Source organism: Etheostoma spectabile, unplaced genomic scaffold, assembly GCF_008692095.1.
Source record: "Etheostoma spectabile isolate EspeVRDwgs_2016 unplaced genomic scaffold, UIUC_Espe_1.0 scaffold00006358, whole genome shotgun sequence".
Taxonomy (NCBI): domain Eukaryota; kingdom Metazoa; phylum Chordata; class Actinopteri; order Perciformes; family Percidae; genus Etheostoma; species Etheostoma spectabile.
In genome coordinates, this window is record NW_022603363.1 from 1 (window position 1) to 51,906 (window position 51,906).

The following is a 51,906-nucleotide window of genomic DNA, read 5'->3' on the forward strand; positions in this document are numbered from 1 at the left end:
TGTCAACAGGATTGGAAAAACTTGTCCATGCCTTATCTTCATAGACTTACTACTGTAACGGTGTCTTACAGGTCTCCCTAAAAATCAATCAGACAGCTGCAGCTGATTCAGAACGCTGCTGCTCGGTTCCTCACTAAGACCAAGAGACTGGATCACATCACTCCAGTTCTGAAGTCTTTTACACTGGCTTCCTGTGTCTCAAGAATGATTTCAAAGTACTCTTGCTAGTTTATAAACTCACTTAAACGGTTCTTTAGGTCCAAAATACATTTCTGATCTGCTACTACACTATGAACCACCCAGGACCTCTCAGGTCATCTGGGACAGGTCTACTTTCTGTCCCCAAGTCAAACTAAACAGGGTGAAGCAGCTTTCAGTTTCTATGCTCCTCATATCTGGGAATAAACTCCCAGAACCTGTAGATCCGCTGCTACTCTCGGTTCTTTTAAATCAAGGCTGAAGACCTTTCTTTTTGATGCTGCCTTTCTTTAAGTGACTGCTCATTTCTTTAAATTCCTTATGCTGCACTGTAACTTTTATTCTTGTGTTATGTGTCCATCTTTTCATGTGTTTTACAGTTTTTAATGCTTCTGATCGTTAACTGGTTTTCCTTGTGTTTTATCTGTTTAACTGATTTGTGTAAAGCCTTTGAATTGCCCTGTGCTCGAATGTGCCATACAAATAAAGCTCCTTGCCTTTCCTTGCCTTGCTTTCAAATTAATGATATTTTGTATTTCAAAAATATCAAAAAGTCTGGGTAAAAACTGATACCTTAGCAACAGTATAGAAAACTTTAGAGGATTTGAAACCGTGACTTTTCCAAACCACAATTAACCTTGAAACCGGTAACCGACCAATGCCTATATGGTAACAATTCACACACTCAGTACAGAACATGGGACGGATCACAGAGTAATCTATACACCTGTTTAAGTACACACTGGCAAAGAGAGACTGAAAAAGTGATCATCTTCTTTAACAAATAACCAATAACTTAAATCCAATGATACAGAAAGGTTCCCTAACCATGCAGTCATTCCAAAACTGATTCATCTCTAAACACGCCTGACAAAACAAGACTGCAGCGGCCACTGTTCAGAGTCTATCCTCTGGGGCGTCTCATATGCTGCATTAATGATACACCTGAATCATGATAGAATCTGTTCCTGCAGGTCTTGCAAACGTACGGCTTCTCATCTGTCTGGGCTCTTCTCACGTGGACCAACAAGCCCTACTATGTATAAATGTCGGTTCTCATGTAGATTTTCAAGTTATCTTTACAACCAAAGTCATTTCTACATTGTTGCACAAGATCAGGCTTCTCACCTGTGTGGATCTCACATGCTTTAATAATGCTGAACCATCTGAATGTTTCCTGCAAGTCAAGTAAATGTACGGCTTTCTCACCTGTGTGGGTTCTCATGTGGATGTTAAAAACACCCTTATGTCTGAAATCTTTTCCATATGTTTTGCAATAATAAGGCTTTTCACCTATGTGGATTTTCATGTGTCTCCGAAATTCTGAATACACTTTCCACATGTAGCATATGAAAGACTTTTTACCTTTACCTGTCTCTGATATGTTAGTGTTAGTTACATTGTTACTGTGACTCTACTCTTGCGTCGTCTCTTCTCTTGGTTCTGGCTCTGCTTTTCTAGTTGATCCTGAGTCTCCATGCTGGCCTCCTTTCTGATCTTGGCTCTCAGTGTACCCAGAGTGTGAACGGAGAGAAGAAGTAAAGGTACCAACCTGCTCTGTGCAGCCGGAGCTGAGGGCTGAAAACAGCGTCCAGTCGTTTCCGTTGTTTCACTGTTTGCTTCTGATTCCACAGAGGTTATAACTGGCATGTTGGCTAAAGTCTCTATCTCTGCTGCATTTAGAGTGTAATCAACAGGGTTTAAGTTCAGAATCTGACCTTCACTGTGGTCCCTTTCCTCATAAGTAAGAGTCAACATAAAGGTAATCAGTCTCCTGCTTCAGGACCAGCTGCTCTCCCTCCTGACTGGTGCACAGTTTCCTCTTTAATCTGTGGAGGCTCTGGGCCTTTTGGTCCAGACTGGAGTTCCTCCACCTGAATACAGAGCTGCTGGTCAGAGAGAACCTCCTCCTCCTTACAGATATGTTGCTGTGGAAGCTCTGGAGGGACAGACAACAAAAGAAATAGGTGTACTGTTCTCGCTGAGGTTAACCAACTCCAGCTAAACAGTGAGCTAAACTCTCTCTATTCATGAACACGAAGAAGCATTAATTCCTTATCAGCAGATTTATTTCCTTCATTTGTGCTGAATCCATACACACGGTAGTGATGAGAGATGAAGAGAGTAAAACTAGGGAACAAACAGCAAAAATATTGTATTATCTAAGCAACCTAGTTTTCATTAACATTCCTTTTACAACATTAAATGATTATGCTTAAAAGTTAACTCAGAACAAAGATATATACATACAAGCGATGCTTCTGCTGGAAGTTAACTGGCTGATGCATTTCCCTGGCGCATTGATGATCTGCCTTTCTCACGAGTTTCTAACGTGGTGAATTCTAACGTTATTTCCTACTTCCGGTTTTAGCTCAGTAAACAAACGTCAAAATAAGAGTCTGCATAAACTACTTCCTCTTTGGCTCGCTAAACAAATGTCAAAATAAGAGCCTGCATTAAACTGAAAGTATGCTGCCAAATTAAATGCATAAAAATTCAACTTAAATGCCTGAAGGCAGAACAATAGGGTACCACTGTCATTGGAGAAAAGACCAGAACACTAGCTCTCTTTCTCCTGAGATCATAGACTGTAAAAAATAATGGACGGAGCTTCCGGGTCAATGGAGTGGAGCCAATGCTGAAGCTCATTAAAGGTCCCATGGCATGAAGATTTCACTTTATGAGGTTTTTTTAACATTATTATGAGTTCCCCCCAGCCTGCATATGGCCCCCCAGTGTTAGAAATGGTGATAGGTGTAAACCGAGCCCTGGGTATCCTGCTCTGCCTTTGAGAAAATAAAGCTAAAATGGGCAGATCTGAAGTCATGCTCCTTATGAGGTCTAAGGAGCAGTCATGATACATATGAAAGACTTTTTGCCTTTACCTTTGATTGATTCCACACAACGCTCTTTGGCAAATACAAATCTCTACTTTCATTAATTTTGGGGCGTCTTATTCAATACTAATAGGCTATAATGTCTATAATTAGCAAAGGGCTAATCAGTGTCATATGTAGCTTGGTAGGTCATGTCAGATTTAGTAGAAGCAGATCTTAACATTGTGAAACACAGGGCTGTCACACCGGGGGGGAATGGAGTAGCAACAGACCCCTCACCCTCCTCTTCGGATTTGAGACCAGTTGAACTTTAACAAAAATTAGAGCAAACCATGTTTAGCGATTTTGATACACATCTTAGAGTGTTTTATATTAGGTTACAATTAGGATAATAGCTTAATATAAAATGTATCCTTCATAGAGAAAGAGAAGATCTGAGGATGATGGGAGTGAAGAGAGCATGAGTGTTGCAGAGAGCAGTGTGGAAATGAGAGAAGGAACTGGAAAGTATGCTGAGCAATGCAGACCAGTTTTTGCCAGAGGACCCAGGACTATGGCCAGATAAATTAACGATGATCAGAGAGACCATAGCACACAGGTTGGCAAGTAAAGTTACAGAGAAAACAAATATAGTAGGCCTAGTAACCACAGTAAAGAACTCTAATGTTGAGAAAGGAGGTTTAAATGTGTGTAGACAAATCAGCCTACTCCTCCTACCTAGCATTAGTTAATAGTTATTACCCTAGAAACATCTAGGCCTATAGATTTGTGTACCGAGGCCCGGTTATTTATATTGGGGGGGGGAATTAAGGAACATGGGAGCCCATCAAGACTAGGGCCCAGGATCTTGTGCTACGCCCCTGGATGTGACTGCTTCTTCTATAAAATAAAATGCATAGGTTGCCTTGTCTGGCCAAAAGCAAATGGTAAATTGGCACAGTTGCTGATCAATAATAAAACTATTTCCCTCATCAAAACAAATAGTGCTTGTGTCAATTTAAGCTGTGCATCCTTAAATTCTTTGCTTACAAAAATAATGCTAGTGTCTGTAGTGCTCCTAGTAAAACAGTTAGTCTGGAGCCCTGAACTGGCTTTGGCTGACCTGTCTGCACATTAGCATTATGGAGGCTAATTAACTTTGTTTATAACATGGTTTGATGAACCAGAACGACAGGGGTCCTGGAAGTTGGCCCATCCCGGTCTGATGTCAGTGTACCCAGAGTGTGAACGGAGAGAAGAAGTAAAGGTACCAACCTGCTCTGTGCAGCCGGAGCTGAGGGCTGAAAACAGTGTCCAGTCGTTTCCGTTGGCGCTCGTTCTCCTCTTTTGAACGACAAAGTTCCTCCTCGTACTCCAATGTTTTCACTCACGTTAGACGCCATATTGCTCAAAGAGTAACAACCGGTTCTGCTGCCGCTTGGTGGCTAACCTTCAAAATGAAAGTTTGTATAAAAAGGAGGTAGAAGAAGGTTATTTCAATGGTAAACATTCTTCAATAGAGATGGGCATGGTGTTATTTCAGTTAGACTAATAGTTGGTTTCATTTTCATTGAGAGATGATTTTATGGAAAGTTCCCCATGCCGATCTCTAGGTATGGTGAAGGGTATGTGGTGATGTGAGGGTGGGGTATTTTAATTCCAAAGGCCAAGTACTTTATCAGTAGCAGAAATAACTGGCCTTTAATAATGAAAATCTGACTGCCTGCCCCCTGTATTTTAACATAGGGGGGTGTATACTTATGCCCCTGTATTTTAACATAGGGGGGTGTATACTTATGCCCCTGTATTTTAACATAGGGGGGTGTATACTTATGCCCCTGTATTTTAACATAGGGGGGTGTATACTTATGCCCCTGCATTTAAGGAAGAACATTTATTTATTTATGATACATTATTCATTCATAAAGAAAATCTGTGTCCTTAAAGGTTGGATTTTTCCTATTTTTTTTAATTAAGGCATTAAGATCAATTTCCAAAAGATGATTTTTTATTCCTCTTTTTAGTCAACTTTAGCATGGGGGGGTGTCAAAATGCGAGCCACTGTATATCCCCAGGCATGCGTTAAATTAAATTAATTACATTACTTGGTGTCTTATAAAAACCGTTTCCATTCTTATTATATTTATCTGAAAATAGTAAGACCATTATTCTACAGAAGCAGATGTAAAAATCTTCCATTTTAATTTTATTTAAGTAAATGTATACAAAACAAGTTTTACAATTCCTACAGTTACTAAAACTGTGGCAAATATTGAAGTACAACCTCAAACTGCAGTTGGCTGTTTGTTGTCCTTTATTTAACAGAAATTGAACGGATGTTTGAGCAGTTGTTGCACAGCATTTCTTTTAGTAAATAAAGATTTAACAGAGACAATCTTTGTAAACAAACAGAAAAGCATTCACATCCTAAAACAAAGGAACTGGAAGTGATATCTTTGCTGAAATGAGTGAACGTGCCAGATTCTCACATCTACGTCTTCCAGCTCAGTTGGAGGCTGCTCAGTAACGCTCAGCATCACCGGGAAAGAGCTTCTAACACTCTGGGCCCTTAGGCCATTTTTACAGTTTAATTTCCGTCTGGATTTATTTTATAAAAAAGCTTGTAAAACATGTAAATGTGCTGTATTTATATAGCGCTTTTCCAGTCTTAACAACTGCTCAAAGCGCTTTTACATCTACAGGAAACATTCACCATTCACACACATTCCTACACTGTGGCCGGGGCTGCCGTACAAGGTGCCACCTGCTCATCAGATAAACATTCATACACATTCACACTCTCAACTCGGGGTTCAGTGTCTTGCCCAAGGACACTTTGACAATGACTGCAGGGGTGGGGATCAAACCACCAACCTTCCGATTGGCAGGCAACCGCTCTACCACTGAGCCACAGCCGCTCCATCCAAGCATCAACCCTGTTGTCTACAGTCAAGATATGAAGATCCTTTTTTTTAGGACAAACTGGGTTATTGGAATATTTGGGTTGCAGTGAGGTCACTTGCATGTTAAAAATGGTTGTAGGGCCTTAAAGATAAATAAATAAATAAATGAATCTTCCAGATATGTATTGATATCACAGACATAAGTAAAACCTAAGCCATTTTCCATTCTAAAACACTTTTCATATGTCTCGGGAGTCACACTGTGAAGAAATAATCATTATAACTTATACAGTTGACAAAATACATGCATTTTTTCCAAAAAAGTCAAGACGTTTTGCTCTCATGACATTTACTTATGCCAATAATAACATAATAATGTCATATTTATTGATATTACACCCACAGCAATGTTATACAAGCAAATATGTGTCTAAATATTGCATAATTTGGCCTTCCATAGAGTAAATAGGCATTTTTGTCCCCTCTGGCCTTCCATACAAGAGGGGTGCCTTTATCTCCCATATATGGGCATGTACTTCCTGAAAAATAGACAGGACAGACAGAGAGAGAGAGGGAGGAGCGAGCCAGCGGCAGAAATGAGCCAAAACGCGATGAATTATGGATATAAAGTGGATCAATCTTGGATATAACAGTATGGATTTAAAGCCCAAAGAGGCTGAAGTTCCAGGCTGGATAGAAAATACCCTGTAGAGGCTAGAAAGACGGGGAAAAGACCGCCGTAAAGCCGAAAACGTCAGGATTTAAACGAAACCGAAAGTGAGTAAATCGCTTTTATGGTTCAAAAGTTATTAAACTTTGAATCAGAGGTACTTTTTTACTCGTGGGCGAGTGTCTCGGGCTCAGAGGGCTAACAGACTTCACTGGTCTAGGTCCAGAACAACGGGACCTGTTGGTCCACTTCTTTAACTGTCTATGGCCGTGCAGCTGAACGCCATTGCTGACTCCGTCCACAGAATCTGACAAAGTTATGTGATGGTTCAGGAAGAAAGGATGTCTCCTCTGTCTCTCCCATGCTTCCACGGTGGGACGGACTAAGGCGGGAGGAAGGGACGAAAGGGGATGAAAATGCAATTTAAGGGATCTCAGATTCAGCACTCGTGTGGACAATCAAGTGTTGTTTCAGAGTTTTCTTTCGTGTAAAACTTTTACTACAAACTGAACAACTAAAAGATTTCTCCCCTGTGTGGACAACCATGTGTCGTCTCAGATTGCAAGGGTCTGCAAATGTTTTACTACAAACTGAACAACTAAATGGTTTCTCCCCCGTGTGGAAAGCCAAGTGTTGCTTCAGATGTTGCTTTTGTGTGAATCTTTTACCACAAATTGAACAGCTAAATGGTTTTTCACCTGTGTGGATTCTCATGTGTACAACCAAATTGCCAGGCCTACAAAAACTTGCTTTGCAAACTGAGCAGGTGGAACATTTTTCTTTTGAATGAAGTTTTTATGTGAGTCGATAAGGTCGTCTTCCAAAGGTATCTTTGACCACAAACCGAGCAACTAAATGGTTTCTCTCCTGTTTGGACTCCAGAGGGTTTCTGCAGATGTTTCTTGCGGCCAAAGCTTCCTGCACGTTCAGACGAGCTAACTGATGTGTTTCCAGTGTTACATCCAACATCACTTACAGGTTCTTCATTGTTTGGCGGACGGCTTGAACCTGTCTGAGATTCCCTAGTCTCTCCCCAGTCTGGACTGTCATCAGATTCAGATTCAGGGGAGTCTAAAGTCTTGTCATGAGTAGCTGGCTGTAAAGGACTATCTGGATCGGAGTTCCTGGCTGGTTCTTGTCCTCCACAGTCCTCTCCATCAGGTCCTTTTCTCTCTGCCGCTCTGTTCTCCTCAGTTTGGCTTTCATGAAGCTGTGAGGACTGAGCTTTCTCCTTATCATCTTCTTTACTCTTCTCAGGGACAGTAGTGAACGGGAACTTGATATCAGCCTCCTCCAGCCCTTGAAGCTGCTCTCCTTCCTGACTGGTCCAGAGTTGCTCCTGTTCCTCTTTAGTGTGTGGGGTGTCTGGGTCCTCCTGGTCCATACTGGAGCTCCACCCCTGCTGCTCAGGAGGAACCTCTGCTTTAACCACCGACAGCTGCTGGACGTCTGAAGAGATTAAGGAAATACAAGCACATGTAGAAAACTGTTAGAAAACTGTAATTTCATGTTGACATGATTTCTTTACAGGGCTCCAAACTAGGACCAAATTGTTGCATTCTGTTATTATTTTTTCAAAAATACAAGCAGTTTTTACAAATATTCACACCTGTTAATCTGACAACATCATGCTTAAATGAATGTGAGGCAGTTCGTCTCTTTATTACAGAAACATACGGAGCCCCCTTGGGGTCAGCTGACTAAAAAAATAATAATAAATAAATAACAAACTGTGCACACTGAGTCATAAACCGTGCTCACGGTTTTATAAACGTGAGCAAAATAGGAAAGATATTCACAGATTCAAACTTCTGGTATCAATTACTCTATATCGAAATTATATTAAATCACAAGTGATGCATCTTTCATAACGTAGTAAGGTCAACAATGAGCTACAAACTCAATTTTATCAAAACGAGCCGTCCTCCAACCGGGAGAAATAAGATTGCGGCGGTGCTTAGACGTATATAAACTACAACACCGACGAAAAATATCTGTTAATTTAACGATTAAATAAAGTAGTGTCTCCAAACTTATGTTTTAACAGTAAGTGCTGTAGTACAACTATGAGGAGACAAGTTATAAATAAGGTACGTTTGGAGACACAACCTTATTTAATGATTAGATTAACAGATATTTTGGAGTGGGTGTTGTAGTTTATATATGTCTAAGCACCGTCGGCTGTTACTAGAGACCAATCTTATTTCTCCCGGTTGGAGGACGGCTCGTTTTGATAAGAATGAGTTTGTAGCTCATTGTTAACCTTACTATGTTAGGAAAGATGCGTAATTTGTGATTTAGTATCATTTCAATATAGAATAATTGATCCCAGAAGCTTGAATCTGTGAATATCTTTCTTATTTTGCTCACACTTATAAAACAGTGAGCACGGATTATGTTTCACGGCTGACCCCAGGGGGGCTCTGTAGAAACACATATGAAGCATGTGCATAAATAATTAAAGATTTCTTGTTATTGTAGTTTTTATAAGCGGTTCCCTGAATGCCCGTTACAGAGCAGTCAGACAGCGACACTTAGTGGCAGCTTGGTGGAACTGCAGCCGCCAGGAATAGGGTTTCTCTTCCTGCTTCTAAACATATTAATACTCAAATTAATGGCATTAAATACAGATTTCAGCCTACAGACGTTTATTATTCAGAAGCAGCAAACACACCAAGAATATTGGTTAAAATGTGAGAGATTTTCTTTCTGTTTTTTCTTGAAGGCATTTTATTTTACAGAGTCAACATCAGCATTTAGGATGTACATCTACCTTGCTTCATTCCACAAGGACATTACTCTTTTATAAATTACTACTTTAACTGACGGATATCTTTTTGTTAATTTGTATGCAATGATTTTAATGAAAAAAGCAGAGGTGGAAGAAATGTTATTCACGGTAATAAAATTGAGAACCACTGGCATGAATCTGTATATCAGCTGTACTCAAATACAAGTATACAGTTTTTAGAGCTGATTTCTGAAAGTGTAAATGAGGTAGCGTTTGTTACACTTAAAATACTTGTCATGTTATTCTCTAAAATAATTGGCATTAACCCATATCCCCTTAGGCAACATATTCTATTTGAACTGCTGAGCTGTGTATATGTGTATGAGATCCTGACAGTATGATAATCTTAAGCAAAAATATTACAGTTTCACACTATTGCAATCACAGCTTTCAAATGTATCATTTCAAAATGTCTGGGTAAAAAGCTGATACCTTAGGAACTGTATAGAAAACTTTAGAGGATTTGAAACTGTGACTTTTTAAACCACAATATACCTTGAAACCGGTAACCGACCAATGCCTATATGGTAACAATTCACACACTCAGTACAGAACATGGGACGGATCACAGAGGATAATCTTCACCTGTTTAAGTACACACCGGTCAAAGAGAGACCATGCAGTCATTCCAAAGCTGATTACATTCTCTAAAACAGCCTGACAAAAACAAAAACAAGACTGCAGCGGCCACTGTTCAGAGTCTATCCTCTGGGGCTTCTCATATGCTGCATTAAACCTGAATCATGACAAAATAGGTTCCTGCAGGTCTTGCAAATGTACGGCTAGTCACCTGTCTGGGCTCTTCTCATGTGGACCAACAAGCCACTGCTATGTATAAATGATGGTTCTCATGTAGATTTACAAGTTATCTTTACAACCAAAGTCATATCTACATGTTGCACAAGAATAAGGCTTCTCACCTGTGTGGATTCTCATGTGGATGTTAAAAACATCCTTATGTCTGAAATCTTTAAGTCCAAAGTCTTTTCAGCATGTTTCAAAAGAATAAGTCTTCTCACCTGTGTGGATTCTCATACGCTTTAATAATGCTGAACCGTCTTTTTCCGAAAAGTAGCGGAGTAGCTTAGTGCGCATGCGCCAACGGCCCACAGACATCCCCACGGAAATCTGGAGGAGGACACATCGAGGATGCAGAGGTGGAATGAAACGGCGAGGGAAGAGAGAGGGGTCCAGGCAACAGGGACTTAGGAGAAGGAGATTTAAGCCGTGTCTCCCCTCTCTCATCATGGACAATGTGAGGTCACTGGCTAATAAGATGGACGAGCTAACAGCGTTAGTCCGGAGTCAGCGGGAGTATAGGGAGTGTAGTCTAATGTGCTTCACGGAGACTTGGCTACACTCGGATATTCCCGACCACAACGTCTCCATCAACGGCTTTCAGACTGTTCGGGCCGACAGGGACTGCAATGAGAGCGGTAAGCGTAAAGGCGGGGGGCTTGCCATTCTAATTAACAACAGATGGTGTAATCCCGGTCACATTACGGTTAAACAGCGTATCTGTAGCCCGGACATTGAACTGCTTGCTGTGGGACTCCGGCCATATTATCTGCCACGGGAAATCTCACATGCCATCGCCGTTGCTGTTTACATTCCGCCCTCTGCCAACCCGACGTCGGCGTGTAACGTCACCCACACCGCCATTGCTGAACTCCAGACTCAACACCCGAGTGCCCTCATAGTGATCTCGGGTGACTTCAACCATGTCACCATGACCACCACACTAACAAACTTCACCCAGTATGTGAGCTGCCATACCAGAGAGGAGAGGACCCTGGACCTGCTGTATGCTAATGTCAGGGACGCATACAGCTCTTCCCCCCTCCCCCCACTGGGCAGATCCCACCACAACCTGGTTCAAATCAACCCCTGCTATGTGCCTCTGGTAAAAAGGCATCCTGTGACCTCAAGGACAGTGAGGAGGTGGTCGGAGGAGGCCTATGAGACACTTCAGGGATGTTTTGAGGTGACAGACTGGGATGCACTCTGTGAGCCACATGGAGAGGACATAGATGGGCTGACTGAGTGTATCTCAGATTAAATAAACTTCTGTGTGGACTGCACTGTCCCAGCAAGGACTGTTCGGTGTTACACAAACAACAAACCATGGGTAACAAAGGACATCAAGAACATCCTGAATACAAAGAGGAGGGCTTTCAGAGCTGGAAATAGGGAGGAGGTGAGGGCCATTCAAGGGGACCTGAAGGTGAAGATCAGGGAGGCTAAGGAGAAGTACAGGAGGAAGCTGGAGCGTAAACTCCAGCAGAACAGCATGGGGGAGGTCTGGAGCGGTATGAGGACCATCACTGGCTTCAGACCGAATGGCAGCAGAGGAGTTGATGGCAGCTTGGACAGGGCCAATGAACTCAATCTTTTCTTTAACAGATTTGATGCTCCTGCTCCTGCCCATCCCCCCATTGACACAACTGCTGTCTCACCTCCAACCCCACTAATTCCCCCTCACTGTCCCTTGCCCTCCTCCTGGGAGATCCCTACTCCCCCCTCCTCTAGCACACAGGTTAACACCTCTCTCCAGCCTGATTCCCCCTCCCCCTACCCCACCTGTAACCTCTGTGTGCCTCACTGCTGACCAGGTGAGAAGACAGCTTACCAGACTCCACTCTAATAAGGCTGCAGGCCCTGATGGTATCCATCCTAGGGTGCTCAAAGCCTGTGCCTCCCAGCTATGTGGAGTCTTTCACCATGTCTTCAACCTGAGCCTTAGTCTCCAAAGGGTCCCCATGCTGTGGAAGACATCTTGCCTCGTTCCTGTGCCAAAGACGCCACGTCCCAGTGACTCCAAGGACTACAGACCCGTGGCACTGACCTCCCACATTATGAAGACCCTGGAGAGACTGGTTCTGGAACAGCTGCGGCCCATGGTCAGACCTCTCCTGGACCCCCTCCAGTTTGCCTGAGGACGCCATCATCTTCCTGCTCGACCGCATCTACGCCCACCTGGACAGGCCGGCGAGCATGGTGAGGGTCATGTTTTTTGACTTCTAGAATAGAATAGAATGCCTTTATTGTCATTATACACAAGTATACGGTACTTGTGCAACGAGATTAAAGCAATCCCTTTACAGCGTTGACACAAAAAATATAAGAATATAACAGTATAAAATATCAAAAATGTAAAGTCAAAGATATAAAGTGTGGGTAGTGCAGAGAAAAAAGAGAAAAAAAGAGGGGCGGGGGGTGCTGGCGCACAGTCCTGAGTCCGGAGAGCAAATAAAAGTGGAGTCAGTGCATATGTGAGTTCAGGGATGAGTTCAGCATCGTTAAGGCCTTCGGGAAGAAACTGTTCTTGAGTCTGTTGGTCCGTGCTCTGATGCACCTGTAGCGCCTTCCTGAGGGTAACAGGTCAAACAGATCAGAACCGGGGTGAGAGCTGTCCTTGATGATGTTCTCTGCTCTGCTGAGGCAGCGGGAGGTGTAGATGTCCATCAGGGAGGGGAGAGGGCAGCCGGTGATCTTCTGTGCTGACCTTACAACCCTCTGCAGCCTCTCCCTGTCTGCCACGGTGCAGCTGCCGTACCATACTGTGATGCAGTACGTCAGCAGGCTCTCGATGGATGAGCGGTAGAAGGTCAGCAGCAAGTTGGAGTCCAGGTCGTACTTCCTGAGGACCCTCAGGAAGTGTAGTTGCTGCTGGGCCTTCTTGATGACCGCAGTGATGTTGGCTGACCAGGAGATGTCAGCGGAGATGAGGACGCCAAGAAACCGGAAGGTGTGGACCCTCTCCACACACTCGCCGTTGATGTACAGGGGGCTAGGTCGGTGCTCTTCTTCATGAAGTCGACGATGATCTCCTTGGTTTTCTTGGTGTTCAGAGCCAGGTTGTTCTCCGAACACCAAGCTGCCAAGTTCAGGACTTCCTCTCTGTAGGCTGCCTCGTCTCCCTTTGAGATGAGTCCGACCACTGTGGTGTCGTCAGCAAACTTGACGATGAGGTTGTTGTTGTGGGTCGGACTGCAGTCGTGGGTGTAGAGGCAGTACAGGAGGGGGCTCAGCACGCAGCCCTGTGGGGAGCCAGTACTCAACATACGAGTGGAGGAGAGGTGGGGGCCCAGTCTCACCGTCTGCGGCCGATTGGTGAGAAAGTCCTTTATCCAAGCACAAGTGAGAGGGGGGAGGCCTAGAGTGACTAGTTTGGATATGAGAATGTCCGGGATGATTGTGTTAAAAGCGGAGCTGTAATCCACAAAGAGCATCCGGACGTAGCTCTGCTGCTGCTCCAGGTGGTTCAGCGCAGAGTGGAGAGCTACGGCAATGGCATCCTCTGTGGATCTGTTCGTGCGGTAGGCAAACTGAAAGGGGTCCAGATCTGGGGGGAGGTAGTCCTTGATGTGTTGGGGAACAAGTCTCTCGAAGCACTTCATTATGTGAGGGACACAGGACGGTAATCATTTAGGCTGGTGATGGGAGACTTCTTCGGCACTGGGATGATAGTGGCTGATTTTAGGCAGGGGGGGATGACTGCCTGGGCCAGGGAGAGGTTGAAGATCCTAGCAAAGATGAGGGCGAGCTGGTGAGCACACGCCTTGAGCACCTTGCCAGGAACTCCATCTGGGCCAGCAGCCTTCCTTGGGTTCACTGCTAGGAGTACTCGTTCAACATCGTGCTCCTTTACAGTGAGAGGGGTGGTGCAGGAACCAGGTGTGGATGGGGGTAGGGATGGGGTAGTGCAGAAACCAGGTGGAGGTGTCGGCAGGGCTGGGGCGGGTTGTGGTGACTCAAAGCGAGCAAAGAAGCAATTCAGCTCCTCTGCCAGCTTCGCACTGAAGTCCCCTGATGATGAATCACAGCCCCTGTAGTTGGTGATATTATGTATGCCCCGCCACACCTCCCGTGTGTTACTGTTGGACAGATGGGACTCTATGCACTTCTTGTGGTCCGCTTTGGCTCTTTTAATTCCACTTTTCAGGTCAGCTCAAGCAGTCCTGTACAGAGGGCTGCTTGGTCCGTCTGACCTGAAGGCAGCGTCGCGGGCCCTGAGGAGTGCACGGACATGGCTGGTCATCCAGGGTTTCTGGTTAGGGAAGACCCGGATGGTTTTGTTCACAGTCACATTCCCAATGCAGAAATTAATGTAGTCCAGTACTGTTCCTGTGAATGATTCCAGCTCCTGGTGTTCAAATAAGTCCCAGTCTGTCTGGCTGAAGCAGTCCTGCAGTTTGGAAAGTGCATTTTCAGGCCAGGTTGTAACAGTCTTTATGGTGGGCCTGGTGCTGCGTCTGAGGGGTGTGTAGGCTGGGGGGAGCAGGAGAGAGAGATGGTCTGACTGGCCAAGATGGGGGAGGGGTATGGCTCTGTACGCGTGCTTAATGTTAGAGTAGACATGATCTAGGGTGTTCTGTCCTCTAGTAGAACACTTTACATGTTGGTAGAATTTCGGGAGTACAGTCTTCAGATTGGCTTTATTAAAGTCTCCTGTAATTATATGGACACCGTCGGGGTGGGCCCGCTGCTGTTTGTTGACGGTGTCCGACAGGAGAGAGAGCGCTGTTTTTACATTGGCGTGGGGCGGTATATACACAGCCGTGATGATCACTACCGTTAGCTCTCTAGGTAGAAAAAAAGGCCGGCATCTTACAGACATGTACTCGAGGTCAGGGGAGCAGTGTTTATCTACGATTGTCCCGTTATTACACCAGTTGTCATGTATGTACATACAGAGCCCTCCTCCCCTACTCTTACCGGAGCTTTCAGTCCTGTCCCAGCGTAGTAGTGTGCGTCCTGTTAGCTGCATGCTAGCGTCGGGAATGCCCGGGCGAAGCCAGGTTTCGGTGATAATCAAAACACAGCAGTCACGAACAAAGCGATTTCCAGCGAGTTGTAATTGCAGGTCGTCCATTTTATGCGTTAGCGCTCTGGCATTGGAGAGATACAGGCTCGGAAGAGGTGGCTTGTGAGGTTGTTTTCTTAGCCTTAGCAAGACGCCGGCCCTGCGTCCGCGTTTCTGCTTCCTCTCCCTGCGCCGTCTTTGCCGCCTCCTAGCCCCGACAACAATCCACGGAGGCCCGGGCTGTCTCGCTATGTTGACAGGAATGTTATTGTTGTTATGAAAATCACACGAAAAAGCTATCTGGTGCCGGTCACCGATTTCCAAAAGGTCTTGGTGGGTGTAGTGGACTTTCGCAAAGCCGATGGTACACAACCAAGAGAAAAAGAAGTACAAAAACAAACAAAAAAACAACAAAAAAGAACACTGAAAGGGAGAGCCGTGAGCCGCTGCGTCTGATCGCGCCGCCATCTTAGTACACAGTGCTTTCAACACTATCCGGCCGGACCTGCTGGGTGAGAAGCTAACAGCGATGCAGGTGGAACCCCCCCTTGTGTCCTGGATTATTGACTACCTGACTGGCAGACCACAGTATGTATTGTATATTTCTAATATCTGAGCAACTGTAACACAGTTTCCCTTCGGGGATCAATAAAGTATTTCTGATTCTGATTCTGAAGTCTTGCAAATATACGACTTCTCAACTGTGTGGGCTCTTCTCACGTGAACCAACAAGCCACTACTTTGTATAAATGTTAGGTTTAATGTGGATTTTCAAGTTATCCTTAAGTCCAAAGTCTTTTCTACATGTTTTGCAAGAATGTGACTTCTCACCTGTGTGCTTTAATAATGCTGAACAGTCTGAATTCTTCCCCGCAAGACTAGCAAATATACAGCTTCTGTGTGGGTTCTCATCTAGATGTTAAAAACATCCTTATGTCTGAAATCTTTTCCATATGTTTTGCAAAAATAAGGCTTTTCACCTATGTGTATTTTCATGTGTCTCCAAAATTCTAAATTACACTTTTCTACATGTCACATATGAAAGACTTTTTAACTTTACCTGTCTCTGATATGTTAGTGTTGTCTACGTTGTTACTGTGACTTCTGCTCTTGCGTCGTCTCTTCTTTGGTTCTGGCTCTGCATTTCTAGTTGATCCTGAGTCCCCATGCTGGCCTCCTTTCTGATCTTGGCTCTCAGCTCTATGGAGCTGGTGGTCACGGTTTGCTTCTGATTCCACAGAGGTTATAACTGGCATGTTGAGCTGCTGGTCAGAGAGAACCTCCTCCTCCTTACAGACATGTTGCTGTGGGAGCTCTGGAGGGACAGACAACAAAAGAAATAGGATACCACTGTTATTGGAGAAAAGACCAGAACATTTGCTCTCTTTCTCCTGAGACCATAGACTGTAAAAAATAATGGACAGAGCATCCGGGTCAGAAAGGTGGAGCCAATGCTGAAGCTCATTAAAGGTCCCACGGCATGAAGATTGCGCATTTTAACATTAATATGCGTTCCCCCAGCCTGCATATGGACCCTCAATGGCTAGAAATGGCAATAGGTGTAACCCCGCCCTGGGTATCCTGCTCTGCCGTTGAGAAAAATAAAGCTGAAATGGGCCGATCTCAAGTCTTGCTCCTTATGAGGTCATAAGGAGCATGTCATGTCACATATGAAAGACTTTTTTACTTTACCTGTCTCTGATATGTTAGTGTTGTCTACGTTGTTACTGTGACTTCTGCTCTTGCGTCGTCTCTTCTTTGGTTCTGGCTCTGCATTTCTAGTTGATCCTGAGTCTCCATGCTGGCCTCCTTTCTGATCTTGGCTCTCGGCTCTATGGAGCTGGGGGTCACTGTTTGCTTCTGATTCAACAGAAGTTATAACTGGCATGTTGGCTAAAGTCTCTATCTCTGCTGCATTTAGAGTGTCATCATCAGGGTTTAAGTTCAGAGTCTGACCTTCACTGTGGTCCCTTTCCTCATAAGTAAGAGTCAACATAAAGGTATCAGTCTCCTGCTTCAAGACAAGCTGCTCTCCCTCCTGACTGGTGCACAGTTCCTCTTTAATCTGTGGAGGCTCTGGGTCCTTTTGGTCCAGACTGGAGTTCCTCACCTGAATACAGAGCTGCTGGTCAGAGAGAACCTCCTCCTCCTTACAGACATGTTGCTGTGGGAGCTCTGGAGGGACAGACAACAAAAGAAATAGGATATCAATGTTACTGAGGAGAAAAACAGAACACTTGCTCTCTTTCTCCTGAGATCATAGACTGTAAAAAAGGATGGACAGATCTTCTGGCTCAGTGGAGTGGAGCCAGTGCTGAAGCCCATCAAAGGTCTCATGGCATGAAGATTTCAATTTATGAGGTTTTTTAACATTAATATGCGTTCCCCCAGCCTGCCTATGGCCCCCCCAGTGGTTAGAAATGGTGATAGGTGTAAACCGAGCCCTGGGTATCCTGCTCTGCCGTTGAGAAAAATAAAGCTCAAATGGGCCGATCTGACGTCTTGCTCCTTATTACTTCAGATATAGTATTAGGGACCACTAAGGTCTATATAAAAGAGACTTCAGATACAGTATTAGGGACCACTAAGGTCTATATAAAGAGACTTCAGATACAGTATTAGGGGACCACTAAGGTCTATATAAAGAGACTTCAGATACAGTATTAGGGGACCACTAAGGTCTATATAAAAGAGACTTCAGATACAGTATTAGGGACCACTAAGGTCTATATAAAGAGACTTCAGATACAGTATTAGGGGACCACTAAGGTCTATATATAAGAGACTTCAGATACAGTATTAGGGGACCACTAAGGTCTATATAAAAGAGACTTCAGATACAGTATTAGGGGACCACTTAGGTCTCTATAAAAGAGACTTCAGATCCAGTATTAGGGACCACTAAGGTCTATATAAAACCATCCAAAAAGCACCATGTCATGGGATATTTAAAGCTGCATGTGCTCTAAATTTTTGCAGGTTCCAAAAAGAAGTCCGTTTTTTATTTTAGAAATCCAAGAGAAAATAACCCTACTTCTAGTAAACTTTATCATAATGACTTTGTGGTCTCAACTGCTAGTTTGGTCCCGTTCGTTTTATGTAAAATAAAAGATTAAGCAGGGGATCTTTCAGGACCTGTCAAACAGGACAGAGGCTTTAATTATTGTAAAATCTAAAATTTAAATCTGATGTGTTTGTCCCACACAGGGGAGTTATAGCCTATTCAAGACCGCATTCTTTCAATTTGACAGCATTTCTAACTGATATTACTTTCGTATTTTGTAATAATTTACCAAGTAGGCTAATTACTTTGTAATTTAATAACATGGTTTGATGAACCAGAATGACAGGGGTCCTGGAAGTTGGCCCATCCCGGTCTGATGTCAGTGTACCCAGAGTGTGAACGGAGAGAAGAAGTAAAGGTACCAACCTGCTCTGTGCAGCCGGAGCTGAGGGCTGAAAACAGCGTCCAGTCGTTTCCGTTGGCGCTCGTTCTCCTCTTTTGAACGACAAAGTTCCTCCTCGTACTCTGCTATCGTTCTTTCAAACAGCCCAAATATCTCTTCAGCAGCCGCAGTTAGTCGCTGCTCCACCAGCCCTCTCAGCATTTGGACTTTAGACATTTTCACACAATGACAGAAACTTTTCCTCCGAACAAACTCCGTTTCAAACTGTTGCTAAGCAGCAAGCATGCTAAGCTAGCATCATTAGCTTTGTAGCTTCCGGGAGATGAGTCAGAGGTAAAACATTCAGAAAGAAGGTGAGCAGCACAAAGTCCATCAGACAGGTTTATCCAGACTCACACAGGCTCTGATGGACCACATCTGTTGGAGCTCACACACTTTCTCAGCACAACAAACCGACTCCAATGTTTTCACTCACGTCAGACGCCATATTGCTCAAAGAGTAACATCCGGTTCTGCTGCAGCTTGGTGAATAGCCTTCAAAATAAAGGTTTGTAGAAAAAGGAGGTACAAGAAGTAGGTTATTTCAATGTTAAACATTCTTCAATTCCTAAAAACGTTTTGCTCTAAGAACTTTGATATATTAAAAAAATGTATTTAATGGATAGTTTTAGTTTACCCGGTCAGAGACAGAATAATAACCTATATGTGGTTGGGAGATTTTTATTATTAAAGGTGGTTATTTCATGGATCAGGATACAATCCTGATAAAGTTCCTTTGTCCTTTGAAATTAAAATGCCCAGACTCCAGACTCCATCTGGGACTTAAAAACAAAATACGACACTCTTGCTGTTTTTTCATGTTGGTTTTTGGCACTTTACTAATGTTCCAAAAAACAACTAATGTGCATGTATATGATTCTTCTCCTCAGACGTCCAGCAGCTGTCGTTGGTTAAAGCAGAGGTTCCTCCTGAGCAGCAGGGTTGGAGCTCCAGTCTGGACCAAGAGGACCCAGACCCCCCACACATTAAAGAGGAATAGGAGCAATTCTGGACCAGTCAGGAGGGAGAGGGTATTTTAATTCCAAAGACCAAGTACTTTATAGGATGCAAAGTAGTAGAAATAACTGTCCGTTAATAATACAAATTGGCCTGCCTCTCCGGGGAACCATCACCTCATCGTGGTGGAGAGGTTTGTGTGTCCCTATGAACCTGAGGGCTGTGTTTTCTGGAGCTGTGTGCTCCTGGTAGGGTCACCCATGGCAAAGTGGTCTCAGGTGAGGGGCCAGACAAAGACTGTTTCAAAACCCCTTGAACAACCGAGGTAGAGAGGGAGTGACCCTGCCCGGAGGAGGCCCGGGGCCCCCATCTGGAGCCTGGCCCAGACAGCCGGCTCGTCAGCGAGCGCCTGGTGGCCGGGCCGGGCTTCTTCGGGGTGGCCCGAAGAAGCTACGTGGCACCCCTATCTCCATCCCATAGGCCCACCACCTGTGGGAGGAACCGCTGGGGTTGGGTGCGCTGCCAAATGGGTGGCAGCGAAGGTCAGGGGTCTCGATGGACCAGACCCAGGCGGCAGAGGCTGGCTCTGGGGACGTGGAACATCACCTCTCTGTGGGGGAAGGAGCTGGAACTTCACCACCAGTTATATCTGGTGGGGCTTACTACTACGCACAGTCTCGGTTCTGGAACCGTACTCCTGGATAGGGGTTGGACTCTGTCCTACTCCGGAGTTGCCCATGGTGTGAGGCGCCGGGCGGGTGAGGGGATACTCACAAGCCCCCGGCTGAGTGCCGCTGCGTTGGAGTTTACCCCGGTGGACGAGAGGGTCGCCTTTCTACGCCTGTGGGTGATGGGGGGGAAAACTCTGACTGTTGTTTGTGCATATGCACCAAAAGGGAGTTTGGAGTATTCGGCCTTCTTGGAGACCTTGAACGGATTCCTGTATGGGGCTCCAGTAGGGGACTCCATAGTTCTGCTGGGGGACTTCAACGCACACGTGGGCAATGATGGAGACACTTGGAGAGGCGTGATTGGGTGGAATGGCATCCCTGATCTGAACCAGAGTGGTTGTCTGTTGTTGGACTTCTGTGCTAGTCATGGATTGTCCAGAACAAACACCATGTTCAAACTCATGCTCAGAAGCAGAGGTGGGTAGAGTAACCAAAAATTGTACTAAAGTAAAAGTACTGTTACTTCAGAATAATATGACTCAAGTAAAAGTAAAAGTAGTCATCCAAATAATTACTTGAGTAAGAGTAAAAAAGTGCTTGATGAAAAAACTACTCAAGTAGTGAGTAACTGTTGAGTAACGTCTGATTTATTTCTTAACACAAGCATCAACCAGACCGACAAAATACAAAATAATCATCTTTAGGCAAAATATAGATCATCCAATCAATAAAAATAAATTAAAATTAATTTATTAATTACAAAATAGCTTACTTGAGAGACTTGTCACATCAAATTAGGATGGACACTGCTTGTGTAAAACATACTTTATGTAACCTAAAAGACTAACATTCACCGATCCACAGCAAAAACTAAAACTACCGCTACGTTTCCTCAGGTTAGATGTTGAGTTGTTGAATGCTCACATGTCTGTTTGTTTTGGTCGACACTAAACGCAGCATAATGTAGCTGCTGTTTCCACTTTTCCTAAAAGGTAACCATGCTTTCACTATGAGGCCGGGGGTGTCCTCCTGGTCTGCGTTGCCTTGGCAACGTATGATTCTGACGTCTCTGCTTTGCTACGACTGTAAAGCTAACCTGTCGCGCTGCTGAAACGAGTACGGTCATGTGACTGAACAACGACGTGTGATTGGTTAAGCACAGTCACGTGGTAGAGCCTTCAGCGGAAGACTCTCTCTCTCTCTGTCAAAACAAAACAGTAAAATGAGGATTGAGGTACGCTGGGGTAAAAACAATGACGCGTAGTAACGAGTAACGAGCTCATTGTAGCCTAATGTAGCGGAGTAAGAGTACAGTTTATTTTTCACTAATCTACTCAAGTAAAAGTAAAAGTATAGTAAATTAAAACTACTCCTAGAAGTAAAAAAATTTCAAAAACTTACTCAAGTAAATGTAACGGAGTAAATGTAACTCGTTACTACCCACCTCTGCTCATAAGTGTACGTGGTACCAGAGCACCCTAGGCCAAAGGTAAATGATCGTTTTTATAATCGTTTCATCTGATCTGAGGTCGTATGTTTTGGACACTCGGGTGAAGAGAGGGGCAGAGCTGTCAACTGATCACCATCTGGTGGTGAGTTGGGTCAATGGATGGGGGAGGACTCTGGACAGATCTGTTAAGCCCAAACGTGTAGTATAGTGCGGGTAAATTGTGAACGTCTGGAAGAGGCCCCTGTCCGGCGAAGTTTCAACTCACACCTCCGGCGGAGCTTTTCGTGCATCCCTGTGGAGGCTGGGGGCATTGAACCTGAGTGGACAATGTTCAAAGTTTCCATTGCTGAAGCTGCGGCAGGGAGCTGTGGTCTAAGGGTCTTAGGTGCCTCAAGGGGCGGTAACCCACAAACACCCTGGTGGACACCGGTGGTCAGGGAAGCCGTCCGACTGAAGAAGGAGTCCTTCCGGGATATGTAATCCGGGAGGACTCCGGAGGCAGTTGCAAGTGTAATGGGAAAATTACATTTAACCAATGATTTTCATATTAATTATTCATAATAATATCTTCAATGCCTCTCAGAGTATTTGGTTCCTGTATCTGTCCTCAGTGTGATCTCTTTGTAGGAGACAACTGGATATGTTATGACTTTGCATTTTCCCACCAAGGATAGATGACGTGGAGCCTGACAGAAACAGTTGCCTAGAACGGTGTTTATCATAGCAGGTCCCAGGTCGAGACCAGAGCCTATCCAAGAGACAAGATGTCCTTTTTTAGCTAAGATAGAATGACCGGTCAAGACACTTGGACACACGAGGGACAGATTCAGAAATACGTAAGAGCTCCAACTGTCTGCCTGAGGTCCACTGATTGTTATGTTTGAGATTAAACTGGTTTCCAAACAAGGGTTGGTTTTCCTCTGGGGGCACTGCATATAAAGAAGTGTATTACTGATTGTATTTACCAGAATGTGTAATGTCACCTTGTTACTCTGTTGCATTGTGAACTGCCATTCTAGTCATTTTGTTTGATTGTTCTCTCGAGAAAATAATTAAACTCTTTCACCGAATATCCAAACTTTTAATCCAGTTTCAGCCTGTCTTTATTTTGTTTCAACAAGGTCTCTTCATTCACAAATTCCTCCCTCGCTAAACAGAAACTTCCACAACAAACTTGGCGTTGTCGGCAGGATTTCAAGGAGGGATCAGATCGGGACTCTGCTGGTGACCTGATGACAGGCCATCCAGGGATCTGAGGATCACCTGCCTCTAAACCTCGCCAAAACATCTTTGAGAGAAAGAGGGTCAGAACCGCGGAGGGCTCGCTGATTCCACTCTGAAATCCAAACGAAAAGGAAGCAATTTCAAACAGCGGGGGTAAGTTAGAATTTCAATTATAAACAATTTGAATTGGATATTGAGACACTGTGTGAGACAAGTACTGACCAAGGTTTTCACTGGGGTTATTTGGTGAAAGTTTTATCTTTTGTTTTGGGAAACTTTGGGTTGTACAAAACAGGAGAAAAAGGTTTTTGTTGTTGTTGTTGTTTAACATCCAGGTTGTTAACGAAAATAAAAACCACAAATTTGACATCATCTCATCAAACACGGGAGTAGGACGGGGTGACGGATAGATTTTAAAATCATACAGATAAACAGTCATCGTAGCTGCCTATCTGGATTTTCATCGAGCAAAAATCTATCACAGATAAACAGTCATGGTAGCTTAAATTAAGTTACAGCTGTTTTCAGGTTTTTTCGCAAAGTTTACCGAGAGACTAAACTGGGCCGTATAGTGACGATTATACGAAAAAGAAGTACTTCAAGTACTTGTTCATTTCACTTTTAGAAATGGGCAATAAGGGCACAAAGTCACACGTTCCTTCAGGCCCGGTGGTTCATGAGATGGTGAAAAAAAATATGGTCCGCAAACTTTAGATTGTTTGGTTTATTGGACCACTAAGCATTGCTTCCCTGAAAATGGTTCTTTGAGTAGCCTACAGGGAAACTTAGAACGCTAAAACAGGATTTAGAAGAAGAAGAAAAACTATTGAAAGGGGGTAAAACAATAAGCACCCAGGATTTAATTCAAATAGAGAAAAACAAAGAATGTTTTAGTCAGTGGATGGAAGAAGCCACTTGTAGGGAAAGAAAACAGATGAAAAAACTAGTAACTAAGGAGGGAACAGATAATGCTGTTGAAACACAGAGAGGAGAAATGAACACTGTCACTAATGCATTTTCCCTCTATCCGAGTCTTAAAGATGGCGATCAGCTGCTCAAACCACCACCCCACCCTCCTCCAACATCCAGGCCGAAGGGAGAAACACCGTCCGTGTCTCCCCCAGAAGCAAGCACCAGGAGCGGACCAGATCCCACACAGCCCCCACCTCGCTGCAAGCTCTCTCTCTACAAGCAGCCACGGCCTCCCCCCCACCTACATCTGACAATAACAGCGGCATCGGGTACCGTCATCCAATGCTACAAAGTCAGCTGAACAAGCTGACAAGAAGAGAAACAGAAGGAAAATAACTTTGACAGTGTCAACGTTGGCTGAAGAGGGGGGGGCCAGAAGCAAAGGCAAAGCGAGAGGAAAAAGCAGAGGGCGAGGTGGAGGGCAGAGGCCAACAGTGGACCGAGACACATGTTTCAACTGCGGAGGAAGAGGTCACTGGGCAGACAAATGCCCATCCCGAAATACAGAAGGGAGACGACAACCGAGGGGTCCACCAGCTGGGGACCGCACCTACAGCCAGCAACGGGTGGATGAAAGGGAGGAGGTGAACGGGAGTGGTGGAGAGTCTGAGCCAGTCTGCACCGGATAAGGGAAGTAAAAATGCAAAACACACACTAACTAACCTGCTTGCAAAGAAGTAAATGCTTTCACACGCTACAGCCCATAAACATCACACTCTTCCTCACACAATAGGGAGAATTCTAGACGCAATATTGTCACCTAGAACAAAAAACATTTAGAAGGTATTCCTACTTATGTAATGTTTTTATCTGAGGTGTATAAATTGGCTGCTACAATTTTAAAAGGTGCATGGAAGGGATGTAGAGTTGGTTTAGAGGCATAATCTGTGGGTTGGGTTTTTGTGTTTAGAGTGCATGTAGTTGGGTTTTTTAGGTGCAACAAATTATGTGCTTCAAAAATCTTTATTTTTCTGGTAGAATTGTTCTGTGCAGGAGTGCAAGTGGAGCAGTTGTCCCAGAAAGATTTTCAACCTCATGAGGTGTGTACATAGGAATCTAAATGATTCGGAGCAGGAGAGAAGGGCAACATGTTCGGTTTTGCTCTCTCCTGTGTCCTGTGAATTTGTTAGGTAGGGATCTAATGTTCGGCATAGGAGTTATCTCAAACTCCTACAGGTCTCAAGGTTGTGAGATTAGAAGTCATTGCCAGTCTGACTATGTTTTCACATACACACACACACACATCTCAGCTGATTTTTTCAGTGGTGAATCTCTCTCTGGGTCATGCTGCAAGCCTGCTGCATGAGGCCAGAGATGGGATTTAACCCCTTGCTGACTTCATGTCAGAACTAAACCTACATGGCACTTATTTTGTCTTATCAGGAAAAGATGACATGTTTGTTGAAGATTTTTTTTTTTCCTCAAAGAAGATACAGATGAGCTTGAGTGTGCTTACATATACTGGCATGAATATAGATGTGCAGTAGAAGTAACCTTGATAAGAAGAGAATGTTTTCAGAATCCAGCACTCATAAGCTCATATCTCTCTTTGTCCAAATCTCACACAGATCAGTGGAGAAACTTGGGACAATGTGTCCTAGACTGTGACCAGCTGACTGACCGGACTGAAACCGTGGAAGGGAACGTGTACACCTCCCCCTCCACGGGAGTTTATCCAAATTCCTATCACAACGAGTGACAGCTACACGCAGTGTGTTCCAGCGGAAAGAAGCTGAAACACACACACACACGTTTTTGAATAATTCTGTGATTGTTTCACCCTCAGATATCTCTCCGTTGCTGTCCCAAGTGCCGAATCACCTGTGGGCAGCGCATAAATATGACGTGGGTCTCATAAAAAATTGCCAGCCTGTCGTCATCGCTCCTCGCTCAGATTTCAGGCCCAAAAGGCATCAGTACCCACTGAAACAACAAGCAATTAATGGAATCAGGCCGGTTTTTAACTCTCTATTAAAAGCAGGAGTTATTGTTCCATGTCCTGATTCACCCGTTCGCACGCCTATTTTCCTTGTCAAGAAAATTCATGATAAGGGAAAACCGGTTGAATGGCGTTTTGTTCAGGACCTCAAAGCAGTAAATGCAGCGGTCCACGCACGTGCTCCCAATGTGCCAAACCGTACACTAAATTCAAGGAATTCCGGGGGGGGGGGGGCACAATACTTTTCTGTTGTTTATTTGTCTAACGTTTTTTTTTCAGTTGTCCAGTGAACAAAGACAGCCTTTCTGGGTTGCCTTCTTATGTGATGGTAAGGCCTACACATTCACACGTTTAGGATAAGGATTTTTTATTGACAGCCCAACTGTCTACAACGAAGCACTGAGAGAGAGCCTTGAAAGATTAACGATTACACTATTGCACTGTTGTGCCACCTGGCAGCAGAAGGGCACAAAGCTAGTTTAGCCAAACTGCAATTTGTCAAAAAAAGAAGTGCATTATTTTTTTTTTTTTTTTTTTGGGTCATGACATTTCAGCGTCAGGGAAAACATTGTCCTCATCTCAAATTGAGAAATAGTTTTTTCTCCCAAAACCTGGAACAAAGAAACTAATTATGTCATTTCTAGGGATGTGTTCCTATTGTTGTGTTTTAATCCCAAATTCTGCTCAGTTAGTTAAACCTTTAGCTGACATAATACATAGCAAAAATCTATCTGCACACGACCGCGTCACGTGGACGATCGAAGCAAACCAGGCGTTTGTAAATCTTAAAAAAGCTTTTCAAAGCCCTCCAACCTTAGGTTTGCCAAACCCTAAACTTCCATTCACTCAGACAGTGGGTGAACATTTGGGCTGCATGACGTTTGTTCTCTTGCAGCCTCACGGTGACAGGCTCTGGCCTGTGGCCTAGTTTTGCTCCATTAACATTGTTAGTGCCACATGTAGTTTCTCTGATCCTATTGGAGCAACAATCTTCACAGTTATCTGCAGCACGTTATCTATGGTTACACACGTGTCTGCTTGATATGCCTAATGTCCCTGTTAAACATTTTACAGTGCTTAACCCTGCTTCTCTTATGCCTGTGCCAGGAAAGGGAAAGCCACATGACTGTTTGGCTGAGTTGCAACACACCCGTGCTCCGCGTCCAGATCTGACTGACACACCGGTGCCGAACTCAGATCTGGTTTTGTATGTGGATGGGTCAGCCTCACGCTGCCCTGACACCGGACAGGGACAGGTAGGGTTTGCTGTAGTATCAGATTCAGAGACCTTAATTGCTAAATCTCTTCCCAAACATTTCTCTATGCAGGCTGCTGAACTCATTGCTCTCACTGAAGCATGCAAACTGGCTGAAGATTCGTCTGTAACAACCTACACAGACTCCAGGTACACCTTTTGGGGTTGTACATGATTTTGGGGCATTGTGGAAACACCGAAACTTCCTGAAGTCTTATAGTAAGCCCATTTTGCATCACCAATTGATCAGTGATCTTATTTCCATCTTAGCTAGGCTAATACAAATGTTCTGCACACACACAGTGCAGCTGACTGATCTTTCACTTACAGAATCAGTAGCTGCAGAATACAGTGGAAAAGAGCAGAGTGCACCTTTAACACCATTTGTTCACACGTTTTGCAAAGTTGACACATGGGCCCATGGGACCATGTGTCAAAGGGGCGAGTGCTATTATTGTTAAAGAAAACATGGTACACAAAGGCCTTCACATCATTTGAAGAAAAGGAAAATTTTGTAAAGCAGGCATTTGAACATATCATGATGAAATTTGTAGATCTCACACCGTCACAGGTGAAAAAAGTTTGTTTGATGGTTGGTCAAAATGGGTGGAGGTGTTTCCCGCTTCAAAACAAACTGCTTCAGTGTTAGCAAAAGCTCTAAATGACAGAAATTATTATATTATATATTATTAATAATACCAAGTCGGTTGTCAAGCAATAACGGCACGTTAAGAACAAAACTATGTACATGTGAATGAGGGTAAGAGAACGCTCAGTAACCTCAGTCCTTTTGAAATTCTCTTCGGCAGACCACCCAGTGTGGGGGTTAGAAGCTTCTAGAGCACCCCTTCCCTCATCAGCTCTGTGTGAGCATGATATGTTAGAGTAGTGTGTACAACTGCCTTCTGCTCTCTCTGCCATAAGAATCCAGGTTTCTGCTGCCCTGCCCCACCCAGCTGGAGGACCGCTCCACACGCTGCAGCCAGGAGATTTCGTGGACATAACAAAACTACAGGAGGAAGAACTGGCAATCCAAACGCTGGCAAGGTCCCTTCCAGGTTCTTCTGGTCACCCACAGCAGTGAAGGTTGCTGAGAGGGCTCCGTGGATCCACGCACCACACTGCAAGAGGGTTCCAGGACCAGGGGACAAGCCAGTCCCGCCAGACACCCGGAAATCCGTGGCCTGACAGATGGCGTTCTGTGTCACCAACGTTGCAACACGACACACACCAGAAATGAGGCAGTGGTAAAGACTGACTCCGACGGTGTGCCATGTGCTAGTGGACGAACCTCTGACACCAGAAGAAATCCACGGCACCAGAAGCAAGACAGCCGGGTCGACAGCCTGATCCTGCATCACTTATCCAGTCACCCACACGCACAACACCCCTGAAGCAGCAGACTTGCTGCAACGATGGAAGGGCACAAGAAAAGACAGACGTGGTATCCGCCTCACATTGTGGGGGGTTCAAAATGTATTCTTGTTCTCTGTGTCCTGTCTGTGTCTGTGGGGGTAGCATTTTTGTTGTTAGACAGATATGATAGAGATAAATCTGACATCATTTATTCTAACACCACTTCTTCTCCCATTAAATGTTACTACAGATGCACGGTACACACGCACACTCAGTTTTCAGTCATCAAATAAAGGGGTAAAAAGAGTAGAGCGCTCTTCCCCTTTCTCTAGACAGTATTGGAAACCGGGGTACGAGAAATATAAACAAAGCAACAACCTTAAGACAACAGACTTCATGGTAGTAGCTAATGCATCAACTACCTTTCTGTTGTAACCATGCGATTACTTTCAGTCCAAAAATGACAAAATCAACTCAAATGATTAACATTGTGTAAAATAAATGAGTTCTTTCTTCTGACAAAGACAACGCATTCATATTCCAACGTATGACTGGGTTCAATCAGCAAATTTACACGCGATGTAGGGATCAATGATTAATGTTGATTAATGATTAATTGTTTCCCCACTCACAGAAACGGGCTTCACCCATAAAACCACTTGTCCTAAACCTAATTAACTATTTGTGCACTGACTGCACTCTACTTTAAGAGCTTAATGTAAAATGATGAGTTACAGTAGCAAATTTGTTTCGGGAATTCTTCCGTGGTAGGGTTTAGTTAATAACGCACATGATATTGATAAGATACATGAAAGTTTGGAAAATCTGACCGCCGTCATGTTTGCAGGGTTCAGCGATTTTCCTAAAACCTTGTGAGCTATGCGTAACATGTTACTTTAGCACCAGATGGGTCTAGATTTACTGTTAGCAGCTCAGGGGGGGGGCACTGCCATGTATTAGGTGATCAATGCTGCGCATTAATCCCAGACATTGAAGGTAACCTCACTGACACCGTCCATCAGCTAAACCACCTCGCCACTAGTCTTAGGGCTCAAAATGTCCCTCACACTGTTTCTAGGTGTCTGGGGCGCTTGGATATTTGGGGAGGGGTGGAAGGCTTGGATGGGGAATATTGTGGTTCCAGTAATCTCTGTGATCTGTTTCTGTTTTGAAGCATTTGTTGTATTATCCCATTAATATGAATGATTATTTTCTTTGTTTACTTTTGAAAGGGTTCAGTATCAGGCAGTGCAAGTAAATGATGATGATCTTGGTCTGTTTGATCTGCCCACCTACAAAGACGACGAATTTAACTCAGACTCAGCTTCCAAATTTCAGTAGTTCCTGATTCATAAATTCCATTTTACTTCTCATCTTTCTTTTAGACTAAGATGTAGTGGTAGCTTAAACTAAGAGGTTTAAAGTCATCACAAAAAAACATTTTTTTTGTCTTTTCAGTAATTTTCAATTGTGTTGTGATTAGTATGTAATCAAAAGGGGGGAATGTAATGGGAAAATTACATTTAACCAATGATTTTCATATTAATTATTCATAATAATATCTTCAATGCCTCTCAGAGTATTTGGTTCCTGTATCTGTCCTCAGTGTGATCTCTTTGTAGGAGACAACTGGATATGTTATGACTTTGCATTTTCCCACCAAGGATAGATGACGTGGAGCCTGACAGAAACAGTTGCCTAGAACGGTGTTTATCATAGCAGGTCCCAGGTCGAGACCAGAGCCTATCCAAGAGACAAGATGTCCTTTTTTAGCTAAGATAGAATGACCGGTCAAGACACTTGGACACACGAGGGACAGATTCAGAAATACGTAAGAGCTCCAACTGTCTGCCTGAGGTCCACTGATTGTTATGTTTGAGATTAAACTGGTTTCCAAACAAGGGTTGGTTTTCCTCTGGGGGCACTGCATATAAAGAAGTGTATTACTGATTGTATTTACCAGAATGTGTAATGTCACCTTGTTACTCTGTTGCATTGTGAACTGCCATTCTCGTCATTTTGTTTGATTGTTCTCTCGAGAAAATAATTAAACTCTTTCACCGAATATCCAAACTTTTAATCCAGTTTCAGCCTGTCTTTATTTTTGTTTCAACAAGGTCTCTTCTTCATTCACAAATTCCTCCCTCGCTGAACAGAAACTTCCACAACACAAGGTACCGACGGGCCAAAGGGCTGCAGCCTCTGCCATGACAGAGGCAAAGCAGCGGGTGTGGGAGAAGTTTGGAGAAGACATGGAGAAGGACTTTCGGTTGGCACCAAGGTGCTTCTGGAAAACCGTTTGCCACCTCAGGAGGGGGAAGCGGGGACTCATCCAAGCTGTATACAGTAAGGATGGGACGTTGTTGACCTCAACTGGGGAGGTAATAGAGCGGTGGAAGGAGCACGTTGAGCAACTCCTAAATCCAGCGAACACGTCCTCTGTGGTGGAGGCAGAGCTGGAGGATGATGGGGGATTATCGTCAATTTCCCTTGTGGAGGTTGCTGAGGTAGTCAAACAACTCCACAGCGGCAAAGCCCCAGGGATTGATGAGATCCGTCCAGAAATGCTGAAAGCTTTGGGTATGGAGGGGCTGTCTTGGCTGACACGCCTCTTTAAAATTGCGTGGAAGTCTGGGACGGAGCCTAGAGAGTGGCAGACTGGGGTGGTAGTTCCCCTCTTTAAAAAGGGGGACCAGAGGGTGTGTGCCAATTAGTATTACACTTCTCAGCCTCCCGGGTAAAGTCTACTCCAAGGTGCTGGAAAGGAGGGTTCGGCCGAAAGTCGAACCTCGGATTGAAGAGGAACAATGTGGATTCCATCCTGGTCGTGGAACGACGGATCAGATCTTTACTCTCGCAAGGATCTTGGAGGGAGCCTGGGAGTATACCCAACCAGTCTACATGTGTTTTGTAGATCTGGACTATGGAGCGTGAGATTGGTCGGAGAATCGGAGCAGCCGGTGCTGTATTACATTCGGTTTATCGCACCGTTGTGACAAAAAGGGAGCTGAGCCAGAAGGCAAAGCTCTCGATCTACCGGGCAATTTTCCTTCCTACCCTCACCTATGGTCATGTAGGCTGGGTCATGACCGAAAGAACGAGATCCAGGGTACAAGAGGCCGAAATGGGTTTCCTCAGGAGGGTGGCTGGCGTCTCCCTTAAAGATCGGGTGAGAAGCTCAGTCATCCGAGAGGAGCTCGGAGTAGAGCTGCTGCTCCTTCGCGTCAAAAGGAGCCAGTTGAGGTGGTTTGGGCATCTGGTAAGGATGCCTCCTGGGTGCCTCCCTAGGGAGGTGTTCCAGGCACATCAAGCTGGGAGGAGGCTTCGGGAAAGACCCAGGACTAGGTGGAGAGATTATATATCCAACCTGGCCTGGGAACGCCTCGGGATCCCCCAGTCGGAGCTGGTTGATGTGGCTCGGGAAAGGGAAGTTTGGGGTCCCCTACTGGAGCTGCTGCCCCCGCGAACCAATACCGGATAAGCGGTCGAAGATGGATGGCCTGCCTCTAGGGGAATTTATCATAGGGGGGTGTATATTTATGCCCCCTGTATTTTAACATAGGGGTGTTTATAATTATGCCCCCTGTATTTTAAGAAAGAACATTTATTTATTTATGAAACATTATTCCTTAACAAAGAAAATGTGTGTCCTTAAAGGTTGGATTTTTCCTAATTTTTTAATTAAGGCATTAAGATTAATTTCCAAAAGATGATTTTTTTTATTTCTCTTTATAGTCAACTTTAACACGGGGGTGTCAAAATGCGAACCACTGTTTATCCCCAGGCATGCGTTAAATTAAATTAATTACATGACTTAGTGCCTTATATAAAACGTTACCATTCTTATTATATTTCATCTGAAAATAGTAAGACCATTATTCTACAGAAGCAGATTTAGAAATCTTGCATTTTGAATTTATTTAAGTATACAAAACAAGTTTTACAATTCCTACAGTTACTAAAACTGTGGCAAATATTGAAGTACAACCTCAAACTGCAGTTGGCTGGTTGTTGTCCTTTATTTAACAGAAATTGAACAGATATTTGAGGAGTTGTTGCACAGCATTTCTTTTAGTAAATAAAGATTTAACAGAGAATAACTTTGTAAACAAAACAGAAAAGCATTCACGTCCTAAAACAAAGGAACTGGAAGTGAAATCTTTGCTGAAATGAGAGAACGTGCCAGATTCTCACATCTACGTCTTCCAGCTCAGTTGGAGGCTGCTCAGTAACGCTCAGCATCACCGGGAAAGAGCTTCTAATGGACTTCACTGGTCCAGAACAACCGGACCTGTTGGTCCATTTCTTTAACTGTCTATGGCCGTGCAGCTGAACACCATTGCTAACCCCGTCCACAAAAGCTGACGAAGTTATGTGATGGTTTTGGAAGAAAGGATGTCTCCTCTGTCTCTCCCATGCTTCCCCGGTGGGACGGACTAAGGCGGGAGGAAGGAACGAAAGGGGATGAAAATGCAATTTAAGGGATTTCAGATTCAGCACTCGTGTGGACGATCAAGTGTCGTTTCAGAGTTTTCTTTTGTGTAAAACCTTTACTACACACTGAACAACTAAAAGGTTTTTCCCCCATATGGACCTTCAAATGTTGACTCAGATTTTTCTTTAGTGCAAATTTTTTATCACAAACTGAGCAACTAAATGGTTTTTCCCCCGTGTGGACCTTCAAATGTTGACTCAGATTTTGTTTTAGTGCAAATCTTTTACTAGAAACTGAACAACTAAATGGTTTCTCCCCTGTGTGGATTCTCATGTGTACAACCAAATTGCTTGGCTGACAGAAACTTGCTTTGCAAACTGAGCAGGTGGAACATTTTTCTTCTGAGTGAAGTCTCATGTGGCTCATTAAGGTTTTCTTCCGAAGGTATCTTTGACCACAAACTGAGCAACTAAATGGTTTCTCTCCTGTTTGGACTCCAGAGGATTTCTGCAGATGTTTTTTGCAGCCAAAGCTTCCTGTACATTCAGAGGAGCTAACTGATGTGTTCCCAGTGTTACATCCAACATCACTTACAGGTTCTTCATTGTTTGGCAGAGGGTTTAAACCTGTCTGAGGTTCCCTAGTCTCCTCCCAGTCTGGACTGTCATCAAATTCAGATTCAGGGGAGTCTGAAGTCTTGTCATGAGTAGCTGGTTGTAAAGAACTATCAGGATCTGAGTTCCTGGCTGATTCTGGTTCTCCACAGTCCTCTCCATCAGCTCCTGTACTCTCTGCCTCTCTGTTCTCTTCAGTTTGGCTTTTAACAGTAAGTGCTGTAGTACAACTATGAGGAGACAAGTTATAAATAAGGTAAGTTTGGAGACACAACCTTATTTAATGATTAGATTAACAGATATTTTGGAGTGGGTGTTGTAGTTTATATATGCCTAAGCACCGTCGGCTGTTACTAGAGACCAATCTTATTTCTCCAGGTTTGTAGCTCATTGTTAACCTTACTATGTTAGGAAAGATGCGTAATTTGTGATTTAGTATAATTTCCGTATAGAGTAATTGATCCCAGAAACTTGAATCTGTGAATATCTTTCCTATTTTGCTCACACCGTGAGCACGGATTATAATGAAGTTCTGCGCACAGTTTAGTTTTTTGTTTCACAGCTGACCCCAGGGGGGCTCTGTAGAAACACATATAAAGCATGTGCACAAATAATTAAAGATTTCCTGATATTGTAGTTTTTATAAGCAGCTCCCTGAATGCCCGTTACAGAGCAGTCAGACATCGACACTTAGTGGCCGCTTGGTGGAATTGCAGCAGTCAGGAATAGGGTTTCTTTTCCTGCTTCTGAACAATATAGTAATACCCAAATTAATGGCATTAAATGCAGATTTCAGCCTAGAGACGTTTATTGTTCAGAAGCAGTAAACACACCAAGAATATTGGTTAAAGTGTGAGAGATTTTCTTTCTGTTTTTTCTTGAAGGCATTTTATTTTACAGAGTTAACATCAGCATTTAGGATGTACATCTACCTTGCTATATTCCACAAGGACATTTCTCTTTTATAAATTACTACTTTAACTGACGGATATCTTTTAGTGACTTTGTATGCAATGATTTTTATGAAAAAAGCAGAGGGGGAAGAAATGTTATTTATGGTAATAAAATTGAGAACCACTGGCATGAATCTGTATATCAGCTGTACTCAAATACAGGGTTACAGTTTTTAGAGCTGATTTCTGAAAAGTGTAAATGAAGTAGCGTTTGTTACACTTAAAATACTTGTCATTTTATTCCCTAAAGTAATTGTCATTCACCCATGTCCCCATCGGCAACATATTCTATTTGAACTGCTGAGCTGTGTATACGTGTATGAGATCCTGACAGTATGATGACCTTAAGCAAAAATATTACGGTTTCACACTATTGCAATCACAGCTTTCAAAGACTGCTCTCTTCCTGCTTCTTACAGTGCAGACGCTTTGCTGCTTGCTCCTGCCTCTGCTTGCATATTTTTGCTGAGCAGCGGCTCTTGGACACTTCAAAAACACTGGACTATACATTTTTTGTAGACATAGTAGGCTATTGCCATATTTTAACATTATTCTGCGTGAGCGTGGCCTACCAATAGCTCAAGCCTGTCCAACAGTGACTGTAGCTAAAGCTAATTAGCAGCAAGAAGCCTCCTTTCTCCGTGGAAGACTACTACAAACTCCTTCAGAAGATTGCATTTCTGGAAACCAAGGTTCACCTACTAGAAGTGAACGTGGAAGTTAACGGATCTTGTGGAAATAACACCACTTTACCATGGACCCATAACAATGGACAGAAGCATGCTAACACATGGCTAATTAGCACCAACAAGACTACAAAGACACAGGAGGGTGGAACGGGTAATAAATCAACAAGTGGCAGTCCTACCTGGAACTCGTCATGTGCGAAGCCTAAGACTAAATCATTTTCCTGGGAAATGGGAGGACGACTAACGGGCAGGGCACAGCGCCCTGAGGTTTGTGATATGACCGGCTGGCCTGCATTATCATCCGGGCAGAGCGCCTCTTCAACCCCTGTACCTAGTAGGACACAGCCGTGGACAGCTGCACAAGGGAAAATAAGCAACAAAATGCCCCCCCGAACAACCTGGTGTGCAACTGGATAACAGATTTGCTCCTCTGCTGCAGGACGGTGGACAGACATCTGATGACCGGGATTGCGTCTCATCACCACACAGCAGGGTAAGGACCTCAAACCCTGATTGTGGGTGACTCTGCTGTAAAAGATTTAAAAAACAGTAAAAAAACAAAATACTGATGTTTTCCCAAAGACACGGTGTCTGACTTGACCCAAAAAATCCCAGATGTCGTGGCAGCACACCCAACTGTGAAGAACATTATACTGCATATAGGGTCACATGATGTTGTAAAGCAACAGTCTGAATTGCAGAAACTGGACTTTAAGGAACTGCTGGACACAGTCATCCCCTTAAACGCAGATGTGTTTATCAGTGGCCCTATACCGCCAGTCAGAAGAGGAGATGAGAGATTCAGCCGGCTGCTGGCACTAAACAAATGGCTTTCAACTGAATGTACCATCCATTCTCTGCAGTTCATTGAAAATTTTAACATTTTCTGGGAGCGCAGACATCTTTTTAACCCTTGTGTTGTCCTTCGGGTCCCCGGGACCCGTGCAGTTTTACCCATTGTGTTGTCCTTCGGGTCCCTGGGACCCACGGCATTGTCCTACGGGTCCCTGGGACCCATGGCATTGTCCTTTGGGTCACTGGGACCCGAAGACCCTTGACGTTGTCCTACGGGTCCCTAGGACCCGAAGACCCTTGACGTTGTCCTACGGGTCCCTAGGACCCGTGGCATTGTCCTTTGGGTCCCTGGGACCCTTGACGGTGTCCTTTTGGGTCACAAGGACCCTTGACTTTATCCTTAGGGTCCCTGGGACCCATGGCATTGTCCTTCGGGTCCCTGGGACCCTTGACGTTGTCCTTTTGCGTCACAAGGACCCTTGACGTTGTCCTTCAGGTCCCAGGGCTCCATGGCATTGTCCTACGGGTCCCTGGGACCTGAAGACTCTTGACGTTGTCCTACGGGTCCTAGGGACCCATGGCATTGTCCTTTCGGGTCCCTGGGACCCATGGCATTGTCCTTCGGGTCCCTGGGACCCTTGACGTTGTCCTTTGGGTCCCTGGGACCCACGGCATTGTCCTTCGGGTACCTGGGACCCAGGGCATTGTCTTTTGGGTACCTGGGACCCTTGACGTTGTCCTTCGGGTACCTGGGACCCAGGGCATTGTCCTACGGGTCCCTGGGACCCAAAGACCCTTGACGTTGTCCTACGGGTCCCTGGGAATCATGGCATTGTCCTTTGGGTCCCTGGGACCCATGGCATTGTCCTACAGGTCCCTGGGACTCATGGCATTGTCCTTCGGGTCCCTGAGACCCGTGGCATTGTCCTTCGGGTCCCAGGGACCCATGGCATTGTCCTTTCGGGTCCCCAGGACCCTTGACATTGTCCTTTTGGGTCACAAGGACCCTTGACGTTGTCCTACGGGTCCCTGGGACCCGTGCCATAGTCCTTGCGGGTCCCGGGGACCCGTGGTACATTCAATTGATCGTATAAGTTCTGCTACCCTCGCATCGTTCTGCCTTTGAGTCCCTGGGATCCTGGCCAGTTGCTAGTAGTTGTAGTAAAAACAGGAAAGGCAAAGGAGAGTGGAAAGGGAGGTAAAAAGCAAAGAGAAACAAAGGCTTGACATTAGTCTACTAATTATTTTTACTACACACACACACACACACACACACAATATACACACAGACACACAATATACACACAATATACACTTTAAACACATTTGTCCCCCGCCGCTCGCAATATCCCCGATGAAGCCAAGGTACAAAAAGGAGAAACCCCACAAGAGGACCAACGTTTACACAACCACAGCAGAGAAAAAGACTACTCCTGCTGCGGCGACGACATCAAAGATGATGACCAAGGCCAAGTGGACGTTGAAGTTCAAGACAAAGGAGGAGAACAAGTGAATGAAGAAGAAGAAGAAGAAAACGAAGCTGAAGAAGTAGAAGAAGACGAAGAAGAAAAAGACGAAGAAGAGGGTAGTGAAGACGAGGGGCAAGAGGAGGACGAGCAGGATGAGGAAACATTTGTGTCAAAAGATGGCAAAATCAAATGGTCCTCGAAAACGTGTCATCCCAGTGTCCCAAGAACTCACTGCCACGCCACTGAAGAGGACAAACCCGACCAAGAAAAGGACACGACAGACGCTGCTACTACTGCTGCTGCTGCTGCTGCTGCCGCCGCCGCGCTGCTGCTGCTGCTGCTACTACAGCGCCTGGGACCCACAGAGTACGCCGCGGAACACGTCCACAACATATTGTCTGCGTTTGGCCTGTTTGTCACGCGGCAAATCGAAGACATGGTTGTGGCCGCCACAAACCTCGAGGGTCAAAGGAGATGTGCCACAGGCGACAAGTGGAAAGCGATGGACCTCACGGACCTGCGAGCCTACCTTGTGCTGCTGCTCCTCGCGGGCGTGTACCGGTCCCGCAACGAGGCCTTGGAGAGCCTGTGGCACGAGGAGAGAGGCAGGGCCATTTTCCGCGCCACGATGCCAATCAAGCAGTTCCACGTGTACTCTAGACTGTTGCGAGTCGAGAGCTGTCCGCCGAGCCTCGGACAAACTGGCGGCCGTACGAGAGGTGTGGGACGAGCGGACGTGGCAGCTGCCTCACCTCTACAACCCGGGCGCCGACGTGACGGTGGACGAGCAGCTGGTGCCCTTTCGAGGTGTTTTTTTTTTTGCTTGGTTGTTGTTTTTGTACCTCTGCCGTACACTTGTCTTTCTTTGTGTGTGTGTGTGTGTGTGTGTGTTAAATTTTTTCTTCCATCTCTATCCATCGTGTTCCATCTTCTTGTTTGGACACGCCACTTTCACAAGGTCGCTGCGCCTTTCGCCAGTACATGCCCAGCAAGCCCGCCCGGTACGGACTCAAGTCGTGGGTGGCCTGCGACGCCAGCTCCAGCTACACATGGCACATGCAGCTCTACACGGGCGAGTCCGTGAGCGGCACGCCCGAGAGGAATCTGGGCGCCCGTGTGGTGCTGGACCTGACCGAGGGCCTGAGGGGCCCACGTAACGTGACGTGCGACAACTTTTTCACCTCCTACGCGCTGGCCCAGCAGCTGCTCGCCAATGGGCGCCTCACCGTGCTGGGCACGATGCGCAAAAACAAGCCTGAGCTGCCGGGGGCGTTGCTCGCCACCAAGGGCCGTGTGGTCTTCTCGTCCAAGTTTGCCTTCACGCCCATCGCCACTCTGGTGTCCTACGTGCCCAAGAGGCACAGGAACGTGGTGCTGCTGAGCACGCTGCACACGGGGGTGCGTCGGCGCCGGCAGGCAAGCCAAACCCAACATCATCCTCCACTACAACCACACCAAGGGCGGCGTGGACAACCTGGACAAGCTCGTGGGCACGTACAGCTGCCGCAGGAAGACGGCGCGCTGGCCCCTCGCCGTCTTCCACAACATCCTCGACGGCAGCCTGACAAGATATCAAGATAGCTTTACTTTTAATCCCTTAATTTTAAAATTGTACAACAGAATGCTCTGAAATTACCTGAGAGACACACTGGATAGGTGATATCTCCCCCAGACTTGGAATGAAGCTGGCATAACGTCAGGATTCCTTTTTAAGGTGGACTGAAAAAGAGAAAAATATGCCTTTAACAGCCTTAATAAGATTTAAATTATACCATTTATTTGACATTCAAGGCTTTACTTTTAAAAGACTACATCAGAATGGTCCTAAATTACCAGAGTGACACAATGGATATGAACTGTCTAAACCATAGTTTTAATGAACGTGGTCTAACATTAGGAATCCATTTTTGAGTGGCATGAAGGCGAGTTAATTATGCCTTTAACAGCCTGACATAATGTCAATATAGCTTTACTTTTAAGCCCTTAATTTCATACACCGTAGATCAGAATTTTCTGAAATTACCTTAGAGACACACTGGATAGGCATTGTCTCCCCGGGACTTGGAATGAAGCTGGCATAACGTCAGGATTCATTTTTAGAGTAGCCTGAAAAAGAGTAAAATATGCCTTTAACAGCCGGAAAAAGATTTAAATTATACTATTTATTCAACATTCAAGGCTTTACTTTTAAAAGCCTACATCAGAATGCTCTGAAATTACCTGAGAGACACAATGGATAGGTGAGGTCTCCCCCAGACTTGGAATGAAGCTGGCACAACAGAAGGAATCCATTTTAGAGTGGCATGAAATAGAGTTAAATATGCCTTTAACAGCCTGAAAAAATGTCAATATAGCTTTACTTTTAAGCCTTTAATTTTAAAATCGTACATCAGAATGCTCTGACATTACCTGAGAGATGCACTGGATAGGCATTGTCTCCCCGGGACTTGGAATGAAGCTGGCATAACATCAGGATTCATTTTTAGAGTAGCCGGAAAAAGATTTAAATTATACTATTTATTCGACATTCAAGGATTTACTTTTAAAAGCCTACATCAGAATGGTCCTAAATTACCAGAGTGACACAATGGATATGAACTGTCTAAACCATAGTTTTAATGAACGTGGTCTAACGTTAGGAATCCATTTTTGAGTGGCATGAAGGTGAGTTAATTAAGCCTTTAACAGCCTGATATAATGTCAATATAGCTTTACTTTTAAGCCCTTAATTTTAAAACCGTAGATCAGAATTTTCTGAAATTACCTTAGAGACACACTGGATAGGTGATATCTCCCCCAGACTTGGAATGAAGCTGGCATAACGTCGGGATTCATTTTTAAGTTGGACTGAAAAAGGGTAAAATATGCCTTTAGAAGCCTTAATAAGATTTAAATTATACCATTTATTCAACATTCAAGGCATTACTTTTAAAAGGCTACATAAGAATGGTCCTAAATTACCAGAGTGAAACAATAGATATGAACTGTCTAACCCATAGTTTTAATGAACCTGGTCTAACATTAGGAATCCATTTTTGAGTGGCATGAAGGTGAGTTAAATATGCCTTTAACAGCCTGACAACATGTCAATATAGCTTTACTTTTAAGCCCTTAATTTTAAAACCGTAGATCAGAATTTTCTGAAATTACCTTAGAGACACACTGGATAGGTGATATCTCCCCCAGACTTGGAATGAAGCTGGCATAACGTCGGGATTCATTTTTAAGTTGGACTGAAAAAGGGTAAAATATGCCTTTAGAAGCCTTAATAAGATTTAAATTATACCATTTATTCAACATTCAAGGCATTACTTTTAAAAGGCTACATAAGAATGGTCCTAAATTACCAGAGTGAAACAATAGATATGAACTGTCTAACCCATAGTTTTAATGAACCTGGTCTAACATTAGGAATCCATTTTTGAGTGGCATGAAGGTGAGTTAAATATGCCTTTAACAGCCTGACAACATGTCAATATAGCTTTACTTTTAAGCCCTTAATTTTAAAACCGTAGATCAGAATTTTCTGAAATTACCTGAAAGACACACTGGATAGGTGTTGTCTCCCCCAGACTTGGAATGAAGCTGGAATAACGTCAGTATTCCTTTTTAAAGTAGCCTAAAAAAAGAGTAAAATATGCCTTTAACAGCCTGAAAAAGATGTAAATTATACCATTTATTAGACATTCAAGGATTTAATTTTAAAATCCTACATCAGAATGGTCCTAAATTCCCTGAGTGACCCAATGGATATGTATGTCTAACCCATAGGTGGAATGAACCTGGACAAACAGTAGGAATCTATTTTAGAGTGGCATGAAGGAGAGTTAAATGTGCCTTTAACAGCCTGAAAAAATATCAATATAGCTTTACTTTTAAGCCCTTAATTTTAAAACCGTACGTCAGAAGGCTCTGAGATTACCTGGGAGACACACTGGATAGGTGTTGTCTCCCCCAGACTTGGAATGAACCTGGAATAACGTCAGGATTTCTTTTTAGAGTATCTTAAAAAAAAAAGAGTTAAATATGCCTTTGCCTGAAAAATATCAATATAGCTTTACTTTTAAGCCCTTAATTTTAAAACCATACATCAGAATGCTCTGAAATTACCAGAAAAACACACTGGATAGGTGATGTCTCAGACTTGGAATGAAGCTGGCCTAACTTCAGGATTCATTTTTAGAGCAGGCTAAATAAGAATAAAATATGCCTTTAACCGCCTGAAAAAGATGTAAATTATACCATTTATTAGACATTCAAGGCTTTAATTTTAAAATCCTACATCAGAATGGTCCTAAATTACCTGAGTGACCCAATGGATATGTACTTTCTAACCCACAGTTGGAATGAACCTGGCCAAACTGTAGGAATCCATTTTAGAGTGGCATGAAGGACAGTTAAATATGCCTTTAACAGCCTGAAAAAATATCAATATAGCTTTACTTTTAAGCCCTTAATTTTAAAACCATACATCAGAATGCTCTGAAATTACCAGAAAAACACACTGGATAGGTGTTGTCTCCTCCAGACTTGGAATGAAGCTGGCATAACGTCAGGATTCCTTTTTAGAGTAGCCTAAAAAAAGAGTAAAATATTCCTTTAACAGCCTGAAAAAGATGTAAATTAAACCATTTATTAGACATTCAAGGCTTTAATTTTAAAATCCTACATCAGAATGGTCCTAAATTACCTGAGTGACCCAATGGATGTGTAGTGTCTAAACCGTAGTTGAAATGAACCTGGCCAAACTGTAGGAATCCATTTTAGAGTGGCATGAAGGAGAGTTAAATATGCCTTTAACAGCCTGAAAAAATATCAATATAGCTTTACTTTTAAGCCCTTCATTTTAAAACCATACATCAGAATGCTCTGAAATTACCAGAAAAACACAATGGATAGGTGATGTCTCCCCCAGACTTGGAATGAAGCTGGCATAACGTCAGGATTCATTTTTAAAGCAGGCTAAATAAGAATAAAATATGCCTTTAACAGCCTGAAAAAGATTTAAATTATACTATTTATTAGACATTCAAGGCTTTAATTTTCAAATCCTACATCAGAATTGTCCTAAATTACCTGAGTGACCCAATGGATATGTAGTGTCTAACCCATAGTTGGAATGAACCTGGCCAAATAGTAGGAATCCATTTTAGAGTGGCATGAAGGAGAGTTAAATATACCTTTAACAGCCTGAAAAAAAGTCAATATAGCTTTACTTTTAAGCTCTTAATTTTAAAACCGTACATCAGAATGCTCTGAAATTACCTGGGAGACACACTGGACAGTTGACATCTCCCACACATTTGGAATGAAGCTGGAATAACGTCAGGATTCCTTTTTAGAGTAGCCTAAAAAAAGAGTAAAATATGCCTTTAACAGCCTGAAAAAGATGTAAATTATACCATTTTTTAGACATTCAAGACTTTAATTTCAAAATCCTTAACCAGAATGGTCCTAAATTACCTGAGTGACCCAATGGATATGTAGTGTCTACCCCATAACTTTAATGAACCAGGTCTAACATTAGGAATCCATTTTAGAGTGGCATGAAGGTGAGTTAAATATGCCTTTAACAACCTGACAAAATGTCAATATAGCTTTACTTTTAAGCCCTTCATTTTAAAACCGTACATCAGAATGCTCTGAGAGACACACTGGATTGGTGATATCTCCCCCAGACCTGGAATGAAGCTGGCATAACGCCAGGATTCATTTTTAGAGTGGCCTGAAAAAGAGTAAAATATGCCTTTAACAGCCTTAATAAGATTTAAATTATACCATTTATTAGACATTCAAGGCTTTAATTTTAAAATCCTACATCAGAATGGTCCATAATCACCTGAGTGACCCAATGGATATGTAGTGTCTAATGTAGTGTCTAACCCATAGCCTATGTCTACTTTTGCAACGAACAGTAACCCAGGAACCTCGTCCTGGCTGCTCAGGAGTTGCCGGAAGATGGCTACCAGAGGCTAACTCAGGCTCAGGCCCGCACGCGCCGACTACCGGAGGGTGGCTAGCTACAGTAACTAACGACTGATCTATCATGGTGCGGATCCGGACTTCTAACTCACTAAGCCTCGCCTCCATGTCTATAAATAAACTACACTTGTTACACATACCATTACCGCTAAAGGATGCAGAGAAGTAACTAAACATCTCACACACCGAGCAAGAGAAAGTAGGAGAGGGAGACGACATGGCTAACTGCTAAGCAGTAAAGTCGCTAGCAGCTAAGCTAAAGTACAGTAGCATAAGCTACCAAGCGTTAAAAACAGCCTTTACTAGCCTGAAAAAGTCTCAATATAGCCTTGGTTTCAAGGCCGTAATTTTAAATCCGTACATCAGAATGCTCTGAAATTACCTGAGAGACACACTGGATAGGTAATGTCTCCTCCAGACTTGGAATGAAGCTGGAATAACGTAAGGATTCCTTTTTAGAATAGCCTGAAAAAGAGAAGAATATGCCTACTGAAAAAGAGAAGAATATGCCTTTACTAGCCTGAAAAAGTGTCAATATAGCCTTGGTTTCAAGGCCTTAATTTTAAAACTGTACATCAGAATGCTCTGAAATTACCTGAGAGACACACTGGATAGGTAATGTCTCCTCCAGACTTGGAATTAAGCTGGAATAACGTCAGGATTCCTATTTAGAGTAACCTGAAAAAGAGAAGAATATGCCTTTACTAGCCTGAAAAAGTCTCAATATAGCCTTGGTTTCAAGGCCTTCATTTTAAAACTGTACATCATAATGCTCTGAAATTATGTGAGAGACACACTGGATAGGTGATGTCTCCTGCAGACTTGGAATTAAGCTGGAATAATGTAAGGATTCCTTTTTAGAGTAACCTGAAAAAGAGAAGAATATGCCTTTACTAGCCTGACAAAGTCTCAATATAGCCTTGGTTTCAAGGCCTTAATTTTAAAACTGTACATCAGAATGCTCTGTAATTACCTAAGAGACACACTGGATAGGTAATGTCTCCCCCAGACTTGGAATGAAGCTGGAATAACGTAAGGATTCCTTTTTAGAGTAGCCTGAAAAAGAGAAGAATATGCCTTCTGAAAAAGAGAAGAATATGCCTTTACTAGCCTGAAAAAGTGTCAATATAGCCTTGGTTTCAAGGCCTTATTTTAAATCCGTACATCAGAATGCTCTGAAATACCTGAGAGACACACGGATAGGTAATGTCTCTCCAGACTTGGCATTAAGCTGGAATAACGTCAGGATTCCTATTTAGAGTAACCTGAAAAAGAGAAGAATATGCCTTACTAGCCTGACAAAGTCTCAATATAGCCTTGGTTTCAAGGCCTTAATTTTAAAACTGTACATCAGAATGCTCTGTAATTACCTAAGAGACACACTGGATAGGTAATGTCTCCCCCAGACTTGGAATGAAGCTGGAATAACGTAAGGATTCCTTTTTAGAGTCCTGAAAAGAGAAGAATATGCCTTCTGAAAAAGAGAAGAATATGCCTTTACTAGCCTGAAAAGTGTCAATATAGCCTTGGTTTCAAGGCCTAATTTTACATCCGTACATCAGAATGCTCTGAATTTACCTGAGAGACACACTGGATAGGTAATGTCTCCTCCAGACTTGGAATTAAGCTGGAAAAACGTCAGGATTCCTATTTAGAGTAACCTGAAAAAGAGAAGAATATGCCTTTACTAGCCTGAAAAAGTCTCAATATAGCCTTGGTTTCAAGGCCTTAATTTCAAATCCGTACATCAGAATACTCTGAACTTACCTGAGAGACACACTGGATGGGTAATGTCTCCTCCAGACTTGGAATGAAGCTGGAATAACGTAAGGATTTCCTTTTAGAGTAGCCTGAAAAAGAGAAGAATATGCCTTATTAGTTGAAATAGTCTCAATAGAGCCTTGGTTTCAAGGCCCTTAATTTAAAAACTGTACATCAGAATGCTCTGTAATACCTAAGAGACACACTGGATAGGTTAATGTCTCCCCCAGACTTGGAATGAAGCGGAATAACGTAAGGATTCCTTTTGAGAGTAGCCTGAAAAAGAGAAGAATATGCCTTCTGAAAAGAGAAGAATGTGCCTTTAATAGCCTGAAAAAGTGTCAATATAGCCTTGGTTTCAAGGACTTAATTTTAAAACTGTACATCAGAATACTCTGAACTTACCTGAGAGACACACTGGATGGGTAATGTCTCCTCCAGACTTGGAATTAAGCTGGAATAACGTCAGGATTCCTATTTAGAGTAGCCTGAAAAAGAGAAGAATATGCCTTTACTAGCCTGAAAAAGTGTCAATATAGCCTTGGTTTTAAGGCTTTAATTTTAAAACTGTACGTCAGAATGCTCTTAAATTACCTGAGAGACACACTGGATAGGTAATGTCTTCTCCAGACTTGGAATTAAGCTGGAATAACGTCAGGATTCCTATTTAGAGTAACCTGAAAAAGAGAAGAATATGCCTTTACTAGCCTGAAATAGTCTCAATATAGCCTTGGTTTCAAGGCCTTCATTATAAAACTGTACATCAGAATGCTCTGAAATTATGTGAGAGACACACTGAATATGTGATGTCTCCTGCAGACTTGGATTTAAGCTGGAATAACGTCAGGATTCCTTTTTAGAGTAGCCTGAAAAAGAGAAGAATATGCCTTCTGAAAAAGAGAAGAACATGCCTTTACTAGCCTGAAAAAGTGTCAATATAGCCTTGGTTTCAAGGCCTTAATTTTAAAACTGTACATCAGAATGCTCTGAAATTACCTGAGAGACACACTGGATAGGTAATGTCTCCTCCAGTCTTGGAATAAGCTGGAATAACGTCAGGATTCCTATTTAGAGTAACCTGAAAAGAGAAGAATATGCCTTTACTAGCCTGAAAAAGCGTCAATAATAGCCTGGTTTCAAGGCCTTAATTTAAAACTGTAAATCATAATGCTCTGAAATTACCTGAGAGAACACTGGATAGGTGATGTCTCCCCAGACTGGGATGAAGCTGGAATAACGTAAGGATTCCTTTAGAGTAGCCTGAAAAAGAGAAGAATATGCCTTCTGAAAAGAGAAGAATATGCCTTTACTAGCCTGAAAAAGTGTCAATATAGCTTGGTTTCAAGGCCTTATTTTAAATCCGTACATCAGAATGCTCTGAAATTACCTGAGAGACACACTGGATAGGTAATGTCTCCTCCAGACTTGGCATCAAGCTGGAATAACGTCAGGATTCCTATTTAGAGTAGCCTGAAAAAGAGAAGAAGCCTTACTAGCCTGAAAAAGTCTCAATATAGCCTTGGTTTCAAGGCCTTAATTTAAATCCGTACATCAGAATACTCTGAACTTACCTGAGAGACACACTGGATGGGTAAGTCTCCTCCAGACTTGGAATGAAGCTGGAATAACGTCAGGATTCCTATTTAGAGTAGCCTGAAAAAGAGAAGAATATGCCTTACTAGCCTGAAATAGTCTCAATATAGCCTTGTTTCAAGGCCTCATTTTAAAACTGTACATCAGAATGCTCTGAAATTATGTGAGAGACACACTGGATAGGTGATGTCTCCTGCAGACTTGGAATTAAGCTGGAATACGTCAGGATTCCTTTTTAGAGTAGCCTGAAAAAGAGAAGAATAGCCTTCTGAAAAGAGAAGAATATGCCTTTACTAGCCTGAAAAGTGTCAATATAGCCTTGGTTTCAAGGCCTTAATTTTAAAACTGTACATCAGAATGCTCTGAAATTACCTGAGAGACACACTGGATAGGTAATGTCTCCTCCAGACTTGGCATTAAGCTGGAATAACGTCAGGATTCCTATTTAGAGTAACCTGAAAAGAGAAGAATATGCCTTTACTAGCCTGACAAAGTCTCAATATAGCCTTGGTTTCAAGGCCTTAATTTAAAACTGTACATCAGAAGCTCTGTAATTACCTAAGAGACACACTGGATAGGTAATGTCTCCCCAGACTTGGAATGAAGCTGGAATAACGTAAGGATTCCTTTTAGAGTAGCCGAAAAAGAGAGAATATGCCTTCTGAAAAAGAGAAGATATGCCTTTACTAGCCTGAAAAAGTGTCAATATAGCCTTGGTTTCAAGGCCTTATTTAAATCCGTACATCAGAATGCTCTGAAATTACCTGAGAGACACACTGGATAGGTAATGTTCTCTCTAGACTTGGCATTAAGCTGGAATAACGTCAGGATTCCTATTTAGAGTACCTGAAAAAGAGAAGAAGCTGCCTTACTAGCCTGACAAAGTCTCAATATAGCCTTGGTTTCAAGGCTTAATTTTAAACTGTACATCAGAATGCTCTGTAATTACCTAAGAGACACACTGGATAGGTAATGTCTCCCCAGACTTGGAATGAAGCTGGAATAACGTAAGGATTCCTTTTAGAGTAGCTGAAAAAGAGAAGATATGCCTTACTAGCCTGAAATAGTCTCAATATAGCCTTGGTTTCAAGGCCTTCATTTTAAAACTGTACATCAGAATGCTCTGAAATTATGATGAGAGACCACTGGATAGGTGATGTCTCTGCAAAACTTGGAATTAAGCTGGAATAACGTCAGGATTCCTATTTAGAGTAACCTGAAAAAGAGAAGAATATGCCTTTACTAGCCTGAAAAAGTCTCAAGATAGCCTTGGTTTCAAGGCCTTAATTTTAAATCCGTACATCAGAATACTCTGAACTTACCTGAGAGAAACACTGGATGGGTAATGTCTCCTCCAGACTTGGAATGAAGCTGGAATAACGTCAGGATTCCTATTTAGAGTAGCCTGAAAAAGAGAAGAATATGCCTTTATTAGCCTGAAATAGTCTCAAAATAGCCTTGGTTTCAAGGCCTTAAGTTTAAAACTGTACATCAGAATGCTCTGTAATTACCTAAGAGACACACTGGATAGGTAATGTCTCCCCCAGACTTGGAATGAAGCTGGAATAACGTAAGATTCCTTTTTAGAGTAGCCTGAAAAAGAGAAGAATATGCCTTCTGAAAAGAGAAGAATATGCCTTTAATAGCCTGAAAAAGTGTCAATATAGCCTGGTTTCAAGGACTTAATTTTAAATCCGTACATCAGAATGCTCTGAATTACCTCAGAGACCACACTGGATAGGTAATGTCTCCTCCAGACTTGGAATTATGCTGGAATAACGTCAGGATTCCTATTTAGAGTACATGAAAAAAGAGAAGGATATGCCTTTACTAGCCCTAAAAAGTCTCACATAGCCTTGGTTCAAGGCCTTAATTTTAAAACTGCACATCAGAATGCTCTGAAATACCTGAGAGACACACTGGATAGGTGATGTCTCCTTGAGACTTGGAATGAAGCTGGAATAACGTAAGGATTCCTTTTTAGAGTAGCCTGAAAAAGAAGAAATATGCCTTCTGAAAAGAGAAGAATATGCCTTTACTAGCCTGAAAAAGTGTCAATATAGCCTTGGTTTCAAGGCCTTAATTTTAAATCCGTACGTCAGAATGCTCTGAAATTACCTGAGAGACACACTGGATAGGTAATGTCTCCTCCAGACTTGGAATGAAGCTGGAATTAACGTAAGGATTCCTTTTAGAGTAGCCTGAAAAAGAGAAGAATATGCCTTCTGAAAAAGAGAAGAATATGCCTTACTAGCCTGAAAAAGTGTCATATAGCCTTGGTTTCAAGGCCTTAATTTAAAAACTGTACATCAGAATACTCTGAACTTATTTTCCTGAGACACACTGGATGGGTAATGTCTCCTCCAGACTTGGAATTAAGCTGGATAACGTCAGGATTCCTATTTAGAGTAGCCTGAAAAAGAGAAGAATATGCCTTTACTAGCCTGAAAAAAGTGTCATATAGCCTTGGTTTAGGCTTTAATTTTAAAACTGTACGTCAGAATGCTCTTAAATTACCTGAGAGACACACTGGATAGGTAATGTCTTCTCCAGACTTGGAATTAAGCTGGAATAACGTCAGGATTCCTATTTAGAGTAACTGAAAAAGAGAAGAATATGCCTTACTAGCTGAAATAGTCTCAATATAGCCTTGGTTTCAAGGCCTTCATTTTAAAACTGTACATCAGAATGCTCTGAAATTATGTGAGAGACACACTGAATAGGTGATGTCTCCTCAGACTTGGATTTAAGCTGGAATAACGTCAGGATTCCTTTTTAGAGTAGCCTGAAAAAGAGAAGAATATGCCTTCTGAAAAAGAGAAGAATATGCCTTTACTAGCCTGAAAAAGTGTCAATATAGCCTTGGTTTCAAGGCCTTAATTTAAAACTGTACATCAGAATGCTCTGAAATTACCTGAGAGACACACTGGATAGGTAATGTCTCCTCCAGACTTGGCATAAGCTGGAATAACGTCAGGTCCTATTTAGAGTAACCTGAAAAAGAGAAGACTATGCCTTACTAGCCTAAAAAGTGTCAATATAGCCTTGGTTTCAAGGCCTTAATTTAAATCCGTACATCAGAATACTCTGAACTTACCTGAGAGACCACTGGATGGGTAATGTCTCCTCCAGACTTGGAATGAAGCTGGAATAACGTCAGGATTCCTATTTAGAGTAGCCTGAAAAAGAGAAGAATATGCCTTTACTAGCCTGAAATAGTCTCAATATAGCCTTGGTTTCAAGGCCTTCATTTTAAAACTGTACATCAGAATGCTCTGAATTATGTGAGAGACACACTGGATAGGTGATGTCTCCTGCAGACTTGGAATTAAGCTGAATAACGTCAGGATTCCTTTTTAGAGTAGCTGAAAAAGAGAAGAATATGCCTTCTGAAAAAGAGAAGAATATGCCTTTACTAGCCTGAAAAAGTGTCAATATAGCCTGGTTTCAAGGCCTTATTTTAAATCGTACATCAGAATGCTCTGAAAATTACCTGAGAGACACACTGGATAGGTAATGTCTCCTCCAGACTTGGCATCAAGCTGGAATAACGTCAGGATTCCTATTTAGAGTAGCCTGAAAAAGAGAAGAATATGCCTTTACTAGCCTAAAAAAGTGTCAATATAGCCTTGGTTTCAAGGCCTTAATTTTAAAACTGTACATCAGAATGCTCTGTAATTACCTAAGAGACACACTGGATAGGTAATGTCTCCCCAGACTTGGAATGAAGCTGGAATAACGTAAGGATTCCTTTTTAGAGTAGCCTGAAAAGAGAAGAATATGCCTTCTGAAAAAGAGAAGAATATGCCTTTACTAGCCTGAAAAAGTGTCAATATAGCCTTGGTTTCAAGGCCTTATTTAAATCCGTACATCAGAATGCTCTGAAATTACTGAGAGACACACTGGATAGGTAAGTCTCCTCCAGACTTGGCCCAAGCATGGAATAACGTCAGGATTCCTATTTAGAGTAGCCTGAAAAAGAGAAGAAATGCCTTTACTAGCCTAAAAAGTGTCAATATAGCATTGGTTTCAAGGCCTTAATTTAAAATGTACATCAGAATGCTCTGAAATTACCTGAGAGACACACTGGATAGGTAATGTCTCCTCCAGACTTGGCATTAAGCTGGAATAACGTCAGGATTCCTATTTAGAGTAACCTGAAAAAGAGAAGATATGCCTTTACTAGCCTGACAAAAGTCTCATATAGCCTTGGTTCAAGGCCTTAATTTTAAACTGTACATCAGAATGCTCTGTAATTACCTAAGAGACACACTGGATAGGTATGTCTCCCCCAGACTTGGAATGAAGCTGGAATAACGTAAGGATTCCTTTTTAGAGTAGCCTGAAAAAAGAGACGAATATGCCTTCTGAAAAGAGAAGAAATGCCTTTACTAGCTGAAAAGTGTCAATATAGCTTGGTTTCAAGGCCTTATTTTAAATCCGGTACATCAGAATGCTCTGAAATTACCTGAGAGACACACTGGATAGGTAATGTCTCCTCCAGACTTGGCATCAAGCTGGAATAACGCGGATTCCTATTTAGAGTAGCCTGAAAAAAGAGAAGAAATATGCCTTTACTAGCCTAAAAAAGTGTCAATATAGCCTTGGTTCAAGGCCTTATTTTTAAATCCGTACATCAGAATACTCGGCTTACCTGAGAGACACCTGGATGGGTAATGTCTCCTCCAGACTTGGAATGAAGCTGGAATAACGTCAGGATTCCTATTTAGAGTAGCTGAAAAGAGAAGAATATGCCTTACTAGCCTGAAAAAGCGTCAATATAGCCTTGGTTTCAAGGCCTTAATTTTAAAACTGTAAATCATAATGCTCTGAAAGTACCTGAGAGACACACTGGATAGGTGATGTCTCCCACAGACTTGGAATGAAGCTGGAATAACGAAGGAGTCTTTTTTAGAGTAGCCTGAAAAGAGACGAATAGCCTTCTGAAAAAGAGAAGAATATGCCTTTACTAGCCTGAAAAAGTGTCAATATAGCCTTGGTTTCAAGGCCTTATTAAAATCCGTACATCAGAATGCTCTGAAATTACCGAGAGACACACTGGATAGGTAATGTCTCTCCAGATTGGCATCAGCTGGAATAACGTCAGGATTCCTATTTAGAGTAAGCCTGAAAAAGAGAAGAATATGCCTTTACTAGCTGA

General features: G+C 43.1%; 2 pseudogenes; one reads left to right on the forward strand and one right to left on the reverse strand.

Annotated features, from left to right (window-relative positions):
• Positions 1-6,852: 6,852 nt before the first annotated feature.
• On the reverse strand, positions 6,853-19,125 carry LOC116678034 (putative zinc finger and SCAN domain-containing protein 5D; annotated as a pseudogene).
• An 18,169-nt stretch (positions 19,126-37,294) lies between these two features.
• Positions 37,295-38,965, forward strand: LOC116678033 (piggyBac transposable element-derived protein 4-like; annotated as a pseudogene).
• The last annotated feature ends 12,941 nt before the right edge of the window (positions 38,966-51,906 follow it).